This window comes from Cornus florida, unplaced genomic scaffold, assembly GCF_030987335.1.
Source record: "Cornus florida cultivar Cherokee Brave unplaced genomic scaffold, ASM3098733v1 CherokeeBrave_3.0.0_Hap2_Chr09, whole genome shotgun sequence".
Classification (NCBI taxonomy): Eukaryota; Viridiplantae; Streptophyta; class Magnoliopsida; order Cornales; family Cornaceae; genus Cornus; species Cornus florida.
The window spans coordinates 62,877,700-62,949,788 of NW_026775579.1; the positions used below are offsets into that span (position 1 = coordinate 62,877,700).

Below are 72,089 nucleotides of genomic sequence, written 5' to 3' on the forward strand. Positions count from 1 at the left end.
ATCTCTCTAGTTTTCTCGCCCTCATACCAACTTTCAACCTGATGGATACCAAGAGTGGACCTAGACCTAGAGGAAGAAACATGTTAACCAAAATTTTCACTTGGGGCCTCAAATAGTTCCCAAACGTCATACGGGCTCTTATGCATGAAACCACCGTTACTAGAAGCATCTACCATGTTCCTATGTGGATCATGTAATCCATCATAGAAGATTTGCACCAAATTCTATTTAGCAATATCATGGTGTGGACACTTTCTCAGAATATCATTGTATCTCTCCCAAGTATCATGAAGTTGTTCACCTAGGATTTGGGAGAACGCCATGATTTCTCTTCTCATTTGTGTGGTTTTACCCACAGTGTAGTATTTTTTTAAGAACTCTTGTTGTAACTTATCCCATGTGCTTATGAAATTATGAGGTAAGGAGTGCAACCAAGTTCTAGCTTTGTCCTTAAGAGAAAATTGGAAGAGTCTCATCCTAAAAGCATCATCAGAAAGAGTGGACAACTTGGTAGTTGAACACAATTCCAGAAATTCATCTATGTGCTTATAGGGATCTTTCGTAGCAAACCCATGGAAAGTTGGAAGCATCTGGATCATAACTGACTTGATCTCAAAGTGGGTTGCATCAGATTATGGAAATTGAAAGCAACAAGGTAATGTATATGAAGTGGGAATGAAGTGATCCCTCAATTGTGGTCCATTTGGATTATCACTATTATTAGCCATATCTGATTTAAAGAATTCTCCTAACAATTTAAGCTAATTTCAATGGTAACAAGTAGTAACAAAAAGAAAATTTTTAAGTGAAGAAAAGTAACAAAAACTCACAAAAGGTCCTGAAACCGAAGCTTCTATTCCTTAGGCATCTTCGTCCTCGCTGCCAGATTCCTACACTTGAAAAGAAAAAGAAATAAGGTGAGATAGTATAAATTCCTAAAACTATAAATTAAACTAGAACTAATCTCAAACTCAACAAAATCGTGACACAGTCTCCGGCAATGGCGCCAAAAATTGATGTGTCAATAATAAATTAACCACTCATAATATAACGAATCCTTGTAGGATAGGGCTATGTTGAGGGTTTCAAACCTCAAAGACTGTGGTAGTTTATTGAGTCTTCAATTAATACTATTTTAATTTAGAAAGAGATTTTGATTTTGTGTGTTGCAATAATATAAACAGAAAATAAATAAAGTAAAATAAAAGATCAAAGGTAGAGATACTTAGAGATTGACTTCACCACGATCCTCCTATTATGGTCAATTGTTCAACCTTGGGATTTCAACAGTTTATATATCATATGAATTAAACTTAATAACATTTATTTAATTCGGTTTTAAAGAAAAATGTTTCATTAAACTTAGCTAACTATAACCTATCAAAAGTTGGCACGAATTATCCACCTACCTACTTCTAACTAATGTTGCAGTATAACTTGTCTTCCCTAAGTATAGATTATGAAAGAGTTCATTCAAGAAAAACGTTTGAACACCATTACATGATATCTATTCTTATGTCCGGTAGGGCTCCGCCAGATACCGTTCAATAAGAATGGGTTGAGAATAATTTATGAGCAGTTATATCTAAGACAAGGTAATAACTATTCAAAAACTATTAATTCATTAAAACATCAATTGAGTAATTGCTCAAAATCATGTAATCAAAATATATAAACTATTAAATTCCCAAAGTATAAACAATCAACCCATAATAATCAGATCGGATTGCATCAATGCCCGCCACTCATGACGATGCTAGATATCATCTGTGTTGGTGTAGTCTTCATCGTCAAGGTCTGCATTTCTCGCTTGGGGATTTCCCCTCAAAACCTTAAAAGCCACCGTGAGAGAGAGATATGAGAGATCGGATGAGAGATGATTTTATGTGGCCTTCTCCTCTTCTTTTATAGTAGAGAACAAGTCCCGATCCCCTTTGGATTGGTTTTACGGCTTTTGGTAACAATTAGGCCCAAAAAGAAATAAAGAAATATGATTTTTGGTAATTCTCGCATGTATTTACGACTTCCAAGACGTTTAGGCTCGAGCTTTAGAGTCCCAGGCTCAAGCTTTGAGGTTCAGGCTCGAGCATTTGGGTTCAGGCTCGAGCATCACCTGCCAGCAAATTGTTCCGACTTTGTAATGCAATTTTGACCTATTTAGAGTGCGAATTTGGAGATGGCTATTAAACATCAGGCTTCAAGTCTTCTTTCCAGAGCCGTTGAGCTTGCTCAATTTGGAGTTCCGAGTCAAAAGTTATGGCCAAAATATTAAAGCGGGTTCAGAGTTTTCAGCCATGCTAGAGCCTGAAGTGTTGGTGCTCGATCCTTTTGATTCGTGCTTGAGCCTTAAAGCTCAGGCTCGAGCTTTGGGAGCAAAAATTATCCGAAACGTCTTTTTATTGATGGTGCTCGATCCTCTCTTCATGATGCTTGATCCCAAGGTGTTGGCCTCGAGCTTTGAGGCTGTAGGCTAGAGTTTTAGGTGTTAGTGCTCGATCCCTGAGGTATGGCACGAGGTCTGGGAGCTTGGAAATCAATTCCTTCAAATTCCGACGCCTTGTGCTCGAGCTTAAGGGTCAAGGCTCGAGCACCCTATGGTCAAGCTCGAGAACCCTTTATTCAGGCTCGAGCCTGAAGGTGCAAGGCTCGAGTCTCAAGACTTGGGCTCGAGCATTGGATTATAACTTCTTCCAAACTTCACCATTTAAGCTCTCTGCTTGCTTTGAATGACCAACAATGACACGGTAAACTTCATTATCATTCTTTTCATCATAAAAGCCCGGTTGTAACTGTTTCTTTGGGAAAACACCTAAAAACATGAAATAAACATAAATCAGTATAAAACATGATATATATATCACTTTAGGTCTTAACATATGCGTATTTAGGGGCTCGAATATACAATATTCAACGCTCATCATAAATGTCAAGGGAAAGGGTCCAAAATGATGGTGGTAGGTCTAGGGTTTCAAGGTTCATCAATGGTGGGATAAAGGGAAAGTGAGGAAGAAAGGAAAAGTGTTAGAGATAAAAGAGAAATAGTGTATTTCTTCACTCACTATGTGCACTAACACTACCTCTCATAAACATATAACTCATCCACACCCTCCACTTGTCAACCAACCAAGCCTTCTCACAAGATCACATCATGTGCTTACACTTGTCATCATCTAAAGTCTCCTTCCAAGGCTTAATCTAAGCCTTACACTTGTCAACAATCTAAGCCAACCAGTTTACCAATCCTAAACCAACAAGTGGGTGAATCTTCATCCTCCACATGTCATCATCTAAGACTTTCAAAAGTTACCAATGGAATGATGACAAGTAGACCAATAGGAATGTGACACTTGTCACACGTTTAAAAAATTATAAAAAAGGTCCTTCCTCCAAATATCTTGCAAATTAAATTGTAAAATGGTCCCTAATATGAAAAATAATTACAAAATTTAATTACACAAAAACCCCAAAAAGAAAGAATATTTTTAAAGAAATTATGCATCCATGCCCTTTACGAAAAAGTAAATAAGTAGCATGTTTTTTTCAAAAAAGTAAAAGTACGCATTTCATAGAAATCAAATTTTATGGATGCATGCAAAGCTGGGATCAAATCCTAGCATAAAAAGTGAGGTTACGTGACGAGCCCTTTCCTATGTGTTTAGAAAACGGACTTTTTAATGCGAGAGGTCGCTTCGCAATGTCAAAATATGAATGTGGTTTCGGAAACCTTTCTAGTCAAATTTACAATTATAAAAACCACTGCTACAACTAATGAAGTATAGCGAGTAAGGATCGTCCACAGAGATTATACGTGTTGGAATTTAACTTCAACTCTAGCGTATCAAAAGATTGCAAAGGAGGGTTTGGTTGATTAATTACTCTAGAAAACAATTAAATTGAAATGTAATTAAAGTAAATTAGTAAGAGATAGGGATTTAAGAGATATGAAGAGAGGTCTTAGGGTGTTGGAATCACCACTAAGCTCCTGTAATTAACCACTTGCTTTCCATTAATAGGGAATACATTGTTGCAATCAAGATGTGGCCACAAACATAAACATAATTTACATGTAAAAGTGTGAACTATCTAACGCAAGAGTGAATTGTCTACCAAACCAACAAGTAAACTAAGTGTAGAACAACCCACCAAGACAAAGACGTAATTCATCAATTAGTCAACAAATGTATCTAATGAGAGCACACATCAATTTAGAGAATCATAGAATTTGCAATAATAAGTGTGGAGTATCAAACCAAGTATAGATTGTCTATCTACCTACAAGCATGAATTAAATTGTAGAACAACCCATCAAGTGTAAGCATAATCCATCAAATTAATTTACAAACCTATTCAATGAAAACCATACTTAGCCATCACTAAATCCTTAATTAATCACATAGACATGCAACAAACATAGAGAATCTAGTGTAGAGATCAATTCCCAAATAATCACACATAAGACAACATGTAATTAAAATAGAGAATCACTAGGTAGAATTGAATCAACATTCACAAGGCTAACCACTAATCACAACAATATATATAAATCCCCAAAAATAAAAATAAAAGGGTTTAAATTACACAAGACATAGGGCTCATCCAACCCCTAAGTGTAGATTTAGCCAATCATGGAGGAGATGGATGTGGTCATGAAACCCTCAAGGGTAAGCTCCAAACATGGCTCCATCTTCTTCTTCCTCTTCTTCTTCTTCTTTTTTGAAGCTTTAGAGATAGAGAGTACGTGGATCTAGAGATGTGTTCTTGAGATGTGCCTCCACTTCCCTCTTTTCTTCTAACCCTAATCTCTAACTTTCTAGAGAGAGAAACTACAACAATATAGAATTTACAATGTAAAAATATGAATCTCCTTACAAAAATTGTTCAATCCCTCTTATATACAAGGCTTTTAGAGCCCAAAAATATGAGAACTCGGCCCTAGGATCTCCCCTTTCAAACATACCCCAAGTTGCTTTCAAATGAGCTTTAGATCTGTTTTTTTATAACTTCTGTGAACAGCTCAATTGATCTAACCAATAATGTGATTGATCAGAGGTATGGTGTGATCGATTAGGGTTCGATCGATCCAACTTTGCTTCAATCGATCCAACTTAGCAGTTTTCAGCATTAGCCTCCTTTTACTCCAAATTCTCACCAAGACTTAGTTTGACTCCAAAAAGGCCTTAATGGACCAAAATTAGCCCATTTGAACCTTATTCACCTAAAAATAGACAAAAACATAAATTAGTACTAAAATAGGAAAATAAGATAGATAAAGGTCCTAGAATATTCAAGATTAAGAGGTTTAAATGCGCACTTTTTAGCGCTTATCATTAAGCGAAGGAAATCGATAAACGAGAAAAGGATGAAAAAGGAAGATGTCGAAAAAGGAAAATGTGAAAATGACTCAGTCCTCACAAGGATGGTATCAATCCAAAACAAAGAGTCTTGGGAACTATTCCCGAGTACTCGAGACAACCCAAAGGAATAGAAACTTGAACTTGGAAAAGAAAGAAAAAAAAATTCACTAGAACAAGAAAATCCATAAAAATGAAAAAAGGAAGGGAATGAAAATGACCGGGTCATTATAACCCACTCTCCTTAAATAGATTTCATCCCCAAAATCAGGAACACCCTGAGGAGAACTGAACAAGGGCCGAAAATAAGGTCACATCATGGGACTGATCATGAAGTGCTAAAGGATAACTCTAAAAGCCTCAAGATTAGATGAAGGAATGCAAAACCACGAACTGTGGGACACCTCTCCGAATGAATCGAAATGCCAACCCCAAGGTCACTTACCAAAAGGAATCCCCGAGACAACGACACGTGGAACAGAGACACCTAACTTAAAACGACATGACTGACAGAAAGAGTAGTAACATTGGGCAAAATGCCTTTCTCCATCATTTCGGAGAAAAGGACCAAAGCATCATCTACCATTTTGTCCTTGCAAAGACTATCGATTATGATGCTATACATTACTAAATTAGCCCTAAAAATCTTTGTTTTCTCCATAGCCCTAAGTAGCCCAATGGCCATGCTAGTATTTCCTATTTTGCAAAGACCATTTATCATTGTTCCATACATAATTTCATCAGGCTCAATCTCATTCCCCCTCAACAGCTTGTTAAACAACTCCATTGCCTCGGCAAATTTATCTTTTAAGAAAAGCCCTTTTATCAGAGTGGTGAATGTAGTCACATTTGGTACATGACCACGTTTGAATAGGTCCCCTAAAGTAGCAAACCCAAAGTCCACTCGATTTAGGTGGCAATAACAGTTGATTACGATGGTCATGGTGTAATCATCAATAGATATACACAACACACGCATTTCTTTATAGAGAGAAACAACAATTGAGTAATGTTTCATTATGGTAATAAAACCTAGCAACTGATTAAATTCAATAATAAAAGGCAGAGGTCGCGTTCGGACCATCCGATTGAATGAATTTAGAGCATCTTTGAGCTTATTATGATTAACATTATAAGTCTTTGAAAACCCAATTCTTGGTTTCTCAGAAAGTGATTTGCGAATTGAAGTGGCAAAATGAGAGTGAAATGAAAGTATATTATGAACATCTGATAATGGGGTAGGGTTTAGAGAGAGAATAATAGTAGCAGTAGGAAGACGAGTACCTTTTGGGAAGTATATTCTCTTCATCGTCGACTGGTTTGTCTCTTTCTCTCTCTCGCTCACTCTCAGAGAAAGTCGAAACCCAATTTTAGTAATGAGAGAACAAAGCTACGTGTCGTGTTTATATATTTCTCGCTCCGATTATACTGTATATCGAATATGGATCATGGGTTCAAGATCCAACTCTTATCGGGTCTCTTTTTATTTTATTTATTTATTTAATTTTCTTTCAAAAACACACTTCGCATTACTACGCGCATTCCATTCATAGGCTTCTTCTAGACTTTTAGTATGATTTTGGCCCTTGTATGCATATTTAATGTTAAAAACTCGAGCTCCTCAGTGACATGTAATTTCTCCATGAAATTTTATTTAAATTTTAGCAATCCTACGGGGCACTTCAATATGATAAACTTCACAATTGACTGATGACATGCAATATGAATTATGGTTGCAATCTATTGCTCCTTTTTTTTGGCACAAGGCCATTGTCTCTCAACCCTCAATCCATATACATAAATATATATATAGATATAGATACATTTAAAGCATTAAGGAAATATGTATAAGAGAAATGATACATAGGTGATTGAAAAAAAAAAACTTCAGGCCACAAAAATTAGAAGTTGATGAAATAGCATTTGGTTCAGGCTTGACAAGGGAAATGGGCGTGACGCGAAGTGTTCTGGATTCGAGGAATTGCATGGCAGTTCCAACATCTTTTCCATGATCTTAGCAACTGTTGGAAACAGCATTAAAAAACGCAAACTTTGGAAGGATTTTTAAAAAGATTCCGCTAAGAATTTTTGCGAATCTATTGACGAGCGCGTTCCTCTCTGCGAGGAGATGAACGTGGTATATTTATTTTCTCAAATCCGTTTCCGGGTGAATGAGAAATTGGCTCCAAAGTAAATGATTTATAAAGCCTAAATGGGTGTGAATAAAGTGGGAAATGCTTGTCCCACATCGAAAAAGTAGCAAAGCAACCTTGAGTATATATATGTCTAGTATGGGATTTGGGTTTGGGACCAAGGGCACCCAAGTTTTTAAGAGGGGGAGGACCTAGGCTAGCCTGAATCCGAACCAACTACCGCCCGCCCGGTCCGGTCCGGGCTAGGGCGGGGCTTGATTGTGAAATGGGTTTAACTTTTTACCCAAAGTTGGGATGGGCCTGTGTGGTTGTAATTTTATTTTGTTACTGGACTTATCAAAATGGGCCTGTTTACTGGGCTGAATTAATGGCCGAGTTGGATTATTTGCTTGCTGGACTGGACGAAATTAAAGGGTTGGGCTGGATCAGAATTAAAAGGATTCAGTTTTAATTTTGAACCAAGAGTTGCACCCTTTACAAATTAAAAACCACCAACAGATTTTTAATTTTGATTAGTCAACAATGGTTGCACCCATTCGGACTATGGGTGCACCCATTCAGAATAGGCACCAACAAGCCTATAAATACCCATCATTGGGTTCATTTCAATTCACACCAATTCAGAAATCTTCTTCTCTTCTTCTGAATTTCTTCTTCTAATTCTTCTTTGTTCGGTTCAGCCACTGGTTTGGGTTTAACCTAAACTGGTTTGGATTGGGTTTGAACCTTGGTTTCCAAGTTTCGGTTCAATCTTGGTCTCCGAGTTAGGGTTCAATCCTGGTCTCCGAGTCTGAGTTCAACAGAGAGTACTACACCGAGCCGGTTCGCCTATTCCATTGGTTTGAAGTGCTGCTAACAAAGGAAGAAAAGTCGTTGTATCCTGGGAGATAGACGCCGAAGAGTCCGTTAGCACCGTAGCGGGGCGTATCTCTCTTAAGGCTATAGAATTAAATTCTAGCCTCGACTTTATCAGGTTCTTTTATAGTTTTATTTTCTTGATATTAAACTATTTAAATATATATATAGATTATTATAATAAATATTATATTTACAAATAATATATAAATAAATTATACTATAGTATATGATACATTATTTTATCAACAATCTTAAGACAGATACGTTTATACTATAGTAATAATTATTTAATTATTATTCTTGTTATAATTATTATAATTTGACTCGTGGTCAGTATATCAATATATAATAGACAAATGGCAAGTACGAGTATTACCGTGCCTAATGTTCCCGTCAGTCATGGGGAGAAGCCCGAAAAATTCAACGGGACAGAGTTTAAAAGGTGGCAACAGAAAATGATGTTCTACCTTACAACTCTAAATCTAAGCAAGTATCTGACTGAGACTGCTCCAGTGTTAGATGAGGGTGATACAGACATTACCAAGCTTGGAGCTGTTGATACATGGAAGCATGGAGACTTCCTATGCAAGAACTACATCCTCAATGGATTGGACAACACCTTATGTAATGTGTACAGTCCAATAAATACTGCTAAAGAGCTTTGGGAGTCGTTAGACAAAAAGTATAAAACAGAGGATGCTGGATTGAAGAAATTCGTGGTTGGACGATTTCTGGACTTCAAAATGATAGACTCCAAGACAGTCGTGAGCCAAGTGCAGGAGCTCCAGCTGATCCTACATGAGATACATGCTGAGAAGATGACATTGAGTGAATCCTTTCAAGTAGCTTCAATCATTGAAAAGCTGCCACCTACTTGGAAAGATTTCAAAAATTACTTGAAGCATAAGCGCAAGGAAATGGGGCTCGAAGACTTAATTGTCAGGCTGAGAATTGAAGAAGATAACCGTACATCTGAAAAGAGAGCCGGAAATTCTTCAATGGTGTCAAAGGCAAATGTAGTGGAAGCAGGACAGAAAAATAAGAAGAGGAAGCACTCTGGAGAAGGTCCTAGCCAAGGAAACTACAAGAAGTTCACTGGGAAGTGTTTCATATGCGGCAAGCTAGGACACCGAGCTAAAGATTGTCGTAGCCGCAAAACACATCATAACCCCAAGAAGAAGACCACTGAGGTGCACATAGCTGAAGAAGATAAGTTGACAGCTGATGTATCAGAGTTAAATCTTTCAGCTGTGGTTTCTGAAATCAACCTGGTAAGCAACAACAGAGAATGGTGGGTGGACACAGGAGCTACTCGTCATGTTTGCTCTGAAAAGAGGATGTTCACTACCTATGAAACTATAAATAATGAAGAACAACTCTACATGGGGAATTCTTCTACTGCAAAGGTTGAAGGAAAAGGAAAGATCAAGCTACTAATGACCTCAGGGAAAGAGCTCACTCTTAATAATGTGCTGCATGTACCAGACATCAGGAAGAACTTGGTCTCTGGGTCACTACTAAGCAAGAATGGGTTCAAGCTGGTCTTTGTATCTGATAAGTTTGTGCTGAATAAGAATGGGGTGTATGTGGGCGAAGGGTATCTAAGTAATTGACTATTTAAGTTCAATGTAATGACTGTTGTACCCAAAGCTATTAATGATAATAATAAAGCTAGTGCTTCTTCTGCTTATATTATTGACTCATCTGATGTATGGCATGGTAGGTTAGGACATGTTAATTATGATACTATTCGTAGATTAATTAACATGGAATCTATACCTAAATTTAATATTGATTTAAATCAAAAATGCCAAACATGTGTAGAAGCAAAATTGACTAGAACCTCATTTCACTCCATAGAGCGAAGTACTGAACCTCTAGCATTAATTCACAGTGATATCTGTGACTTTAAATCTGTGCCAACAGAGGTGGGAAAAAGTATTTCGATACTTTTATTGATGACTGCACAAGATATTGTTATGTATACTTGTTAAGAAGTAAAGATGAAGCCTTGGAAATGTTTAAACATTACAAGAATGAGGTTGAGAATCAACTTGGAAAAAAGATAAAGATGTTTAGAAGTGATAGAGGTGGTGAATACGAAATACCATTCGCTGACATTTGTTCAGAACATGGTACTATTCACCAAACTACCGCTCCTTATTCACCTCAACAGAACGGTGTTGCTGAACGCAAAAACCGTACCTTAAAAGAAATGATGAATGCTATGTTGATAAGTTCTGGTTTAACCCAGAATTTGTGGAGGGAAGCTTTGCTCTCTGCTAATTATGTTTTCAACAAGGTACCTCAAAAGAAATCAAATGTGACACCTTATGAATTATAGAAAGGTCAAAAACCTTCCTATAAATTCTTAAAAGTGTGGGGGTGTTTAGCTAAGGTTGCGGTTCCTACTCCTAAGAAAGTTAAGATAGAACCAAAAACATTTGATGGTATTTTCATAGGCTATGCACAGAATAGTAGTGCATATCGTTTTCTTGTGCATAAATCAGACATTCCTGATATCCATGTCAATACAATTATTGAGTCAAGGAATGCTTATTTCTTTGAGGATATATTTCCATGCAAAAATCCTCTTAAAAGAAATTATGATACTGCTAATAGCAATACACAAGAGAATATAGACCAAGAGTCTATAGATGATGAAAATGAGGAAGAACCTAGACATAGCAAAAGAGCTAGAACGTCTAAGTCATTCGGTCCTGACTTTCTGACATATATATTGGAGAATGAGCCACAAAGCTACAAGGAAGCTATGTCTTCTCCTGAAGCTAATTTATGGAAAGAAGCCATAAATAGTGAAATTGAATCCATCATGCAAAATCATACTTGGGAGCTGGTGGATCTTCCTCCTGGTACAAAACCTTTAGGGTATAAGTGGATTTTCAAGAGGAAGATGAAGCCTGATGGTTCAATTGAAAAATATAAAGCCCGACTTGTTACTAAGGGATATAGGCAAAAAGAAGGCTTGGATTATTTTGATACATATTCACCAGTCACAAGAATAACATCCATTAGACTGTTACTAGCTATTGCAGCACTGCAAAACTTAGAAATACATCAAATGGATGTTAAGATTGCCTTCTTAAATGGTGAATTATAGGAGGAAATCTATATGGAACAACCTGAAGGGTTTATAGTTCCAGGAAAAGAAAAGAAGGTGTGCAAACTTGTAAAATCCTTATATGGATTAAAACAAGCACCTAAACAATGGCATGAAAAATTTGACAAAGTGATGTTGTCAAATGGTTTTAAAATTAATGAGGGTGATAAATGTGTGATGTGAAAAACACTAAAAATGGATATGTCATTGTGTGCCTATATGTGGATGATATGCTAATAATGGGTAGTAATGATGTTATAATGAAAACTACTAAAAAGATGTTGACCAAAAATTTTGATATGAAAGATTTAGGCATAGCTGATGTCATACTAGGAATTAAGATTTCTAGAACATCAGATGGTCTAGTATTATCTCAATCTCACTATATTGAGATAATATTAGAAAAGTTTAATAAAGGGGATAGTAGTCTTGTAAAGACTCCTGTTAATGTAAATCTTTATTTATCGAAAAATACTGGTCCTAGCATATCACAACTTGAGTTTTCTCGCATTATAGGAAGCTTAATGTATTGGACGAATTGCACACGACCAGACATAGCATACTCAGTTAATAAATTGAGTAGATATACTAGTAATCCAGGAAAGAACCATTGGACAGAAATAATTAGGGTTCTAAGGTATTTAAAATATACTATAAGTTATGGATTACATTATTCTAGATATCCAGCAGTACTTGAAGGATACAGTGATGCTAATTGGATATCAGATACAAAGGATTCTAAATCCACAAGTGGCTACATCTTTACTATTGGAGGAGGTGCCATATCTTGGAAATCTTCAAAACAAACTTGTATTGCCAGATCCACTATGGAATCTGAATTTATTGCTTTGGATAAAGCAGGTGAAGAAGCTGAGTGGCTTCGTAATTTCTTAGAAAATATTCCAAATTGGCCTAAACCGGTGCCCGCTATATGTATACATTGTGATAGTCAATCAGTAATTGGAAGGGCACAAAGTAATATGTACAACGGTAAGTCTCGACATATACGTCGACGACATAATACCGTTAAACAATTGCTCTCAAGTGGGATAATCTCAATAGATTATATCAGGTCAAAAGATAATTTAGCGGATCCGTTTACAAAAGGTTTGACAAGAGAGCAAGTATATAGTTCATCGAGGGGAATGGGATTAAAGCCGAAAGCTAACGAGTCATCTTAATGGAAACCCAACCTAGTTGACTAGAGATCCCAAGATCTAGGTTCAAAGCGACAACAGAAATTCTGAATGGCTCACCAGAAGCACTAGGAAGATTCAATCTTCTACCCATTTCTATGATGAGACAGTGTTACCTACAGCGATGAGTAGGATAAGCTATGCTTTTAATGACTCTTATACCTTGAAAATTCAAGTGGGGTATGGTAGGATACTCTTAATAAGAAGTCACCTATATGAGTGTGAAGTGGGGCCGCTTCTATGAGAACTTCTAAGGCTAAGTTTTCTGGAGCGCTCATGAAATACCAGGCGTTGTTCAGGGCCATATGAACACAACCGTGAGAACCGAATTTGTGTGGGAAGGAATTGTGTGTTTGCTATTGTCTTGGTTTACATCAACGGCAGAACAGTTCAAGACATAATGTTCACTGGTTAGCCAGTAAATCCGATTGTAATACACTAGGGAAGGTTCAAGGCCAAAAGCTACCTATCCCGATGCAGTAACTTTCCAATAGTACTCTCTATAGTGTCTGTATCTTCTCCTTTTGTAATCTGCGTAAATTTTCATTCATGTGGGCGATTGTTGGAAACGGCATTAGAAAACACAAACTTTGGAAGGATTTTTAAAAAGATTCCGCTAAGAATTTTTGCGAATCTATTGACGAGCGCATTCCTCTCTGCGAGGAGATGAACGTGGTATATTTATTTTCTCAAATCCGTTTCCGGGTGAATGAGAAATTGGCTCCAAAGTAAGTGATTTATAAAGCCTAAATGGGTGTGAATAAAGTGGGAAATGCTTGTCCCACATCGAAAAAGTAGCAAAGCAACCTTGAGTATATATATGTCTAGTATGGGATTTGGGTTTGGGCCCACGGGCACCTAAGTTTTTAAGAGGGGAGGACCTAAGCTAGCCTGGATCCGAACCAACTACCACACGCGCGCGCCGCCCGCCCGACCCGACCCGGTCCGGTCTGGGCTAGGGCCGGGCGGGGCTTGATTGTGAAATGGGTTTAACTTTTTACCCAAAGTTGGGATGGGCCTGTGTGGTTGTAATTTTATTTTGTTGCTGGACTTATCAAAATGGGCCTGTTTACTGGGCTGAATTAATGGCCGAGTTGGATTATTTGTTTGCTAGACTGGACGAAATTAAAGGGCTGGGCTGGATCAGAATTAAAAGGATTCAGTTTTAATTTTGAACCAAGAGTTGCACCCTTTACAAATTAAAAACCACCAACAGATTTTTAATTTTGATTGGTCAACAATGGTTGCACCCATTCGGACTATGGGTGCACCGATTCAGAATAGGCACCAACAAGCCTATAAATACCCATCATTGGGTTCATTTCAATTCACACCAATTCAGAAATCTTCTTCTCTTCTTCTGAATTTCTTCTTCTAATTTTTCTTTGTTCGGTTCAGCCACTGGTTTGGGTTCAACCTAAACTGGTTTGGATTGGGTTCGAACCTTGGTTTCCAAGTTTCGGTTCAATCTTGGTCTCCGAGTTAGGGTTCAATCCTGGTCTCCGGGTCTGAGTTCAACAGAGAGTACTACACCGAGCCGGTTCGCCTATTCCATTGGTTTGAAGTGCTGCTACCAAAGGAAGAAAAGTCGTTGTATCCTGGGAGATAGACGCCGAAGAGTCCGTTAGCACCGTAGCGGGGCGTATCTGTCTTAAGGCTATAGAATTGAATTCTAGCCTCGACTTTATCAGGTTCTTTTATAGTTTTATTTTCTTGATATTAAACTATATAAATATATATATAGATTATTATAACAAATATTATATTTACAAATAATATTTAAATAAATTATACTATAGTATATGATACATTATTTTATTAACAATCTTAAGACAGATACGTTTATACTATAGTAATAATTATTTAATTATTATTCTTGTTATAATTATTATAATTTGACTCATGGTCTGTATATCAATATATAACAGACAAATGGCAAGTACGAGTATTACCGTGCCTAATGTTCCCGTCAGTCATGGGGAGAAGCCCGAAAAATTCAACGGGACAGAGTTTGAAAGGTGGCAACAGAAAATGATGTTCTACCTTACAACTCTGAATCTAAGTAAGTATCTGACTGAGACTGCTCCAGTGTTAGATAAGGGTGATACAGACATTACCAAGCTTGGAGCTGTTGATACATGGAAGCATGGAGACTTCCTATGCAAGAACTACATCATCAATGGATTTGACAACACCTTATATAATGTGTACAGTCCAATAAATACTGCTAAAGAGCTTTGGGAGTCGTTAGACAAAAAGTATAAAACAGAGGATGCTGGATTGAAGAAATTCGTGGTTGGACGATTTCTGGACTTCAAAATGATAGACTCCAAGACAGTCGTGAGCCAAGTGCAGGAGCTCCAGCTAATCCTACATGAGATACATGCTGAGAAGATGACATTGAGTGAATCCTTTCAAGTAGCTTCAATCATTGAAAAGATGCCACCTACTTGGAAAGATTTCAAAAATTACTTGAAGCATAAGCGCAAGGAAATGGGGCTCGAAGACTTAATTGTCAGGCTGAGAATTGAAGAAGATAACCGTACATCTGAAAAGAGAGCCGGAAATTCTTCAATGGTGTCAAAGGCAAATGTAGTGGAAGCAGGACAAAAAAATAAGAAGATGAAGCACTCTGGAGAAGGTCCTAGCCAAGGAAACTACAAGAAGTTCACTGGGAAGTGTTTCATATGCTGTAAGCTAGGACACCGAGCTAAAGATTGTCGTAGCCGCAAAACACATCATAACCCCAAGAAGAAGACCACTGAGGTGCACATAGCTGAAGAAGATAAGTTGACAGCTGATGTATCAGAGTTAAATCTTTCAGCTATGGTTTCTGAAATCAACCTGGTAAGCAACAACAGAGAATGGTGGGTGGACACAGGAGTTACTCGTCATGTTTGCTCTGAAAAGAGGATGTTCACTACCTATGAAACTATAAATAATGAAGAACAACTCTACATGGGGAATTCTTCTACTGCAAAGGTTGAAGGAAAAGGAAAGATCAAGCTACTAATGACCTCAGGGAAAGAGCTCACTCTTAATAATGTGCTGCATGTACCAGACATCAGGAAGAAATTGGTCTCTGGGTCACTACTAAGCAAGAATGGGTTCAAGCTGGTCTTTGTATCTGATAAGTTTGTGCTGACTAAGAATGGGGTGTATGTGGGCAAATGGTATCTAAGTAATGGACTATTTAAGTTCAATGTAATGACTGTTGTACCCAAAGCTATTAATGATAATAATAAAGCTAGTGCTTCTTCTGCTTATATTATTGACTCATCTGATGTATGGCGTGGTAGGTTAGGACATGTTAATTATGATACTATTCGTAGATTAATTAACATGGAATCTATACCTAAATTTAATATTGATTTAAATCAAAAATGCCAAACATGTATAGAAGCAAAATTGACTAGAACCTCATTTCACTCCATAGAGCGAAGTACTGAACCTCTAGCATTAATTCACAGTGATATCTGTGACTTTAAATCTGTGCCAACTAGAGGTGGGAAAAAGTATTTCGTTACTTTTATTGATGACTGCACAAGATATTGTTATGTATACTTGTTAAGAAGTAAAGCTGAAGCCTTAGAAATGTTTGAACATTACAAGAATGAGGTTGAGAATCAACTTGGAAAAAAGATAAAGATGTTTAGAAGTGATAGAGGTGGTGAATACGAAATACCATTCGCTGACATTTGTTCAGAACATGGTATTATTCACCAAACTACCGCTCCTTATTCACCTCAACAGAACGGTGTTGCTGAACGCAAAAACCGTACCTTAAAAGAAATGATGAATGCTATGTTGATAAGTTCTGGTTTAACCCAGAATTTGTGGAGGGAAGTTTTGCTCTCTGCTAATTACGTTCTCAACAAGGTACCTCAAAAGAAATCAAATGTAACACCTTATGAATTATGGAAAGGTCTAAAACCTTCCTATAAATTCTTGAAAGTGTGGGGGTGTTTAGCTAAGGTTGCGGTTCCTACTCCTAAGAAAGTTAAGATAGGACCAAAAACCTTTGATGGTATTTTCATAGGCTATGCACATAATAGTAGTGCATATCGTTTTCATGTGCATAAATCAGACAATCCTGATACCCATGTCAATACAATTATTGAGTCAAGGAATGCTTATTTCTTTGAGGATATATTTCCATGCAAAAATCCTCTTAAAAGAAATTATGATACTGCTAATAGTAATATACAAGAGAATATAGACCAAGAGTCTATAGATGATGAAAATGAGGAAGAACCTAGACATAGCAAAAGAGCTAGAACGTCTAAGTCATTCGGTCCTGACTTTCTGACCTATATATTGGAGAATGAGCCACAAAGCTACAAGGAAGCTATGTCTTCTCCTGAAGCTAATTTATGGAAAGAAGCCATAAATAGTGAAATTGAATCCATCATGCAAAATCATACTTGGGAGCTGGTGGATTTTCCTCCTGGTACTAAACCTTTAGGGTATAAGTGGATTTTCAAGAGGAAGATGAAGCCTGATGGTTCAATTGAAAAATATAAAGCCCGGCTTATTGCTAAGGGATATAGGCAAAAAGAAGGCTTGGATTATTTTGATACATATTCACCAGTCATAAGAATAACATCCATTATACTGTTACTAGCTATTGCAGCACTGCAAAACTTAGAAATACATCAAATGGATGTTAAGACTGCCTTCTTAAATGGTGAATTAGAGGAGGAAATCTATATGGAACCTCCTGAAGGGTTTATAGTTCCAGGAAAAGAAAAGAAGGTGTGCAAACTTGTAAAATCCTTATTTGGATTAAAACAAGCACCTAAACAATGGCATGAAAAATTTGACAAAGTGATGTTGTCAAATGGTTTTAAAATTAATGAGTGTGATAAATGTGTGTATGTGAAAAACACTCAAAATGGATATGTCATTGTGTGCCTATATGTGGATGATATGCTAATAATGGGTAGTAATGATGTTATAATCAAAACTACTAAAAAGATGTTGACCAAAAATTTTGATATGAAAGATTTAGGCATAGCTGATGTCATACTAGGAATTAAGATTTCTAGAACATCAGATGGTCTAGTATTATCTCAATCTCACTATATTGAGAAAATATTAGAAAAGTTTAATAAAGGGGATAGTAGTCTTGTAAAGACTTCTGTTGATGTAAATCTTCAAAAGCACTTGACGGGAACATTAGGGGATAGTAGTCTTGTAAAGACTTCTCGCATTATAGGAAGCTTAATGTATTTGACGAATTGCACACGACCAGACATAGCATACTCAGTTAATAAATTGAGTAGATATACTAGTAATCCAGGAAAGAACCATTGGACAGTAATAATTAGGGTTCTAAGGTATTTAAAATATACTATAAGTTATGGATTACATTATTCTAGATATCCAGCAGTACTTGAAGGATACAGTGATGCTAATTGGATATCAGATACAAAGGATTCTAAATCCACAAGTGGCTATGTCTTTACTATTGGAGGAGGTGCCATATCTTGGAAATCTTCAAAACAAACTTGTATTGCCAGATCCACTATGGAATCTGAATTTATTGCTTTGGATAAAGCAGGTGAAGAAGCTGAGTGGCTTCGTAATTTCTCAGAAGATATTCCAAATTGGCCTAAACCGGTGCCCGCTATATGTATACATTGTGATAGTCAATCAGCAATTGGAAGAGCACAAAGTAATATGTACAACGGTAAGTCTCGACATATACGTCGACGACATAATACCGTTAGACAATTGCTCTCAAGTGGGATAAGCTCAATAGATTATATCAGGTCAAAAGTTAATTTAGCGGATCCGTTTACAAAAGGTTTGACAAGAGAGCAAGTATATAGTTCATCGAGGGGAATGGGATTAAAGCCAAAAGCTAACGAGTCATCTTAATGAAAACCCAACCTAGTTGACTGGAGATCCCAAGATCTAGGTTCAATGGGACAACAGAAATTCTGAATGGCTCACCAAAAGCACTGGGAATATTCAATTTTCTACCTATTTCTATGATGAGACAGTGTTACCTACAGCGATGAGTAGGATAAGCTATGCCTTTAATGACTCTTATACCTTGAAAATTCAAGTGGGGCATGGTAGGATACTCTTAATAAGAAGTCACCTATATGAGTGTGAAGTGGGGCCACTTCTATAAGAACTTCTAAGGCTATGTTTTCTGGAGCGCTCATGAAATACCAGGCGTTGTTCAGGGCCATATGAACACAACCGTGAGAACCAAATTTGTGTGGGAAGGAATTATGTGTTTGCTATTGTCTTGGTTTACATCAACGGCTGAACCGTTCAAGACATAATGTTCACTGGTTAGCCAGTAAATCCGATAGTAATACACTAGGGAAGGTTCAAGGCCAAAAGCTACCTATCCCGATGCAGTAACTTTCCAATAGTACTCTCTATAGTGTCTGTATCTTCAACTTTTGTAATCTGCGCAAATTTTCATTCATGTGGGGGATTGTTGGAAACGGCATTAGAAAACGCAAACTTTGGAAGGATTTTTAAAAGGATTCCGCTAAGAATTTTTGCGAATCTATTGACGAGCGCGTTCCTCTCTGCGAGGAGATGAACGTGGTATATTTATTTTCTCAAATCTGTTTTTGGGTGAATGAGAAATTGGCTCCAAAGTAAGTGATTTATAAAGCCTAAATGGGTGTGAGTAAAGTGGGAAATACTTGTCCCACATCGAAAAAGTAGCAAAGCAACCTTGAGTATATATATGTCTAGTATGGGATTTGGGTTTGGGCCCAAGGGCACCCAAGTTTTTGAGAGGGGGAGGACCTAGGCTAGCCTAGATCCGAACCAACTACCACACGCTCGCGCCGCCCGCCCGACCCGACCCGGTTCGGTCTGAGCTAGGGCCGGGCGGGGCTTGATTGGGCAATGGATTTAACTTTTTACCCAAAGTTGGGATGGGCCTGTGTGGTTGTAATTTTATTTTGTTGCTGGACTTATCAAAATGGGCCTGTTTACTGGGCTGAATTAATGGCCGAGTTGGATTATTTGCTTGCTGGACTGGACGAAATTAAAGGGCTGGGCTGGATCAGAATTAAAAGGATTCAGTTTTAATTTTGAACCAAGAGTTGCACCCTTTACAAATTAAAAACCACCAACAGATTTTTAATTTTGATTGGTCAACAATGGTTGCACCCATTCGGACTATGGGTGTACCGATTCAGAATAGGCACCAACAAGCCTATAAATACCCATCATTGGGTTCATTTCAATTCACACCAATTCAGAAATCTTCTTCTCTTCTTCTGAATTTCTTCTTCTAATTCTTCTTTGTTCGGTTCAGCCACTGGTTTGGGTTCAACCTAAACTGGTTTGGATTGGGTTCGAACCTTGGTTTCCAAGTTTCGGTTCAATTTTGGTCTCCGAGTTAGGGTTCAATCCTGGTCTCCGAGTCTGAGTTCAACAGAGAGTACTACACCGAGCCGGTTCGCCTATTCCATTGGTTTGAAGTGTTGCTACCAAAGGAAGAAAAGTCGTTGTATCTTGGGAGATAGACGCCGAAGAGTCCGTTAGCACCGTAGCGGGGCGTATCTGTCTTAAGGCTATAGAATTAAATTGTAGCCTCGACTTTATCAGGTTCTTTTATAGTTTTATTTTCTTGATATTAAACTATATAAATATATATATAGATTATTATAATAAATATTATATTTACAAATAATATTTAAATAAATTATACTATAGTATATGATACATTATTTTATCAACAATCTTAAGACAGATACGTTTATACTATAGTAATAATTATTTAATTATTATTCTTGTTCTAATTATTATCATTTGACTCGTGGTCTGTATATCAATATATAACAGACAAATGGCAAGTACGAGTATTACCGTGCCTAATGTTCCCGTCAGTCATGGGGAGAAGCCCGAAAAATTCAACAAGTGGCTATGTCTTTACTATTGGAGGAGGTGCCATATCTTGGAAATCTTCAAAACAAACTTGTATTGCCAGATCCACTATGGAATCTGAATTTATTGCTTTGGATAAAGCAGGTGAAGAAGCTGAGTGGCTTCGAAATTTCTTAGAAGATATTCCAAATTGGCCTAAACCGGTGCCCGTTATATGTATACATTGTGATAGTCAATCAGCAATTGGAAGGGCACAAAGTAATATGTACAACGGTAAGTCTCGACATATACGTCGACGACATAATACTGTTAGACAATTGCTCTCAAGTGGGATAATCTCAATAGATTATATCAGGTCAAAAGATAATTTACCGGATCCGTTTACAAAAGGTTTGACAAGAGAGCAAGTATATAGTTCATCGAGGGGAATGGGATTAAAGCCAAAAGCTAACGAGTCATCTTAATGGAAACCCAACCTAGTTGACTGGAGATCCCAAGATCTAGGTTTAAAGGGACGACAGAAATTCTGAATGGCTCACCAGAAGCACTGGGAAGATTCAATTTTCTACCCATTTCTATGATGAGACAGTGTTACCTATAGCGATGAGTAGGATAAGCTATGCCTTTAATGACTCTTATACCTTGAAAATTCAAATGGGGTATGGTAGGATACTCTTAATAAGAAGTCACCTATATGAGTGTGAAGTGGGGCCACTTCTATGAGAACTTCTAAGGCTAAGTTTTCTGGAGCGCTCATGAAATACCAGGCGTTGTTCAGGGCCATATGAACACAACCGTGAGAACCAAATTTGTGTGGGAAGGAATTGTGTGTTTGCTATTGTCTTGGTTTACATTAACGGCTGAACAGTTCAAGACATAATGTTCACTGGTTAGCCAGTAAATCCGATAGTAATACACTAGGGAAGGTTCAAGGCCAAAAGCTACCTATCCCGATGCAGTAACTTTCCAATAGTACTCTCTATAGTGCCTGTATCTTCTCCTTTTGTAATCTGCGCAAATTTTCATTCATGTGGGCGATTGTTGGAAACGGCATTAGAAAACGCAAACTTTGGAAAGATTTTTAAAAAGATTCCGCTAAGAATTTTTGCGAATCTATTGACGAGCGCGTTCCTCTCTGCGAGGAGATGAACGTGGTATATTTATTTTCTTAAATCCGTTTCCGGGTGAATGAGAAATTGGCTCCAAAGTAAGTGACTTATAAAGCCTAAATGGGTGTGAATAAAGTGGGAAATACTTGTCCCACATCGAAAAAGTAGCAAAGCAACCTTGAGTATATATATGTCTAGTATGGGATTTGGGTTTGGGCCCAAGGGCACCCAAGTTTTTAAGAGGGGGAGGACCAAGGCTAGCCTAGATCCGAACCCACTACCGTACGCTCGCGCTGCCCGCCCGACCAGACCCGGTCCGGTCTGGGCTAGGGCCGGGCGGGGCTTGATTGTGAAATGGGTTTAACTTTTTACCCAAAGTTGGGATGGGCCTGTGTGGTTGTAATTTTATTTTGTTGCTGGACTTATCAAAATGGGCCTGTTTACTGGGCTGAATTAATGGCCGAGTTGGATTATTTGCTTGCTGGACTGGACGAAATTAAAGGGCTGGGCTGGATCAAAATTAAAAGGATTAAGTTTTAATTTTGAACCAAGAGTTGCACCCTTACAAATTAAAAACCATCAACAGATTTTTAATTTTGATTGATCAACAATGATTGCACCCATTCGGACTATGGGTGCACCCATTCAGAATAGGCACCAACAAGCCTATAAATACCCATCATTGGGTTCATTTCAATTCACACCAATTCAGAAATCTTCTTCTCTTCTTCTGAATTTCTTCTTCTAATTCTTCTTTGTTCGGTTCAACCACGGGTTTGGGTTCAACCTAAACTGGTTTGGATTGGGTTCGAACCTTGGTTTCCAAGTTTCGGTTCAATCTTGGTCTCCGAGTTAGGGTTCAATCCTGGTCTCCGAGTCTGAGTTCAACAGAGAGTACTACACCGAGCCGGTTCGCCTATTCCATTGGTTTGAAGTGCTGCTACCAAAGGAAGAAAAGTCGTTCTATCTTGGGAGATAGACGCCGAAGAGTCCGTTAGCACCGTAGCGGGGCGTATCTGTCTTAAGGCTATAGAATTAAATTCTAGCCTCGACTTTATCAGGTTCTTTTATAGTTTTATTTTCTTGATATTAAACTATATAAATATATATATAGATTATTATAATAAAGATTATATTTACAAATAATATTTAAATAAATTATACTATAGTATATGATACATTATTTTATCAACAATCGTAAGACAGATACGTTTATATTATAGTAATAATTATTTAATTATTATTCTTGTTATAATTATTATAATTTGACTCGTGGTCTGTATATCAATATATAACAGACAAATGGCAAGTACGAGTATTCCGTGCCTAATGTTCCCGTCAGTCATGGGGAGAAGCCCGAAAAATTCAACGGGACAGAGTTTAAAAGGTGGCAACAGAAAATGATGTTCTACCTTACAACTCTGAATCTAAGTAAGTATCTGACTGAGACTGCTCCAGTGTTAGATGAGGGTGATACAGACATTACCAAGCTTGGAGCTGTTGATACATGGAAGCATGGAAACTTCCTATGCAAGAACTACATCATCAATGGATTGGACAACACCTTATATAATGTGTACAGTCCAATAAATACTGCTAAAGAGCTTTGGGAGTCGTTAGACAAAAAGTATAAAACAGAGGATGCTGGATTGAAGAAATTCGTGGTTGGACGATTTCTGGACTTCAAAATGATAGACTCTAAGACAGTCGTGAGCCAAGTGCAGGAGCTCCAGCTGATCCTACATGAGATACATGCTGAGAAGATGACATTGAGTGAATCCTTTCAAGTAGCTTCAATCATTGAAAAGCTGCCACCTACTTGGAAAGATTTCAAAAATTACTTGAAGCATAAGCGCAAGGAAATGGGGCTTGAAGACTTAATTGTCAGGCTGAGAATTCAAGAAGATAACCGTACATCTGAAAAGAGAGCCGGAAATTCTTCAATGGTGTCAAAGGCAAATGTAGTGGAAGCAGGACAGAAAAATAAGAAGATGAAGCACTCTGGAGAAGGTCCTAGCCAAGGAAACTATAAGAAGTGCACTGGGAAGTGTTTCATATGCGGCAAGCTAGGACACCGAGCTAAAGATTGTCGTAACCACAAAACACATCATAACCCCAAGAAGAAGACCACTGAGGTGCACATAGCTGAAGAAGATAAGTTGACAGCTGATGTATCAGAGTTAAATCTTTCAGCTGTGGTTTCTGAAATCAACCTGGTAAGCAACAACAGAGAATGGTGGGTGGACACAGGAGCTACTCGTCATGTTTGCTCTGAAAAGAGGATGTTCACTACCTATGAAACTATAAATAATGAAGAACAACTCTACATGGGGAATTCTTCTACTGCAAAGGTTGAAGGACAAGGAAAGATCAAGCTACTAATGACCTCAGGGAAAGAGCTCACTCTTAATAATGTGCTGCATGTACCAGACATCAGGAAGAACTTGGTCTCTGGGTCACTACTAAGCAAGAATGGGTTCAAGCTGGTCTTTGTATCTGATAAGTTTGTGCTGACTAAGAATGGGGTGTATGTGGGCAAAGGGTATCTAAGTAATGGACTTTTTAAGTTCAATGTAATGACTGTTGTACCCAAAGCTATTAATGATAATAATAAAGCTAATGCTTCTTCTGCTTATATTATTGACTCATCTGATGTATGGCATGGTAGGTTAGGACATGTTAATTATGATACTATTCGTAGATTAATTAAGATGGAATCTATACCTAAATTTAATATTGATTTAAATCAAAAATGCCAAACATGTGTAGAAGCAAAATTGACTAGAACCTCATTTCACTCCATAGAGCGAAGTACTGAACCTCTAGCATTAATTCACAGTGATATCTGTGACTTTAAATCTGTGCCAACTAGAGGTGGGAAAAAGTATTTCGTTACTTTTATTGATGACTGCACAAGATATTGTTATGTATACTTGTTAAGAAGTAAAGATGAAGCCTTGGAAATGTTTAAACATTACAAGAATGAGGTTGAGAATCAACTTGGAAAAAAGATAAAGATGTTTAGAAGTGATAGAGGTGGTGAATACGAAATACCATTCGCTGACATTTGTTCAGAACATGGTATTATTCACCAAACTACCGCTCCTTATTCACCTCAACAGAACGGTGTTGCTGAACGCAAAAACCGTACCTTAAAAGAAATGATGAATGCTATGTTGATAAGTTCTAGTTTAACCCAGAATTTGTGGGGGGAAGCTTTGCTCTCTGCTAATTACGTTCTTAACAAGGTACCTCAAAAGAAATCAAATGTAACACCTTATGAATTATGGAAAGGTCAAAAACCTTCCTATAAATTCTTAAAAGTGTGGGGGTGTTTAGCTAAGGTTGCGGTTCCTACTCCTAAGAAAGTTAAGATAGGACCAAAAACCTTTGATGGTATTTTCATAGGCTATGCACATAATAGTAGTGTATATCGTTTTCTTGTGCATAAATCAGACATTCCTGATACCCATGTCAATACAATTATTGAGTCAAGGAATGCTTATTTCTTTGAGGATATATTTCCATGCAAAAATCCTCTTAAAAGAAATTATGATACTGCTAATAGCAATATACAAGAGAATATAGACCAAGAGATTTATAGATGATGAAAATGAGGAAGAACCTAGACATAGCAAAAGAGCTAGAACGTCTAAGTCATTCGGTCCTGGCTTTCTGACATATATATTGGAGAATGAGCCACGAAGCTACAAGGAAGCTATGTCTTCTCCTGAAGCTAATTTATGGAAAGAAGCCATAAATAGTGAAATTAAATCCATCATGCAAAATCATACTTGGGAGCTGGTGGATTTTCCTCCTGGTACTAAACCTTTAGGGTATAAGTGGATTTTCAAGAGGAAGATGAAGCCTGATGGTTCAATTGAAAAATATAAAGCCCGACTTGTTGCTAAGAGATATAGGCAAAAAGAAGGCTTGGATTATTTTGATACATATTCACCAGTCACAAGAATAACATCCATTAGACTGTTACTAGCTATTGCAGCACTGCAAAACTTAGAAATACATCAAATGGATGTTAAGACTGCCTTCTTAAATGGTGAATTAGAGGAGGAAATCTATATGGAACAATCTGAAGGGTTTATAGTTCCAGGAAAAGAAAAGAAGGTGTACAAACTTGTAAAATCCTTATATGGATTAAAACAAGCACCTAAACAATGGCATGAAAAATTTGACAAAGTGATGTTGTCAAATGGTTTTAAAATTAATGAGTGTGATAAATGTGTGTATGTGAAAAACACTCAAAATGGATATGTCATTGTGTGCCTATATGTGGATGATATGCTAATAATGGGTAGTAATGATGTTATAATCAAAACTACTAAAAAGATGTTGACCAAAAATTTTGATATGAAAGATTTAGGCATAGCTGATGTCATACTAGGAATTAAGATTTCTAGAACATCAGATGGTCTAGTATTATCTCAATCTCACTATATTGAGAAAATATTAGAAAAGTTTAATAAAGGGGATAGTAGTCTTGTAAAGAATCCTGTTGATGTAAATCTTCATTTATCGAAAAATACTGGTCCTAACATATCACAACTTGAGTTTTCTCGCATTATAGGAAGCTTGATGTATTTGACGAATTGCACACGACCAGACATAGCATACTCAGTTAATAAATTGAGTAGATATACTAGTAATCTAGGAAAGAACCATTGGACTGTAATAATTAGGGTTCTAAGGTATTTAAAATATACTATAAGTTATGGATTACATTATTCTAGATATCCAGCAGTACTTGAAGGATACAGTGATGCTAATTGGATATCAGATACAAAGGATTCTAAATCCACAAGTGGCTATGTCTTTACTATTGGAGGAGGTGCCATATCTTGGAAATCTTCAAAACAAACTTGTATTGCCAGATCCACTATGGAATTTGAATTTATTGCTTTGGATAAAGCAAGTGAAAAAGCTGAGTGACTTCGTAATTTCTTAGAAGATATTCCAAATTGGCCTAAACCGGTGCCCGCTATATGTATGCATTGTGATAGTCAATCAGCAATTGGAAGGGCACAAAGTAATATGTACAACGGTAAGTCTCGACATATACGTCGACGACATAATACCGTTAGACAATTGCTCTCAAGTGGGATAATCTCAATAGATTATATCAGGTCAAAAGATAATTTAGCGGATCCGTTTACAAAAGGTTTGACAAGAGAGCAAGTATATAGTTCATCGAGGGGAATGGGATTAAAGCCGAAAGCTAACGAGTCATCTTAATGGAAACCCAACCTAGTTGACTGGAGATCCCAAGATCTAGGTTCAAAGGGACAACAGAAATTCTGAATGGCTCACCAGAAGCACTGGGAAGATTCAATCTTCTACCCATTTCTATGATGAGACAGTGTTACCTACTGCGATGAGTAGGATAAGCTATGCCTTTAATGACTCTTATACCTTGAAAATTCAAGTGGGTATGGTAGGATACTCTTAATAAGAAGTCACCTATATGAGTGTGAAGTGGGGCCGCTTCTATGAGAACTTCTAAGGCTAAGTTTTCTGGAGCGCTCACGAAATACCAGGCGTTGTTCAGGGCCATATGAACACAACCGTGAGAACCGAATTTGTGTGGGAAGGAATTGTGTGTTTGCTATTGTCTTGGTTTACATCAACGGCTGAACAGTTCAAGACATAATGTTCACTGGTTAGCTAGTAAATCCGATAGTAATACACTAGGGAAGGTTCAAGGCCAAAAGCTACCTATCCCGATGCAGTAACTTTCCAATAGTACTCTCTATAGTGTCTGTATCTTCTCCTTTTGTAATCTGCGCAAATTTTCATTCATGTGGGGGATTGTTGGAAACGGCATTAGAAAACGCAAACTTTGGAAGGATTTTTAAAAAGATTCCGCTAAAAATTTTTGCGAATCTATTGACGAGCGCGTTCCTCTCTGCGAGGAGATGAACGTGGTATATTTATTTTCTCAAGTCCGTTTCCGGGTAAATGAGAAATTGGCTCCAAAGTAAGTGATTTATAAAGCCTAAATGGGTGTAAATAAAGTGGGAAATGCTTGTCCCACATCAAAAAAGTAGCAAAGCAACCTTGAGTATATATATGTCTAGTATGGGATTTGGGTTTGGGCCCAAGGGCACCCAAGTTTTTAAGAGGGGGAGGACCTAGGCTAGCCTGGATCCGAACCAACTACCACAAGCGCGCGCCGCCCGCCCGACCCGACCCAGTCCGGGCTAGGGCGGGGCGGGGCTTGATTGTGAAATGGGTTTAACTTTTTACCCAAAGTTGGGATGGGCCTGTGTGGTTGTAATTTTATTTTGTTGCTGGACTTATCAAAATGGGTCTGTTTACTGGGCTGAATTAATGGCCGAGTTGGATTATTTGCTTGCTGGACTGGACGAAATTAAAGGGCTGGGCTGGATCAGAATTAAAAGGATTCAGTTTTAATTTTGAACCAAGAGTTGCACCCTTTACAAATTAAAAACCACCAACAGATTTTTAATTTTGATTGGTCAACAATGGTTGCACCCATTCGGACTATGGGTGCACCCATTCAGAATAGGCACCAACAAGCCTATAAATACCCGTCATTGGGTTCATTTCAATTAACACCAATTCAAAAATCTTCTTCTCTTCTTCTGAATTTCTTCTTCTAATTCTTCTTTATTCGGTTCAGCCACTAGTTTGGGTTCAACCTAAACTGGTTTGGATTGGGTTCGAACCTTGGTTTCCATGTTTCGGTTCAATCTTGGTCTCCGAGTTAGGGTTCAATCCTGGTCTCCGAGTCTGAGTTCAACAGAGAGTACTACACCGAGCCGGTTCGCCTATTCCATTGGTTTGAAGTGCTACTACCAAAGGAAGAAAAGTCGTTGTATCCTGGGAGATAGACGCCGAAGAGTCCGTTAGCACCGTAGCGGGGCGTATCTGTCTTAAGGCTATAGAATTAAATTGTAACCTCGACTTTATCAGGTTCTTTTATATTTTTATTTTCTTGATATTAAACTATATAAATATATATATAGATTATTATAATAAATATTTTATTTACAAATAATATTTAAATAAATTATACTATAATATATGATACATTATTTTATCAACAGCAACTTCACATTCTGTCTCATCATTTACCACTCATTCCAGTTTTTACACTGATTGCATCCGCCTTCACTGGTCTCTAATAATCCCTATAAACATTGGAAAAGTAAATACATACGGGACAACTTCACATTCTCTCCCCTCATTGTTCACCAAAATAAACACATCTAGTTATAAGATCACGTTAACTGACTTGTTAATATATTTTCAAATCTCTTTAACACGCTTGACCTTTCTTGTCTTTAACTCTTTCAACTACATCACATGTTATATAAACAGTGTTTCCTTTCCATAAACAAAATTTCTTACCAAAAACTGTCTACTACATTGCCATTACATACATAATTTGTATTACCGATTCAGCTATACTATGGGATCTGTGGATTGTATTTTCTAGAACAGTCGATTTGGTTGCACCTTGCTGATGAATTCCTCACAATAGCTCATTGACATGAGTATTTTCTAGTAAATCCATTCTCAGCACATATGCATAAAAATTACATGTAAAAAACTCGACACCATGTCCATTATGTACCTCAACCACACAACTAGACTTGTCAATGGATCGGATTTTGATCCGAATCCGATAAATCGGATATAGATTGAATCTGTAATCCGATAACCGAATCCGATAAATCGGATATGGATTGAATCTGTAATCCGATAACCCAATCAGACAATCCGATTAGTTAACAAATCGAACATGGATTAGGGTTGACCCGATCTGATTTAAATATATATTATTATAATAGGTAATATATAACATGCAGTATAAATGTATTTGTTTGTATATATATATATATATGAATTACTTACTGGTAGATTAGTTGATCTGATGATGTACCATAACATGATAGTGTAGCATGCATATTAGTAACTCCCAAAATATCAATACACAAGCATCGCTCCCACTACCAAAACTGAATGAATCACATTTTGAGAGAGAGAGAAGGTAAGCAAGCATAATAATGGTCGAAGAAATTGACAGCGAAGACCTTTCTGGAACACTGATACTTCATCTTCAAGTAATTCCTCTCTCAACTTGGTCTTTCTCCTTTTCTTCTTACAAGCCCTAAATCCCTTTCTTCTTCTCTGGCCCAAAATTCCTTTCTTCTTTTTTCTTTAACTTAACATCAATTATCTCAATTTTTTTTATTTTTATTTTTTATCTTTTTCCCTCAATCTTGTATTCTTCGAATCTTTAAGGTACTTTTATTTTATTTTTCGTTTCTTTAACAAAGTGTATGTAACCCAAATTTATAGTTTCTTTGCCCTAATTTCATTTTCTTTGCTTGTATGTAATCGGATCAGATTATCAGGTAAAGTAGAAATCGGATATGGATTTAATAAGAGGTGATCCGTTGGATTATCGGATTGGGTTGTAAAATTTCCTTATCGGCTTGGATCAAGCCTCATCCGGCCCGAATCCGATCCGTTTACAAGTCTACGGACAACTAGTCAGCAATCCTAATAAGCTTGAGACGAGCTAAGCTGAAATGAAAGATAAATCACCATTTGTAAAATAAAGATTCTTCTCTTTTTTCATCCATTTCCTTTCCTTTATCTTCTCATTTTTAGAACTAAATATATAACATTTCCCTTTCCTTTTTTTTTCTTTTTTCTTTAACTCTCTTAATCCCAACAGGCCCCAATTAAAGGCCGCCCTTTCCACTAAGAATTGCCGAGACTATTGGAGCATCAACTTTAATTAGACATGCCAAAGTGAAAAAAAAAAGTTTAACAGTGAATACCACAAAACCATTAGAGTTGACTTTCCTAGTATAACAGATATCGCATATGCTATAAAGAATGGCCATTTTGCTTATCTCTAAGGAGAACAGAGAAAATATAATAAAATGAAATACTATGAGAAGTTTTTTCCACAACTTTAATTAAAATCAAGAAAACCAAAGCTTAAAACAACCTAGATGTATTAGCTTCATCATCAATCTCATAGTTTACCACATTATGCCAGCACTCAATGAAAGAATGAAGTCTCCATCAATTCCAATTATTATATTGATTCATAAACTAAATGCCTTAAAAGTCATAGTTGAAATTATTGTCACCAGTAAAATATAAAATTGCTTTGGAAACAAAAAGGATCCAAACAAGCAATTGAACATGGGATTAGTGTCGATGATCATACCTTTCTCAATCGAGATATTCAACAAGTTGTTAAACTAATTTTGGTTCAAGAAAACCATTAATTAGTAGTAGCACGGTTTAACTCTTGCAAATGAGTCCCTCCGAAGTTTGAACCGACCTGCCAAGCCCCAGCTTAAGAAAAGGTAAGAGTTAATGGAAACATTAGTGAATGCACCAAAATTTTAAGCAAAAACACTAACTTTGAATTCCCAAAATCTTAAACTAACAAAATGCCAAATAGAACTATAATGTCGGACTAAAATAAATACTGAACATTATTGATATCCTTTTTATTTTTTTGTTGATACCCCAAAAAAAAAAAAAAAAAAAAAAAAAAAAAAAAATTGAAAAGTGGATTTATTCAATTATGTTTTGTCATAATTGTAATGAGCCTGTAACAATGATCTGAACTATATCATGGTTCGTGATGTAAAGACTCAAGAAGTCGAATATAATTTTGGCCAAGTGGGTTAAAATTTTACAGGCATGACATGAGAGATTGAAAGCACCAAGTTTAAAGATGTCAAAACTTCCCAAAAAATAAAATTGTACTTAACTATCATTGAGGGAAAGGAGAAGCAGTTTTCTTTTATAAAGAAAAAAAAGTAAATAATAAAAGTAGGCATTTAAATGGTATCATCATTAGAGAAAATAAAAAAAATACTGTTTCATTTCTGCAATGTTTTTAATTTAAAAAATGCTCCACTTGGTTGCTGCAACTCTTTTTATGTTCTTAGAAACTGACCAGGTATAAAAGTGTTCCACCTTAATAATAGACAAACTGAAATTAAATATTAAGAACTGTTCAAGCACAATTATTTTTGGGGGATTCAATCACTTAAGTGATTGCAGTCAAATGATCACATTCTACTCAAAGATGATGTCTACAAACTATCTAGCAAGATACTTGTGATGACCTTGTGGATGGGTGTGTCGTAGGCGGGTGCAAGAGACATTGTCAGGCTACCACACTGGCAAGCTACGGCTGCACAAGTCCCATATCGCCTGGGTAGAGGAAAGGTGAAGTGCTTATATGTAAATGTATCATCTCCAATTGGTATGAGGCCTTTTGGGGTAAAAGTTCAAGAGCAAAACCGTGCGGGTTCAGGCCCAAAGCGGACAATATCATACCATGTGGTGGAGTGGGTCGTTACAATTGGTATCAGAGCCTGACCCAGCCGGAAGTGTGCCGACGGGGACGTCGGGCCTCCAAGGGGGGTGGATTGTGATGACCCTGTGGGCGGGTGTGCCGTGGGCGGGTGCGAGAGACACTGTCAGGCTACCACACTGGCGAGCTACGGGTGCACAAGTCCCACATCGCCTGGGTAGAGGAAATGTGAAGTGCTTATATGTAAGTGCATCATCTCCAATTGGTATGAGGCCTTTTGGGGTGAAACCCAAGAACAAAACCGTGCGAGCTCAGGCCCAAAGCGGACAATATCATACCATATGGTGGAGTGGGTCGTTATAGATGGTATCAGAGCCTAGGTTAAGAATTACCTGGCTAAGAAAAGTAGTAGTAAGAATAGGAGCATATACTTATACGAATTATTGCTCTCTTACCATGCTCCAGTTTAAGTATAAATTACTTGTGAGACTTATCATTGACATTTCTTTACTGAAAATAGGATGTCAGGAGCTGGAAGAGGCAGATGACGACCTGCTAGAGGCAGAGGTCAGGGAGGTGTTGGTCGTGGTGGTGTTAACCATGACGATGTTCAGTTGGAGGATGCACCTCATGTGTCGAATCCTATGATTGGTTTTATCAGAGATATTCACAAATTGGGGACTGTTGAATTTGCTAGAGCTACCGATCCACTTGATGCTGAGAAGTGGATTGAAGATATGGAAAAGTATTTTGAGATGATGAACTGCACTGAGGTGCAGAAAAGGAAGATTGGTGCATTTCTTTTATCTGGTGAGGCGCACCAGTGGTGGCAGTCAGAGACCAGGATGGTTGTGGACATTACAACTATGACCTGGGATGATTTTAAAACTCGGTTCAATGACAAATACTTTCCACAATCAGTGAAGGAGAAGAAGGCAGCAGAGTTAACGCAGCTGGAACAGAATAATGAGATGTCAGTTAGTGAGTACGAGAGGAAGTTTACAGAGCTATCCCGATTCGCTCCTCACATTGTTGCGAATGAGTTACACAAGGTTAGAAAGTTTGACCGAGGATTGGTCTCTTATGTGAAGAAGTTTGTGGTGGGTCATCGTTTTGACACATATACTAGAGTGGTGGAATGTGCTATGGCAGTAGAGGAGAATAATAACATTGCCTTTCAGAAACAGAAGGAGCGTAGGGCAGAACAGAAAGGTAAGGGGGCTAGCAGCACTCAACAGAATCAGAGTAGCTCTCAACAGAATCAGAGGGGTCAGCAGCAGCAAACTCAGAGAAACTGGCAGGGTCAGTCTTGGCAGAGAGGTAGACAAGATTGGCGAGCAGGGAAACGGCAGAGAGTTGGTGAAGGTGAGCAATCCACAGCTTTAGTACCAGCCACACCTCATGATGCACAGCCATATCAGTTCAGCGGGCATTGCTACAATTGTCGTAAGCAAGGACATTTGGCTCATAATTGTCCCAAGCCTCACAAGAATAACCAGCAGAAAGGTCAGGCACCACAGCAACAAGGAGGTGCAAGGGTTTATGCAGTTGTTCCAGATGGGAGACAGGATCGTGCACCACCAGCAGTGGAAGGTACACTTACTATTTATGGCAGTATAGCTAGAGTACTATTTGATTCAGGTTCTTCATATTCTTTTATTGCACTATCATTTGTGAATACACTGGGATTAGAACCTGGACATATAAGTAATGCCTTATCTATTACAACTCCACTCGGGAGCGCGACGACACTTGATAGAATATGTCGTGCTTGCCCTGTTACAATTGGGGAGTTGGAGTATCCTATTGATTTAATAGTATTACGTATGAGAGAATTTGATGCTATACTGGGTATGGATTGGTTGGCTAGATATCATGCTCAGTTGGACTGCCATGAGAGGATTATTGTATTCTCAGTTCCGGGACAGTTTCTTTCTCGATATAAGTGTGGGGAGTTTGAGGGCACCATGACTATGGGATTTCTGGCCCACATCGAGGTGGTTGAGCAATGCGTGACTATAGAGCAGTTGCCTACAGTGTCAGAGTATGCAGATGTGTTTCGGGATATTCCGGGTTTGCCTCTTAGGAGGGCAGTGGATTTCTGCATCGACCTCACTCCTGGTATTTCACCTATCTCTAGGGCACCCTATAGAATGGCGCCAGTTGAATTGAGTGAGTTGAAGAAGCAGACTCAAGAGTTGCAAGATCGGGGGTTTATTCGACCTAGCACATCACCGTGGGGAGCAACTGTTCTTTTTGTTAAGAAGAAGGATGGGTCACTCCGCTTATGTGTTGACTACCATGCGCTGAATAAGGTCACTATTAAGAACAAGTACCCATTGCCACGCATCGATGATTTGTTTGATCAACTCAGAGGGGCGCAGTTGTTCTCTAAGGTTGACTTGAGGACTGGGTACCATCAGCTGAGGATTAGGGATGAGGATATTCCTAAGACTGCCTTTAGGACTCGTTATGGCCTCTATGAGTTTTTAGTCATGCCTTTTGGGTTGACTAACGCTCCGGCAGCTTTTATGGATTTGATGAACCGAATGTTTCGACCTTACTTGGATCAGTTTGTTGTGGTATTTGTTGATGACATTCTGATATATTCCAAGACTAAGGAGGAACATGAGAGACACTTGAGCATTACACTTCAGACTTTGCGTGAGCATCAACTCTATGCTAAGTTTGAGAAGTGTGACTTTTGGCAAGAGCAGATTCAGTTTTTGGGGCACGTGATCTCTAAGGATGGAGTTTCAGTAGATTCTGCCAAGGTAGAGGCTGTGATGAGTTGGAAACGGCCTACTACTGTCACTGAGATTCGTAGCTTCTTAGGACTAGCAAGATACTACAGGCGTTTCATTGAAGGTTTCTCCAAGATTGCTGCACCATTGACTCGTTTGACTCGGAAGGATGTGAAGTTTGTTTGGGATCACCGCTGTGAGCAGGCATTTGAGGAGCTGAAGACGAGATTGACTTCGGCACCAGTTCTTACCATTCCTATTAGTGGTGAGAGATTTGTGATTTACACAGATGCATCACATCAGGGTCTTGGCTGTGTTTTGATGCAAGATGACAAGGTGGTAGCGTATGCCTCTAGGCAGCTTAAGCCACATGAGCAGAATTACCCTACACATGATCTGGAATTGGCAGCAGTGGTTCTTGCATTGAAGGTGTGGAGGCATTACTTGTATGGCGAGGAATTTGAGTTATTCTCTGATCACAAGAGCCTCAAATACCTCTACACTCAGAAGGAGTTGAATATGAGGCATTTTGGGGTGAAGCCCAAGAGCAAAACCGTGCGGGCTCAGACCCAAAGCGGACAATATCATACCATGTGGTGGAGTGGGCCGTTACAAATGATATTAGAGCCTGACCCAGCCGGAAGTGTGCCGACGGGGACGTCGGGCCTCCAAGGGGGGTGGATTGTGATGACCCTATGGGCGGGTGTGCCGTGGGCGGGTGCGAGAGACACTGTCAGGCTACCACACTAGCGAGCTACGGGTGCACAAGTCCCACATCGCCTGGGTAGAGGAAAGGTGAAGTGCTTATATGTAAGTGCATCATCTCCAATTGGTATGAGGCCTTTTGGGGTGAAGCCCAAGAGCAAAACCGTGCGAGCTCAGGTTCAAAGCGGACAATATCATACCATGTGGTGGAGTGGGTCGTTACACATGATATCAGAGCCTGACCCAGCCGGAAGTGTGCCGACGAGGACGTCGAGCCTCCAAGGGGGGTGGATTGTGATGACCTTGTGGACGGGTGTGTCGTGGGCGGGTGCAAAAGACACTGTCAGGCTACCACACTGGCGAGTTACGGCTGCACAAGTCCCACATCGCCTAGGTAGAGGAAAGGTGAAGTGCTTATATGTAAATGTATCATCTCCAATTGGTATGAGGCCTTTTGGGGTAAAAGTCGAAGAGCAAAACCGTGCGGGTTCAGGCCCAAAGCAGACAATATCATACCATGTGGTGGAGTGGGTCGTTACAATACTTTTGCAATGGTAATTCTTCTACAAATGCATTATGATATGTATCCAATGATCCAAACAAGTAAGTGATAACTATAATCCATGTAGCACTTAGGCTTCGACATTCATGTTTTCCTTTGGCTCAAACTTCTGAATCATTTTGAGGAGTTCAGGATCTTGACCAGTAGTGTAGAGTGGATGTAGTAACATGGAAAAAGTAGACGCATTAGGTGAAAACCCCTTCTTGGTCATTTCCTCTAAAAGTGCCACTGCCTTGTCACACTTTTTTCTCCTAATACATCCTTGGACTATAGTGTTGTAAATGACACTATCTGGCAAGCAACCAGTCTCTGTCATTTTTCTGAGCAGCTCTTCAGCTTTCTTCAGTAGTCCTTCTACACAAAGTCCCTGTATAAGTATATTATACGTAATAACATCAGGCTGCATCTCTTTGAAGGAAAGTTTATCAAAAAGATCCCATGAGACATCAAATTGTCCATTCTTGCAAAGTCCATCAATGAGAATGTTGTAAATAGAAATATGAGAATTTAATCCATTGCTTTCCATCGTGTGAAATATTGACAACGCTTCAGAAATGTGCCCGTTTTTGCACAGGCCATCCAACAGGACACAGTAAGTGTGAATACTTGGAATTTGGCCTCTATCTTGCATCTCATTCAGAAGCTTTCTCGCTGCAGCACATCTACCATTTCGGAACAACCCTTGCAGCATAGTTGTATTAGTGTCAATTGTGGGTTCCAATCCTTTACTGGGCATTTCTAGCAAGAGATGCATGGCCTCATCAATCTTCATCTGCTTGCAATATCCATTGATTAAAGTGTTATAGGTGATAGTGTCAGGCTCAATTACCCTGTCCTCCATGGAATTGAATGCTTTCATTGCTTCATCCATCTGGCCTTGCAAACAATATCCATCGATCAAAGCAGTGTAAGTGACTACATCAGGATTCTCACCTCTCTGAATCATGATTTTAAGTATACTCTCTGCATCTCTTACCAACCCTTCTTTGCAAAGTGCATCTACCAAAATATTGAAGAAATATACATCTGGAAAAATTTTCAGATCCACCATCTCATTCAATAGTCTTTTAGCCTCTTTCCATCGACCAAAATTGCAAAGTCCGTGAATCAATGAATTGTATGTGATAACATCAGGCAACATACCTTTCTCAATCATTTCGGAGAAAAAGGCCAAAGCATCATCTACCATTCTGTCCTTGCAAAGACTATCAATTATGGTGTTGTTATACATTACTAAGTTAGCACTAGAAACCCTTGTTTTCTCCATATCCCTAAGTAGCCCAATGGCCATGCTAGCATTCCCTGTTTTGCAAAGACCATTTATCATGGTTCCATACATAACTCCATCAGGTTCAATCTGCTTCTGCCTCAGCAGCTTCTTGAATAACCCCATTGCCTCCGCAAAATTATGTTCTAAGAAAAGCCCTTTATCAGGGTGGTGAATGTAGTCACATTTGGTGCACAACCACCACGTTTAAGTAGGTGGCCTAAGGTAGCAAATCCAAAATCGACTCGATTGAGGTGGCAATAACAGTTGATTACAGTGTTCATGGTGTACTCATCAACAGATATACCCAACACAAGCATTTGTTTGTAGAGAGAAACAACAGTAGAGTAATTTTCATTCTGGTAATAAACCCTAGAAGCTGATTAAATTCGATAACAGGAGACAAAGGTCGCGTTTGGAGCATTCGATTGAATAAATTGAGAGCGTCTTGGAGATTATTAATATTGTAAAACCCAATTCTAGGTTTCTGGGTCAGTGATTTACGATCCGTAGTAGAAGAATGAGAGTGAAATGAAACTGTATAATGAACATGCGATAATGGGTTTGGGTTTAGAGAGAGAAAAGTAGTAGTAGTAGTAGGAAGACAAGTAACTTTTGAGAGGCAATTGTGAGGAAATAATCTTCTCCAGACCCAAGAAGCAGTAGCAGATCCATTTCTCTTCATCATCGCTGAGAGTTCAAACGTGAATACAATGGAATAAAATTAAAGAAAGTTTATTCAATTTAGACCTTTTTTTTTTTTTAAAGAACCAAAATACCCTTAATAACCTCCCTCTCGGAGCTGGATTCAGTGCATTTCACTGCTGGTGCATTCCATGCAGTCCAATTTTGCACGGTCCTGCTTAGAGCTTTTGTCACGTCAACGCTTCACTTAACCCTGATTTAGGAGTTGATTTGGTTTTGTTCAAGAAGGAAGGCGGCAAATTAAGAAACAGTGGGCGCCAATCTAGCGGGAGGAAATCCCTCCAAAACCAAAAGAAAGCATGATTTCTACAACTCAAAAGAAAGCACTCCATTCAATTCTTGCAAACAAGCTCAACAAGCTCACAATCCCACCCACCTCCGACGAAGAATTCCACTTCTCCGATTTATTCGGCCCTCCAACATCTTCATCTTCGCCGTTCCTTGGCGATCCCCCAATCATCCACAACCGTTCTCACTCCTTCGTGGGCCCTTCGCCCCGATTCGCCGTCTCCAATTCCCTCCCCGAAATGATCGAAATCGACTCCGAAAGTTCCGACGAAGATGGGGATGACGAAGATAGTGGAATTGACGCCGTTAGGGTTGTGGAGAAGGGGGAGGATGGGGTGGAAGTGTGCAGAATTGGGCCTGGGGATTTTAAGATTTTGATGGTTGTTGGGAAAGGCGCTTTTGGGAAGGTGTTTAAGGTGAGGAAGAAGGATAGGGATGGAATTAGTGGTATTGGTGGGGACAGGTGATGGGATTTTTGCAATGAAAGTGATGAGGAAAGATACTATTATAAAGAACATGTTGATTACATGAGGGCTGAGAGGGATATTCTCACCAAACTTGTGCATCCCTTTATTGTTCGGCTTCAATACTCTTTTCAGGTATTTGTAATTTGTGATCAAGTTTCCTGTTTTTTTTTTTTTTTTTTTTACTACTGTGGGCGTTTGCTTTATTTTCAGTGAATCTGTTGTTTCATTCAAATTATGAATATCATTTAGAATAAAAGATCAATTTATATGTGTTGTGTATTTATAGCTGAAACATGAATTTAGAAACCAAATTCAAATTGAACAGAAGAAAAAATGATTTTTCGGAATTATGCTTTGATAGTATGGATTTATCAGTAATAGTTGTTGATGTAGAGATACTGGGTTTTTCATTTTATTTGGAAAATGCATGTCCACCTCAACTTTAATACCCATTCCATTTCCGTTCAGCTGGATGTGCTTTACTATGCAATCTTGTGCATTAGAATAGGTTTGAATAGCAAGCGGTCTAGTACCAAAAACCAGGGGAGGGGAAATATGAATACAATAACATATTTATCACATATTGGGTACTTACTGTGTCATTGGATATACGTGTAGTCATGAACTTTTTTACAATTGTACCACTTTCTTAATATTAAAATAAATAAATAATTCAAAATCATTCAACATTAATAGAGTTATAAAGATTTACTGGTGGAATTTGATTGCTTCACTCATGTTACATGTTTCCCTTTTTTTATTTGCAATTTGGGTTTTGAATTTGATTGATGTAGTCCATTTTCAGGCTAAAATGTTTGGCACTTGCCAATATTTCTCATAAGAAATATTAACTTAGTCTATAAATGGAATTGAGTGGTCGACTTCTATATCTATATGTAGTCTCAGAAAATTGTCTCAAAAAAAGGATCTTTGAGACAGATATGATCGTTGGTTAGGCCACAGATTGCAATAAAGTCCGTATAAAAATTTTCATTTAAATTGTCTGATTCTATTGTTAGGCATTCCACTTGAAGAATGCTTTTTTTTTTGGTAGCCGGTATAACATTGGACAACATGCACATATATGGCATTTCCAATTATTACTTATCGTCTTTGGGGAATTGATATGCTCTGCTAATACCTTGTCACTGTGACAAGTGCATTTCTTGTTTTTCTGAAAATGAATTTAACCATTCATTCTTCTTTCAGATTCTTACGAGTCTCTCAAGCAGTAGGCATGATGTATGATAGCAGTAGGAATCTTATTATAGGTAGCTTACAATTGGTTTTATTGTTGATTTGGTTAAGGAAAACTGGTAGGTTGAGTTTTTAGAGGTAGAAGAAAGAATATAGTGATTGTGACTCCAAAGAGATTAGGATTTGGCCCAATTTTAGAATTTTATGGTTGCACGAATTTTATGAGTTTGGTTGTTTGGAATATTGGACAGCAGGTACTTTGAGGGTTTTTGGTGTTCAAAAAACAAAAAAGGTCAAAGGCAAGGAAAGGTTTGTGTTGATTAGGGTTTGGTATGGTTGGATTTCAGGATGAAATTGGGCAGTTATGGATCAGGGGAGATAACCAGTGTACAGTAATTTGAGAGACAAAAAAAAGGAAAGAAATATTGGAATGTTGGTTCACCCCTTCATTTCTCAAAAACTCAACTTTACCAAGTCAGATGATTATATATAGTGGTATAAGGTGCTATGCTTCTCCTAAATGTACTCCAATTATTATTTTTACACGGAAAACTATTGAACTTCATCTATTAAGCTGTATTCTAGACCTACTAAATACCACTTACAAAGACCCAATAAACTAAAAATAAGACCCTGAAATGACTATTGTATCTCATTTTTGAAACTTAATGAATATACGAGCACATTTGTCTAGCAGCGTACTAACTCGAAATAAATTTAAATAAAGACTATTCACCATCATGTACATCTTCCTTTGAATGAAAAAGGTTGCTTGATTATAATGAACCTCACATTTTATTTTAGTCTTCCAAACTTTGTCATGTTTGTTCTGCCCCAGTTGGTATTCTTATTAATACATGCACGAGACACCAAATATCATACTTGGTTAGGTTAACCCTCTTTTGGCTGCAACCAGGGCTATCCCTCTAAATCAAGAGAATTGGGTTGATGGGTATTTTGCAGATGTGGCAGAAATTATCACGGGAAAATGGTTGAAATATTGGGTTGAGATTGGTGCAGTTCTATCCGGGATTGGACTTTTTGAAGCTCAATTGAGCAGTTGTGCTTATCAGATTCTTGGTATGGCGGATTTAGGAGTTGTGCCTAGGTCTTTTGGGGCAAGGTCCACATGGTTCAACACACCTTGGGTTGGGATTTTGATGTCAACATTGGTTGCATTGGCAGTTTCATACATGAACTTCGTGGCCATTATATCTTCAGTGAATTTCTTGTATGGTTTGGGGATGTTGCTGGAATTCGCGTCCTTCCTTTGGTTGAGGAGGAAGATGGCAAGGGCAAAGAGGCCTTACAAAGTCCCCCTGCCGATGCCGGACTTGGTGATCATGTGCTTGGTTCCATCTGGGTTTTTGGTGTATGTTATTAGTGTTGCTACTAAGAATGTGTATTTGGTGAGTGCTTTGTTGACCGTGGTTGGGATTGGTTGGTACTTCTTGATTAGGTTTTGCAAATCAAAGATGTGGCTTGGGTTTCACAATGGTAGTGAGAAAAATGAGGATGAGGATATAAATTGGGTTTGATTAATTTTTAATTTTTATTTTATTTTTTAATTTTTATTTTATTTTATTTGTATCTTCTTTTGAGTCCTTATGTATAGAATTTATGAATAGAAAAAGTATTTGAATTTCCATTCATGTAGTCATTATTGAGCTGAATTTAAAGAACAGTTTTAGGCAAAATATGATCTTCTGTCCCAATCATTGGGACCTTTGTGTTTGTGATTTTGAAATGGTTATATATAGCATTTACATTACCATGTTATTGACCAAGTCTAGTTAATTGACCTGGAATATTGCATGATATGATTGAGAATTAAAGAAACAAAAAAAGGTGAAAATTAACAGATTATAGGTAGTTAATTGACCTGCAGACATTGGCCTGCTGAAATTGGTGTATACCTTCAACATCACGCCAATTCCACTTCTGAAGACACAATTAAGTGGAAACATGGTATCCCTTCTTTTAAAAATTTCTGGAATGTTTGCAGAGCCCGTGGTGTGCCTAGTCCATGGTTTTCTCTAGTTTGGAACTCAAACAAACCTAGAATTGCAGTTCAAGCAGTTCTCATCATGCAGAATTCATTCCCCTTACTTTAACCTCGGAAAGAGAGTTTTCATTGGCGCTTCCATATGTCACAACTGTTTTGGAGCTTCTGATACCGGATACCATCTGTTTTGGTACTGCCCATTTGCAAAACAGGTGTGGTCCTCCTGGTTCTCTGACTTATGTTCCTGGAATGAATTGATGGAGCTTCCTCACTTCTCTGATGCCCTGGCTTGGTTTATTGATCACACTCGTGGGCAGACTATGAAAATCAAGCTTCTTTGGTGTTGATTCACTGCCATTCTCGGAGGATCTGGGCTGAAATAAACAATAGATGTCAGGATGGGGACGCATTGTCTCCACATCAGATTGCTATGGACTCTTGCTTTGAAGGATTATCTGCCCTAGGACTGACCATCTCTGATATTGAGGCCTTATTTTGATTCTAGTTCTTGATGTCAAGTTGCTTTTCTTTTTCTGTTCTTGCTGTAGTTTGGGGTATGCCCTGACCTACTCTCTTTAAGTTTTCCTTTTGGTGATCCTTTTGTGTTTTATCACTTCCCTATGTACCATATTGTTCATATTTTATAAAAAAATTCCACATCCAGGAAAAAAGAAAATTTTGACCTGCAAACATATTCTCTCTCTCTCACTCTCTCTCTCTCTATATATATATATTAATTTGTTCTCGGTTAACCTCTTTGTGCTTGTATGATTGTCTTCCATTTGATATTATAGTTGTTTTGCTGATTCTTGGCACATAGGGGTATGTCCCCTTTCTCTTGTATATTTGTTTATATTCATACTCTCATTTTTTTTTTTCTTTTTTTTAACCAAACCAAGAAAGGATAATCTTATAAAATAGATAATTCATGAATTTTAATTTATGGATGCTTCATGACCAACTAATACAGTTTTGCTATGTTTGGGAGTATCGAATTGGTGACTTGAATTTAGGATTAGAGAAAATTTAGATCAAAATTTGTACTAATTTTTTTTTTTTGTAATCAATAATAAAAAATAAAAATAAAAAAAATAAATTAACACAAGAAAACACACTCCTTCACTGCATAGCCAGGCGACTCAATTGATGTCCTCTTTGATTGCTGCCACTAAGTTTGCAATTTTTTGAGAAGTAATAAGCACCTTACACTCATCTTCAATAGTCGGTTGCCTGTATATCCCCATTGAAGAGCCCATTTAATTGCTTGATGTTGTTGTGAAAGGGAAGAAATATGGTGCAGCTTTGATAATCTTGTCCTCTGCGGCCCCTATAGTTGTTGGATGGTAGTGTGTGTGAGTGTGTGAGAGAGAGTTGTTAACTGGGCTTAAGACCCCAACACTGGCATCAAAATTCAATTCAAACTACTAGCAGTGTTGTTTCCCTGCACTAGTGTAGGTCTTCAAAAAAACAACATATTCCTCCCTTTCCAAAGCTCAAAAAAATAAATAAATAAATAAATAATAAAAAATAAATCTTTTTTATCTGCTAAATTTGGAATATTAACACCACACATGAATAAAATGTAACACTTAATAAACAATTACGCTAAAAAAAAAAAAAATTTTTTTGTCTGCTGAATTTGGCATAAAAAATATTTCAACTGTCTTCCAAATTGTCAACCAATGTTGAAGCTAACATCAACCGAAATTAGCAATTAATTTTTGTCCCTTTTAGTAACCTTATTCCCACACTAACTTTTTAGTAACATCAGACCACTACAAATATAATTCTCTCTTTCCTAAAAGACCGCATTTTCACCAAATATTACAATCGTGTTCGTTACTAAATCAGAATCCTTCAAATATAATTCTCACTCTTTCTATGACTATTTGTTACTAATTCCAGTTCAAATGAACACGGTTGCTAAAAGGGACACAAATTACTTACTAAATTCCGGTTCTCTCTTTGTTAGAGGACCGCATTTTCACCAAATATTACAACCATGTTCGTTACATATTTTCAACCAACGTTGAAGCTAACATTAACCGCGATTAGTAACTAATTTGTGTCCCTTTTATCAACCTTATTCCCACGCTAACATTTTGGTAAATCAGAATCCTTCAAATATAAATCAATTTTTTGTGACTTTCTAAAATCTCTGAAAAAATATTTCAACCGTGTTTGTTATGTCATTTCAACCAATGTTAAAATCAACATCAATCCTATTTGTAACTAATTTCTCTCCCTCTTAGCAATGTTATTTTCACCCTAATTTTTGAGTAAAACAAGATCCTTCAACAACAACAAAAATTTGTTGTCGCTCTTAGTTATTTCATTTTAACAAAATTTATAATTAATATTAACTGAAATTAGCATATAACTAACTACTTCACATTTGCTCATTATATTTTAATTATAATTTATAACATCAAGATTTTTCAAATTCACACGAGCCCTTTTATAGTCCATTTGGGATTGCTTTTGAATCGCTTAAAAGTGCTTTTATTTTAAAAAAAAATTGTGTTTGAATGTGTTTGGTAACCAGTAAGTATTTTTAATAGTTATCAATTTTAGCTTTTAGAGTTCTTGAATAAAGCTAAAATTTGTAACTTTTCAAATTGCGTTTTAGTAGAGGTTCCATATTTTAGATAATGATTTTTTATAGATAATTTAATCCATTTTAATTTTTTACAAAATAAGTTCACCCCCTCTTTTGTTAAGTTTATATTATCTAAATAATAACATTTTGTTAAAGGATATTATTGTAAAGTTAATAATAATTGTTAAAAGAGCATAACTACACATAGTGTGATCAGCGCTGAAAAGTGCGCATTTAAACCCCTTAAGCTTAGGTATTTTAGAACCTTTATCTATCTTACTTTCTCATTTTAGACTAATTTCGTGTTATTGTCCTTTTTAGGTGCTTATTTCCAAAATAAGCTAATTCAGCCAAATAAGAGCTTAAAAGAAGCTAACTCAAGCTGGATGGAAGAAAGGAGCAAAGTGGAAGCAGAATGAAGCAAAGTGTGGAAATCAGCATGTTCGATTGATCTCAAGAATACTCCGATCGATCGAAAGTTCATCGATCTAGACTCTTCAAAATGGATCCAAGCTCTTTTGTCCATATCCAAAGATCCCACAAAGTTCGATCGATCCATCAATTCTCAGATCGATCGAAAAGATTCCATCTTATCATGTTGTACCACCCTACCTACCACTTTTATCTCTTTCCCCAAAATATCTCAGATCTATCTTTATCCAAAAAGGCGCTGCCATGGGAGGATCGATCCAACCAAAGTTTGATAGATCTCAGCCAAGTTCAATCGATCTCAGCATAGGTTTGATCGATCGATCCTCTCATGTGCGAATTAAATTAATTTCTAGCTCATTAAAAGTTGTCTCATTGTGCAATCATTGGAGGAGCCCTTGTGTACGAACCTAGACCATTGGGTGTGACATTTGAGCCACCTATATAAGGATTATGAGCCACTTTTACATATATGCTTTTAGGAGTTGATAGATATAATTTTTTATTATTCTTAGAGAGGAAGAAAAGAGAAGAGGAGGCTAGAGACACAATCTTAGGAGGTCTTCCATCTACTTCAAGAAGAAGAGCATTTCTACCATGGAGATAGCCCTTGAGGGTTGGAGGACACCATTCATGAGTACCTAGACATCCTCTTGGGGCTAGAGTTAGCCCTAAGCATGCCTTCTTTACCTTGATTTATATATTTTTGAGGGGATTTGTGTTATAATACATGTTTTGACATATTTATATACATAGATCTTGTTTATTCAATGATTTGTGTGGTTTAATTCTTCCAATTGATCATTTCATTCTATCCATATGTCTATGTATGCTAGAATTGATGTTTAAGTGTTTATCTCTATCTCTTGTGTTGTTGATGCATGTCTATGTGTGTTGATGCTATAGATCTAGAGATTGTCAAGACATAGTGCTTAATAGAATGCTCTTGTGGTTTATTTTATGGTTCATACTCATTTCTTGATGGATTGTGCCTCTCCCTTAGTTTAATTAGTTTAATTTTCAAGTCATTAGCTTAGATGTAGTGTAGTTACCTTAGTTGTTAAATGGGAGAACAATCCATGCTTGTTGTTTGATGTTCCATACTTATGAATGCAAATAGTATATTTCTCTAATTATGTGATGTGTTTGGGATTGTGAGCTTAAAGAAAGGATTAATGGCTTAGTTTGATATATTATGCTATTCATTGTGTTGTTTAGACAAAATTCATTTAATTGGTCATCCATGCTTATTGAAACAACCACACACACTCACTATTGTTACAACATATGTTTTCCCCCTCATTAATTATGAATTGAGTGTATAGAAAAGTGATGCTTAGTGGTGATCTCTAAGTCCCAAGAGCTCTCTCTCTCTTGTTTTCTCTATCCTTTAATTACTTGTTTTATATTGAGCTTGCTTAATCTTAATTGTAGTTTAATCAACCAAACAATCTACCTTTGATCACTCAACCTACTAACCCTAAGCATTGTTTCCATTACTAGTAGCCCTCCAATCCCTTGGGACGATCCCTACTCACTCTTGCTACGTTAGTAGTAGTGGTAGTAGTGGTTTTTATAAATTTAAATTTAACTCAAAAGGCTTTTCTTGAACCGTGCAGTCACTACATTATTTTGGCGTATAGGAACGGCCTAGACTCTCGTCAGAGTGAACTAGTTCAAATATTGCTGATGTTACTGACAAACAGCGGTGATAACAAAATCACTATTAGAAGAAGTTACATACCAAAATAAGTTAAAAACTTGGTTGAAAGAACATAACTACGAGTAAGTTACTTCTTAATGTGAAAAGTTTAATAGAATATCTTATTGTCATCACATATTCATACTTTTTTATGCTTTTGGATGATAATTTGGTTGGTATTATTATTATTACTATTTTTTTTGTTCTTATTGTATTTTGTATGAAAAAAAATAAAAAAATAAAAAAAATCCATTTGAACTAATGCTATTTTTTGACACAATGGATAACCTTTTAACATGTTAATCATGTTTATTACACAATGTCCATCATTCAAAGGTTTTAACGTCCACCAAGTTTATTTATAAACTAGTTTAGATGTGTTCTGCTCATTGTTTAACCCTTGAACTCCAAAACAAAATGCTATTGTAGCTTCTGTCCAAATACACGCTCCTATTGACATATAATACCGATGAAAGTTTGCAAAAGTATTTCATATTCTTCATTTAGAACAACCGGTGTCGAGATCGATGATGCATCGTGGGGATCCTTATAGGTGAGGATAAAATTTATTTAGTACAAATGTAAATAATTTTGTTGGAAACTTGTTACATGAAAACTAATTCAATAAAACCATTCAAAAGTCCTTGCGTATGCATAAGAACACTAATATTAAAATTTGTGAAGTAACATATTGAAACATGTGCAAAACTACTAAAATGAGGGTGAAATTTTGTAAAAGTTTTTCTTATTGTTAGTTTTTTAATAACATTAAGACTCTTGGAAGTAGGCCACTTTCTTGTTATGTTCTTTCACCAAATTTATTACTCACATCAACTGAAAATGATATATCTTACATATTAGTAAATTGTTTTCTCCATCACAAAATTTTGTATGTTCTTTCACACTTTGTTGATATGTTCTTTCACCCAAATTTGTAACTCAAATCAATTGAAGAGGATCTTACATCTTAGCAAATTGTTTCATCCATCGCAAAATTTTGTATATTTTTTCACCCATTGTTGTTATGTTCCTTCACCCACCGGAGAGGATCTTACATCTTAGCAAATTGTTTCCTCCATCACAAAATTTTGTATGTGTTTTTCATGACCCCTTATTGTTATGTTCTTTCACCCAAATTTTTAAGTCACATAAACTGAAGAGGATCTTACTGTTGGAAACGAGGGCATTAAAAACATAAACTATGGATGATGTTTGGAATAGATTCCGCTAATAATTTTTTGCGGATCTCTAAACGAGCGCGTTTTTCTCCGCAAAGAGATGAAGATGGTATATTTACTTTCTCAAATCCATTTCCAGGTGAATGAGAAATTAGCTCCAAAGTGTGGTGTTTTGATAAGCCTAAATGGGTATGCAAAATGTGGGAAGTGTTTGTCCCACATGGAAAAAATGTTGAAACTAATTGAAATTTAATTAAGCCAAATTTGGGCTTGGGCTTAATTGTAAAGTCCAATTATTCTTTTTACTAAATGGAATCTTGAATTAGGCCTTTAATTTTGGGCTGATCTTATTTAAATGGGTGGTTAGTTTTTTGAATTTAAATTAAAAGTTAGTTTTTTTTTTTCAAAGAATTGCATCCATTTCTAAAGGGTTGCATCTGTTTTTCAAAGAGTTGTATATGTTTCTAAAAGGTTGCAACTCAAAACCAACAAATATAACTATTCATGTGAACCATCACAACCTATTGGAGTGGATGCGTCTATTGGTGAACAGACACCATGTGAACCATTGTAACCTATTGGAGTGGATGTGTCTATTGGTGAACAGACACCATGTGAACCATTACAACCAATTGGAGTGGATGTGTCCAGTGTGAAGAGACACATATAAATGGTTGTGTCCACTGATGAAGAGACACACCCAATCCGAAAAGACACATTAATTAAAAACTACTTTTTAGTTTTTTCCAAAGGGTTGCACTTAATCCGAAAAGGCACCTTGTTGCCTATAAATACTCCCCTTTGGATCATTTGCAAATCATTCATTTTTCAATTTCTTCTATCTCCTTCTCTATACTTGAACCCAACCCAAGTGGGTTCAAACCATAGGTTAAGTGGTCTGAACCACTTAGACCTTAATTCAATTTCATCGAGCCATATTAAGATTGGTCTGAACCATTTGGTTCAGATTGCACCCAATTTAGCATTTATATAATATAGATACATTTTTGAGTCAGAGAGAGTATTACACGGAGGAGGTTCGCCGTATCCACGAGTTTGTAGTGCTACTACTAGTGGATGTAGACCGTTGCATCTTAGGAAATAGACGCCACTGAGTCCGTTAGCACCATAGCGGAGCGAATCTATCTTAAGGACATAGTATACAATACTAGCCTCGGTCCAGGTTCATTCCTTGTATACTATTATTATTTTATTGCTTTATTTTGTATATTTAATTAAATATAGAGTTGCATTTTTAATTAATGATTTCTTAACATATTGTTAATTATCTCATGACATATTAGTATAAGGTTTGTCATATCTTAAATGTCACATGAAGCATATATTTTACTAACATTCTTAAGATAGATTCTTCCTTGCATAGAATTTATTATATACTTCTATTTCAGATATAAAAAGTAGAGATTATACTAATAATTGATATATAATAAAATAATGTTATATACATTATTATATGATAATATGCTAAATATTGATGTGTTCAATATTATATGAAATTGAAGCATGTTATATAAGTAGAATATTGAATTATTTATTTAATTCACTATTGGTTGAATTATTTTACTTTTGTAATATGATGTAGTATATTATATTATCTTAAATTTGTATCAGCAAGAGGTCAAAAAGGGTACTTCGTTAGTTTTATCAATGATTGCATAAGATACTGTCATGTATATTTGCTACGAAGTAAATATAAAACCTTAGAAATGTTTTAAACATTACAAAAATGAGGTTGAGAATCAACTTAGCAAAAAGATCAAAACATTTGTGCTAATATTTGTTCAGAACATGATATCATTCATGAAGACATGATGAATGCTATATTGATAAATTCTGGTTTAACTCAGAATTTGTGGGGGGAAGTTTTGCTTTCTGCAAATTACGTTCTCAAAAAAATACCTTAAACTAATGTGACACCATATGAATTATGGAAAGGTTGAAAAACTTCCTATAAATTCTTAAAAGTGTGGGGGTGTCTAACTAAGGTTGCAGTTCCTGCTCCTAAGAAAGTTAAAGTAGGACCTAAAACGTGGCAACCTTATGGGTGGGTGTGCCGTGGGCTAGTGCAAGAGGCACCGACAGACTACCACATTGGGCGAACTATAGGCGTACAGTCCCACATCACTTGGGGAAGGAAAATGTGAAGTGCTTTTATGTGGTAGTGTTATCTCCAATTGGTATGAGGCATTCTGAGATAAAATCAAAGAATATAATCATGCAGGCTCGGGCCCAAAGCGAATAATATCATACTATGTGGTGGAGTGAATCGTTACATAAAACATTTGATAGGTTATGCTCATAACAGTATTGCAAATCATTTTCTTGTGCATACAATGAAAATAAGGATGAACTTAGACGTAGCAAGAGGGTTAGAACGTCTAAATCTTTTGGTCTTAGTTTCTAGCATGTTTATTGGAGAATGAGCCACAAATCTTTTTTCTTAAATTAATTGTGTGATATAATTAATCATGTGATATAATATGAAACTATATTGTTATGGAAGTTCAATATTATTTTTATAAATGTTTACTTTTATTTGATATTATAATATTAAACTATGCAGTTGAATTACTTAATGTGCAATGGAATTCAAATCTACAACATAATTTATTTAATATGGGATATTATTGAATTTGTATGAATTCATAACTGGTTTGTGTATGTAATACAATAAACAAAAATTGACTAGTCTAACTATGTCAATTCTCCCAATAGTCAAAGGAAAAAGATCTATACTAGTATTTAAGACACGTATAGCTGTAAATGGGCTGAATAAGAGAAAATTTTCCAATAACTCGAAAGAGTTTAATGGAAAATGTTATGGATACATTAAGCAAGTACACCGAGACAAGCTAAATCAAGCTAGTTAGCTCTAATGCACAATTTAGCTAAAAGCTAAAATGTTATTAAGTTGCAAACTAGTTAGCTTAGCTATAAGCTAAAATGATTAATGAGGTACACAGAACCTAAGAGGAAGATGAAAAATGTTAGTTGGTTCTATCTCTCAACTTGATAGTAAAAAACACGAGGGTGATGAGTAGCCATTTTAGCCATAAGCTATTTGAGCTATATATCATATCTGCTCATGTAGGAGGGAATAATACTATTTGTAAATTATTAGTTTTTGAAGAATATTCTTCAAAACAAATTACTCTATTACCAAGATAGATTACTTAGATAAGTGTGTACTAAAGCTATGAGCTACTAGAATTGATAGCTAAACAAATTAACTTCAAGCTAGCGGTAATAGCTGAGAAGTGGGTGGTCATCATAACCTATTAGTGAGATATGAGAAGAGTGTACTTAATCTAAGCTAGTAATGATAGTTATGAACTCACTTTTAACTAGGAACTATACCTGAGAAGTGAGTGCTCACTCTGTGGTGATTGTATCCAAAGCTTAAATAATAAGATAATTATTTGCTTAAATGATTGAGTTATATGATGTGTGACACATGAAAGGTTATGACATTTTAATATAACTGACTTAACATGAACATAAACATGAATAACTCAATTTATAAATACAAGAGATGTAGAAGAAAATATTAATTAAAGCCCATTGTAATTAATATCTCTAACATTAATTCACGTAACGTCAGTAACATATTATAAGAATAAGCTAAAGATAAAGTGAATAAATATACACTAGAGACTGTTAGACATGCTTCTTGAGAAACGAATATAGAACCTGGGAAAGGTAAATGAGGTGAAATATTTAATATATGGTATTTCAAGAGTTGGAAAACCATAAGAAATATATCATATATAAACTTTCAGGAATATCCCAAAGTTGTTGGGGGATATTGTTCATAGATGAAATTTGTTATGAGTTACCTCACCAGATAAGAAATACTTATAAATGTAGGGTTCTTAATCCTAAGAGATTTTGGATAGAACTAAAAATTATTTATAGTATTATAACAACAGTGCATGTTGTTTCCTATGAGAAAAATATTATGGAACAACTAGAAGAGTTCTTTTTCCAGCGGAAGAGCTCAGTTACTTGTTCTAGTTGAAGAATAAGGTGTGCAAGCTTATAAGTCCTTGAGTGGATTAAAGCTGGTACCAAGACAATGACATAAATGTGATGTATAAGTCATTGTATGCCTTAAAAAAATTAATGATATACTAATTAGTATATTTGATATGAAAGATTTAACATCTAATAACATAGTATATTCTCAATAGAGTGAGATTGAGATAATACTTTTATGATAACAAAAGCCTAGCTAACTTTTGTAGATGTAAATCCCAAATATAAATACTAGCCAAAGTATATCATTGGTTGAGATTGTAAGGCATCTTAATAACTGTGTTTAATTGCACATTTTCAATCCAGGATCGGATCACTGAAAAATAATAAATTGGGTAGTTGAGATACACCCTAAATCCAATATTGCATAGATCGATGTATCTAACTAAATTGGAGGTGTAAGAGTGATGCAATCTGGATATGGGATATTAAAGACTTCAAATCCAAGAGTGAATATGTCTTTTATATTAAAGGTGTAGTTATATGTTCTTAATATAACTCAAACTTAGAAACTTTGAATAAATCAAATAGGAAAGTCAATAGACTTCACCTATAGGACATTTCAATGTAAGTCTACACCTGTGCCACTAAAGAAAATGATATTGCTAACAATAAGCAATTTTAGGGCCCAAAGTATACAGTTGCTCTCACCTGGAGAAATCTCTGCAGAGTGTAATATTTCTAAACACAACCTTGTGGCCACATATAAAATTGAAGGTTGTACTAGAAAGCAATTGTACAGATCATCGAGGGGAATGGGATTAAAAGCCGAAAGCTAACGAGTCACCTTAATGAAAACCCAACCTAGTTGACTAGAGATCCCAAGATCTAGGTTCAAAGGGATAACAGAAATTCTGAGTAACTCACCAGAAGCACTGGGAAGATATAAATCTTCTGCCCATTTCTATGATGAGACAGTGCTACCTACAGCAAGGATTAGGATAAGCTAAGCTTTTAATGACTCTTATACCTTGAAAATTCAAGTGGGGTATGGTAGGATACTCTTAATAAGAAGTCACCTATATGAGTGTGAAGTGGGGCTGCTTCTATGAGAACTATAAAGGCTAAGTTTTCTGGAGCACTCATTGAATACCAGGAGTTGTTTAGGGCCAAAATGAACACAACAATGAGAACCAACTTTGTAAGGAAAGGTACTGTGTGTTTGTTATTGTCTTGGTTTACACAAACGGCTGAACAGTTCAAGACATCGCGTTCACTGGTTAGCCAGTAAATCCGATAGCAATACATGAGGGAAGGTTCAAATCCAAAAGCTACCTATCCTGATGTAGTAACTTTCCGACTATACTCTCTCTAGTGTCTGCACGATCATCTTTTGCATTTTACGCAAATTTCCATTCATGTGAGGGATTGTTGGAAACGAGGGCATTAAAAACATAAACTATGGATGAGGTTTGGAATATATTCTGCTAATAATTTTTTGCGGATCTCTAAACGAGCGCGTTTTTCTCCGCAAGGAGATGAACGTGGTATATTTACTTTCTCAAATCCATTTCCGGGTGAATGAGAAATTAGCTCCAAAGTGTGGTGTTTTGATAAGGCTAAATGGGTATGCAAAATGTGAGAAGTGTTTGTCCCATATGGAAAAAATATTGAAACTAATTGAAATTTAATTAAGCCAAATTTGGGCTTGGGCCTAATTGTAAAGTCCAATTATTCTTTTTACTAAATGGAATCTTGGAATGGGCCTTTAATTTTGGGCTGGGCTTATTTAAATGGGTGGTTAGTTTTTGAATTTAAATTAAAAGTTAGTTTTTTTTTTCTTTAAAGGATTGCATCTATTTCTAAAGGGTTGCATCTGTTTTTCAAAGAGTTGCATATGTTTCTAAAGGGTTGCAACTCAAAACCAACAAACATAACTATTCATGTGAATCATCGCAACCTATTGGAGTGGATGTGTCTATTGGTGAACAGACACCATGTGAACCATTGCAACCTATTGGAGTGGATGTGTCTATTGATGAATAGACACCATGTGAACCATTGCAACCAATTGGAGTGGATATGTCTAGTGTGAAGAGACATATATAAATGGTTGTGTCCAATGATGAAGAGACACACCCAATCCGAAAAGGTACATTAATTAAAAACTACTTTTTAATTTTTTCCAAAGGGTTGCACCCAATCCAAAAAGGCACCTTGTTGCCTATAAATACCCTTTTTGGATCATTTGCAAATCATTCATTTTTCAATTTCTTCTATCTCCCTCTCTATACTTGAACCCAACCCAAGTTGGTTCAAACCATAGGTTAAGTGGTCTGAACCACTTAGACCTTAATTCAATTTCATCGAGTCATATTAAGATTGGTCCGAACCATTTGGTTCAGATTGCACCCAATTTAACATTTATATAGTATAGATGCATTTTTGAGTCAAAGAGACTATTACACGGAGGAGGTTCGCCATATCCACGAGTTTGTAGTGCTGCTACTGGTGGATGTAGACCGTTGTATCCTAGGAGATAGACGCCACTGAGTCCGTTAGCATCATAGCAGGGCGAATCTGTCTTAAGGACATAGTATCCAATACTAGCCTCAGTCCAGGTTCATTCCTTGTATATTATTATTATTTTATTGCTTTATTTTGTATATTTAATTAAATATAGAGTTGCATTTTTAATTAATGATTTCTTAACATATTGTTAATTATCTCATGACATATTAGTATAAGGTTTGTTATATCTTAAGTGTCACGTGAAGCATATATTTTATTAACACTTACATCTCAGCAAATTGTGTTAGGGATTTTAAATAAATTCAATCATACACAACAATATAAATGAAATAAATTCAAAAATTCTCATTCAAAAAATAAACATGTTCAAAATACATCTCTTGCAATATGAACTCAAAGATAAGAATACAGTACTTTCAATAAATAAATAATTAATCCAACAATACAAACAAGTGTAATGAACATCACTTTTATGATATGAAATGAAAGCATAAACATTCATAATGATACAAATTACTTCAAATTGAACACAATATTATGATAATAGCAATATGTATACAAGTAAAATAGATTTAATAAAATTAGAAAAATTTGGCCTTTGAGATTGAGAGGTGTGCTATGCACTATCCTAAAGTCGATACTTTCTCCCCATGTGCCAGTGTTGACGGTAATACCGGCTCCAAGATACAACCCTAAAACACAAAGCACACACTCCTACACTACCTCTCTCTCACACACATCCACTCTAAAAATGTCACAAATCTAGCCCTCCACTTGTCACCAACTTTCACAAATTGTACAAAAGTCCCTGCATAAAAATATCTTTAAAGATAACAGCACAAATGCCCCAAAAATAAAAATATCTCCAAAAATAATCGCACAAATGCCTGAAAAGAAAAAAATGACGTCCAATGCATCCCAAATGAAATATACAAGTCCCGTATATCTCAAAAACAATAAATGCAAAGTGTTGCAAAAATATCCCGAACAATTGACCCGATCCGATCCCACTTGACCTCACAACAATACAGCTAAGTCACTTCGGTAGCACCGGTGTGATGCCGGCCAAAGACCCTCTAACGATCAAGTCAGCAAGGTTTAGAGGAGAAAAGTAAGTTTGTCAACCAAATCAAAGGGGTTTTTCTCATACCTCATTCATGGCTCACTCCTCCATTTTTGGTGCTTTAAGATCCAGTCAATTGAGTATATATTGGTTGTTGGGATTTGGTTTATCATCTTCAACCGATTTCATTTACCTTTGTCAACTGAATAGTGACACCTCCGTAGAAGATCATCCTCCTCAAGAAGTTGAAGAGAACTGGCAGCTGGTCCACATAGGGTTATTTCCCATCTGTTGGTCAATGTAGGTTTATTCTTTCATTAAATATAATAAACTATACTAATAGTATAAGTAATAAAATATAATGAAATCTACTAATAAAATGGGTAATAAAGTTTAATAAACCACCATAAATACATTTTTATTAAAATATTCTCAATAAATTATTTCTTCCATCACAAAATTTTGGATGTTCTTTCACCCAAATTTATAACTCATGTCAATTGAAGATGATCTTACATGTGAACAAGTTGTTTCCTCTATCACAAAAATTTATATATTCTTTCACCACTTGTTCTTATGTTCTTTCATCCAACTCACATCAGCTAAAGAGGATCTTATATCTTTACAAATTGTTTCCTCCATCACAAAATTTTGTATGTTCTTTCACCTCATGTTGTTATGTTCTTTCACCCAAATTTATAGCTCACATCAACTAAAGAGAAACTTATATCTTAGCAAATTGTTTCCTCTATCACAAATTTTTGTATGTTCTTCACCCCTTGTTATTATGTTCTTTCACCCAAATTTATAACTCATGCCATCTGATTTTGATATGTCACTTCTCCCTCATAATGATCTTATGATAATTTTGGTTTTGAAGTAGAGAATAAAGACTATGAAAATCTTGGTTTTGAGGTAAAAAAAAAATAATAATACATTGTTATGAAAATCATTGTTTTGAGTAAAAAATAGTGACTTTTATGAAAATCATGGTTGCACTCAAAGTTGAAAATCACTATTTTGAGTTAACCAATATTAACTCCACTTTATAAGAATGGTTGCTGGTAAACAAGTATGGTTGTAAATAGCTTACTTGTATGTTATAATTAATTACTTGATGCATTTGATGTTGCTTACACTAGTTCCAAAATAATATTACACAAACTATTCAAACCAATCAAAATATTAACCCCTAATACAACACAAATTATTCAAACCAAGCATCTAGCAATTAATTAAAATCCATCACTTTTTGAAAAGCCACAAAGTCTCAAAATTCAAGGAAAAAAAAGGAAAAAGAGAAAAAGAAAAAGGTCATGCCATTCCATTCTCCATTTGTCCAAGCTTGCCACCAAACAAAGCATCCACTTCCCCTTAGAGGTGTACAAAAGAATCGTGGAACTGGAACCAGAACCGGAATCGTGAAAATCGGAAGTTTCGGTTCTCATGGTTCCAGTTCCTAAAATGAGGAACCGTTGAGTTTCGGTTCGATTCTGGTTCCGGCCTCACGATTCGGTTCTGAAACCGGAACTATAATATATACATATATATATATATTATATTTGATTATATATATATATTTTTTTAGGGAAAATCATTTCAGTCGCAGCCTCCCCTAATCGCTTCCATCTTTATTCACTCGACTCTGAACTTGTCTTCTCTCTCAGATCTCTCACTCTCTCAGTCTCAGTCCTCACTTCCTTTCAATCTCTGAGATTCTCTCTCTCTCTCTCCTTTGGCTCTTCACTTTGAAAGAGCAGACCCAATCAAGCTATCTAAGCAAGCAAAAGGTAGAAGACAACGCTGAGAGTTGTGGGTAGGAGGTTAACCTCTCTCTCATAGAGGTCCACCCAGACATCATCGGCCTTCGTCAATAGAAATCCAATCAATGGCTCTGATTTGCCATCATCCAATTCCAGCTAGTCCACCTCCCGACTCCCCTATACATTTTGTCTCTTACCAATTTCTGGATTAAATCAAAGGTCAGCCCTCTCACCTTTGTTGCTTTCTCTCTCTCGTTTTTCAGATCTAGGGCTCATATATTTTTGCCTACTATGCATTTGTTCATGGCTTTAGGTTTTCTTTTCTGATCCATTTGATTGTTTGCAAGATATACAGGAACACATATAAAAATTAGATTCCTTACTTGTTGGTTTATTTTTTTTCATTGTATGGTGCCTGAAACCTTCATGATTGATACTAGTATTTGGTTTTGTTGCGTTGAATTTCTCACTTTTTTGGATTTTAAAAAAAAAAAAAAAAAAAAAAACTATACGAAGACCGACTATCAAACAAGGAAAAAAAAACCAAACAAACGGTTCTCATGGAACTGAACCGGAACCGAACCGATTCTACGGTTCGGTTCCATACTATACGGTTCCAGTTCCAATTCCGTTTTCAAGGAACTGTTGTGAACGGTTCCGGTTCCAACCGAAACCGTAAGGACCCGAACCATGTGCATCCCTACTTCCCCTGATCTATTTTTCAGCTCTCACAACTTTTATACTATATAAAAAGATAAATGGATGATTTACACAAACCTCCCCTATGGTTTGTAATAATCACAGAGACCTCCCCTCTTGTTTCGCAAATTACTCGGACCTCCCCTAATCTTGAAAATATCCTACACGGACCTCCCATCTGTTAGAGTCAACGGCAGTCAACGATGGAAATTGATGACGTCATCTACTATTTTTATTAAAATCCTAAAAATACCCTTGTCTATATAATTACATATTATATTTAAAAGATATATATATATATATATATATATATATATCAAGCCTTCATCTACTGAAGTTTCTTCTGGTTTAGTCAGTGGTACTGGCGGCGAGGATCTGTGACAGCGACAGGTTGTGGTGATGGGTTTGAGACGGCGAGGCTGTGAGATGGCGACGGCGAGAATCTGTAATGGCAAGGCTGTGAGACGGCAACGGCGAGGATCTACGATAGCGATGTTGTGAGACATAAGAGGAAGAACAACCTATTTTAACTTCTCAAAAATGAGGAAGAAAGATTTCAGGTCGCCACAGACGATGTTTTTGTTCTCTCTCTCTTGGCTGTGCAAGAGTTAGAATCTCTTTCTTCTCATTCGCTGGTGAAGTTGAAGCTTGATACTGTGAGATGGCGATGATTTGTAATGAGCACTAAAAAATGCACATTTAAACCCCTTAAGCTCGAGTATTCTAGAATCTTTATCTATCTTACTTTCCCGTTTTAGACTAATTTCATGTTATTGTCCTTTTCAGGTGCTTATTCCCAAAATAAGTCAATTCAGCAAAATTAGAGCATAAAAGAAGCAATCTCAAGCTGAATGGAAGAATGGAGCAAAGTGGAAGCAAAGTGGTGGAAATCAGCAAACTTCGATCGATCAGGTATACTTTGATGCATGTCTATGTGTATTGATGCTATGAATCTAGAGATTGTCAAGGTATATTGCTTAAATAGAATACTCTTATGGTTTATTTGATGGTTCATACTCATTTCTTGATGGATTGTGCCTCTACCTTAGTTTAATTAGTTTAATTTAATGTCCTTAGCTTAGAAGTAGTGTAGTTGGTTTACTTACTTACATGTGAGGACAATCCATGCTTGTTGTTTGATGTTCCATACTTATAAATGTAAGTAGTATTATTCTCTAACTTGTTAGTGTGTTGATTGTGAACTTAAAGGAAGTAATAATGGCTTAGTTTGATATATTGTGCTATTCACTAGGTTGTCTAGACATTATATACTTAATTAGTCAATCCATTCTTATTGATTCAATCAATCACACCTCTTTGTATTGCAACACATATTTCCCCTCATTCATTGCACATTGAGTGTCTAGAATGGTGATGTTTAGTGGTGACCTCTAGATCCCAAGACCTCTCTCTCTTGTTCTCTACCCTTTTATTTACTTTAGTTGTTTAGTATTGAATTTATTTACATTGTAGTTTAAATAACCAATCAAAACCCATTTTGATCACTCGACCTACTAATCCGACCTTGTTTCCATATTAACATAGCCCCCAATCCCTTGGGACGATCTTTACTCACCCTAGCTATATTAGTAGTTAGAGGCAGTAGTGACACTTTATAAATTTAAACTTGGCCACACTTTCATTACAACTTTGTTAGTCGACATGACAAGACCACACCAAGTTTTGGCGCCATTGCCGGGGATTGATTTGGCAACGCCGTGTTTTGGAAACAATTAGGAATTAGTACTCTTTTAATCGTGTTTTTACTTTATTTTCTTTTTAGTTACTTATTATATTTATTCTTGATTGGCTAGGTGTGTTGAGCAAGGAAATCAAGCAAAGGAGAATTGAAAAGCAAGGAGCTAAGCTAAACATGACAAGGCTTAAATCTAAAAATTGCAAGCTAAGCAAAAATTGAAAAATAAATTGAAGTTGCTTAAGGACCCTTTGTGAGATCTTTCTAACTCCATCTCTAGTTAAATTGTCGGCCAGCGTGATGGCAAATTCTTAAATTCTTAGATAAATTGTGAGCTTGCGTGGAGGCAATTTACTTTTCTTTGCATATCGTTTAAGCATGGGAGTATGGGATCATTGTACGTGGAGATTTGTTGATTGATTTGTTGAGGGGGTGAAGTGATTGCTATTTGTTTTGTTAGTGCATGCATGGTCGTAGGTTATTAAATCCTACCCTTGTCCCACTTGATTTCCATTTTGAATCGGTTGTTCGTAATCCTAGGGGAAGAGGTAGTTCTCATCACTCCATTTCATCAATGGAGGAGCAACATGACGACCATATGGAGGACTTTGGTCACATAGACCAACAAGGCATCCTCCACCCTAATGTGCATCATGATAACATTCAAGTACCATTAGGCATGTCTAGACCATTCATCCCACCACAACAACAATCCAAAATTCCATTGGGAATGCCTCAGCCAATTTTTGCTCCACAACCTCCCATGGTTCAAGTTAATCACGGTGTTCATTTAGTATCACCGGTTGGGAATCCTCCCATTGCTTTGCGTGATCATTATGTTCTAAATGAATACAATGCACCAACATGCATTCAATTGCCCCCATGTAGAGCACATCACTATGAGATTAAACCACAAACCATTCAAATGCTTCCTAACTCTCATGGACTTCCAATTGAAGAACCTTACAAGCATTTGGATGAGTTTCTTGAAGTGTGTTCCATAGTGAAATACATGGACATGCCAGAAGAAGTGTTAAGACTCAAACTTTTTCCTTTTACCCTTAAGGACAAAGCAAAATATTAGTTTAACAATTTTAGGCCTTTTTCGATAACTTCTTGGGCAGAAATGCAACAAGAGTTCTTAAAGAAGTACTACCCGGTATCAAAGACCAATTCTATGAGAACTTCCATTCGTGAATTTTCTCAAGGGGAAGGGGAATTATTTCATAAGGTATGGGAAAGATTTAATGACTTGCTTAGGAAATGTCCATATCATAACATTCCTAAATGGCAATTAGTCTAATACTTCTTCGAAAGTTTTCTGGATAATCAAAAAGGAATGGTAGATGCATCTATCGGTGGTTCTTACCTTGACAAACATGAGAATGATGTTTGGCAATTGTATAAAAGTATGAGTGAAAATTCCATGCATAGATCGTTGTCCTCTAAAAATGGTAGAATTCTAGGTGGAAGGAAGAATGTCGGCTTACATCAAGTTGACAATTCAAATGACATAGCCACCGAGGTGAAATCCTTAACTTAAAGGTTTGATCAATTTTTGGTCAACCACAATTCGGTAAATCAAATGTCTTCTTCCCCTAATCATGTTCATCATCATGCATCTAATGAATCTTATATGACTTGTTCTAGTATCTTACATACTACTTCCAATTGTCCCCATAGACATACGCAAAATGAGCATTATGAACAAGTTAATGCTGCATTTGTCAACCAAGGGAATAATCCCTATGGCTCACATTATAATCCCGGATGGAGGAACCATCCAAACTTCTCTTGGAAAAGCCAAGGGGAAGGCTCAAACCCTCCCCAAGGTGGTTTTCAAGGAAAGTATGTTCTACCTCCAATGCAAAGCCAAGGTTCCCAAGGTTATAGATCTTCGTTTCAATCATCACATGGAAACCAATTTTCTAACTCTCATTTTCCTAATCAATCATCTTATTCCCAAGGAAATTCTAGGAGTCCTGCTTTTGAGGAGAAAGTGTTGACCGCTTTGGGTACTGTAGAGGCAAACACTTAATTGCTTCATTCCCATTCTCAATCCATTGCTAAGCTAGAAACCCAAGTCGGCAAATAACTAGTACCTTAAATGCTATAGAGAAAGGGAAGATGCCTCTAAATGCCCCACCAAAGCAATAGTTTGTTATAGAAACCAAGGAAAGTCACACAATTGAACATGTTAATGCGGTGAGAACCTTGAGAAGTGGAAAAATTGTGGACAATCAAATTGGTGTTTCTAATGAAGAGAGTGAACCGGTGCAACCAAAAGTTGACACTCGTCCCGTTTCACATTCTATTCCTCCTTCATTGCATGTGCATGACCATTTTGTTGAGAAAGTGTTGAAAAATGATTTGAAAAGTGATTCGAACAATGAATTGAAGAATACTTGTGTTGAAGATGTTTTAAAGAGAGATTTTGAAAAAGACTTTGAGCCAAGAGCTCCATTTCCAGACGCCTTGAAATGGTCCATTTATCTTGAAAAGCAAAAGACCAAAGTGAATGAAATAATTGAAGTGTTTAGGCTAGTGAAGATCAATCTTCCACTTTTGGATGCAATTAAGCAAATTCCGGCTTATGCCAAGTTCTTAAAAGACCTTTGCACCCAAAAGAGGAAGAACAAAAGACAAGCACCAAAGAAAGTGGTCTTGACCGAGCAAGTAAGCTCCATCTTGCAACACAACACTCTCCCAAAGTTTAAGGACCCCGGTTCACCTACTACTTCTTGCATCATTGGTGACCATGTAATTAATTGGGCTCTTTTAGACTTAAGAGCAAGTGTTAACCTTCTTCCATACTCGGTGTATGTTAAATTGGGCTTAGGAGACTTAAAACCGAAGTCGGTGGTTTTGCAACTTGCCGACCGATCCATCAAAAAGCCCCGGGGTATCATTGAGGATGTTTTGATTAAGATTGATAAGTTCTTCTTCCCCGTTGATTTTGTTGTCATTGACCTGGAACCGGTCCCAAATCCCAAGAATCAAATTCCCGTTATCCTTAGCCGTCCTTTCTTGGCAACCGCAAATGCCAACGTAAATTATAGGACGGGGATAATGAAAATATCGTTTGGGTATATGAAAGTGAAGTTGAACATTTTTAATCCAATCCCGAATTCAATGGATAAGCATGAAGAAGTGTGTGTTGTGGAAAAATGTGTTGAAAAAGAATTTGAAAAAGTTGAGTCGTTATTTGAAGATCAAATTTCTAAAAGTGCATCTTTAAAAAGGATTTCTAAAAGTGTTGTTTCAAAAGCTAGTGTTGAAAGGGCATGGAAGCCCAAGAATAACATGGACAAAGGACCGTCAATCTCCTTTGATTCAAATCCTACAAGTTCCTTAGGGAACAATTTATTGGGTGGGATTCAAAGTGCCATTTACCCCATCAAGGAGGGGATGCACAACAAGATTTTCGATCTGGGCTAAAAGAGCCCAATATCTTGCTAGAAACGTTAAACACTAGTGCTTCGTAGAGTTTACAACCCTATTCCTCCCTTATTTCTATTTTACCTTTCATTTCTTGCGACTTCTAGATATATTCTGGGTTCATACACATTGCTAGGAACTTTGATTGAGTATGCATGCACTTTCATTTTCAAATTAAGCATTTTGTGCCTGTTCAATCGATCTCGAAAGAGGTTCGATCAATCGAATTGCCAACCATGCATCCAATCATCTCTCTATCCCATCATGTATAATTTTCCTGCATATTTCACCTCTCTGTGTATCGTGCAAACTTCATTTCCGATTGATCTGAGTGTTCTAAGATCGACCGAGATTTTCCTCAGATCGATCTTCAGTCCATACATAGAAAATTTTTTGGAACCCAAGAAAAAAGGCCTCTTTGTGCATCAATCGAACTTGTCTGCAGGTTTTCACCTGTTAGATTAATCGAACTTTGATCGATCTATATTCGATCAATCTTATTGCTTCCTGTTAACTTTGACTTCTTTTTGAATTTTGTTTTTAATTTAATTTAATTATTTTTATAAATATATATATATATTCAAAAATCCAAAAATATTTTATTTTTATTTTTATTTTTATTCCATTGTATTTTCAAAAATCCAAAAACATTTCGTTTTAATTTCCAAAAAACTCCAAAAATATTTTTAATTTTGAAATTTGTTTTATTTTCAAAAATTCAAAAATTTTCAAAAATACTTGTCGTTTTGCGAGGTTAGATCGATTTAAATCCCTTTCAGATCTATCTTTGTTTGATCGATCTTATTTCTTAGTGATCGATCGAACTCATCGGAAACAACTTTTAAAAATATAACCCAAGGGCCATTTGGATCGATTTCAAAGATCAATCCAAAACCCTCTTTCTTCTCCGGCGAGTTCCCATCTTCTCTTCCATCTCCGGCAAGCTTCCAACGAGTTCTAAGCTCCAAAAACTCTGTCGCCGACCCCATCTCTTCTCTCTCTTCGCTTCTCTCCTCAGATTTCAGTAAGTTCAAACTTCTTTTTTCATTTTTGTGTTGATTCATGCTTTATTTTGTTGCCATGTTTTGATTCGAAGCTTCCAAGGTTGATTTTGTTTCCATTTTTGAAATTTTGAGCATATGTGTATATATTTTTATATATTTTTGATTCCGATTTCAATCTCGGGGGTCACGTGCCTACGTAAGTGACCAATCTTGATGTGTTGAAGTATGGAGGGACCCACAAGCTTGCTTGGGTACTCCCCGTGTTGTCCATGTCACAGATCTGTGACTTTTCGTATTTTTGCAGATAGGGTTGCAAATGAACCGAGCTATTCATCAACAGCTCGGGCTCGTTCATTGAGCAAACGAGCTGAGCTCGAGCCTAATTTCTAGGCTCGTTTACTAAATGAACCGAGCCCGAGTAACATTGGGTTCGGCTCGCATAGGCTCGTGAACATAGGCTCGTTAAGGCTCGTGAACAAGGCCCGTATCAGGCTCGTTATATATATCAGGCCCATTATATATATATCAGGCCCATTGGTTTTATTGTACATTTAAAATGTTTAGTCCATATTATTTTTAAGGTTAGCCTAGCTCATATTTTTCATTAATATGGCCCAAGCATTATAACTCACTAGCCCAAAGAAAATCCACCATAGCCCAAATAAGATTTCATCTCACCCATTAAATTAGAATCCATCTCATCCGTTGATTTTGTAAGACATCAAAAACCCTAAAACTACACCCTACCATTCAAATCTGCCTCTTCTCCACAACAAATCCCATCATCAGTCTCTCTCTCTATCACTCACTCACGAGTCACGAATCAACTCCACCGACTTAGTCCACTGACGACAACCCTTCCATCTACACAACTAACTCTTTGCCTCTCTCTAATCAACTCAATCGCCATAACTCTCTCTCTCTCAGATTTGAACGCATCATCTATCAACATCATCGTCGGTCGTCGTCCTCTGTCCTCGCCATGGATGTCGTCTGTTTCCCGCCGTCGTCTGTGCCGCTGTCCCTCCATCCTCGTCATCATCGGTGGCCATCCTCTGTCCTCGCCATCAATTAGGTATTGCATCAATTAATTTTTTGGCAAAACTTTACTTTTACTTTAATTCCTTGGATTTGGACAACCTCAAAACATTCTTTAGGCAGTTGCAGACAATTTGGTTTAGCTAAACACATCATTTTCATTTTTGTAGCCTTTTCTTCTGCTTCTTCTAAATTTATGGATACTAATGCTCAATGGCCATAGGTAGCTAAATTAATTTATCTCCAACTTATTTTCCTCTGTGATTTCTTTTTCTACTTAATATATACAAGTTTCAGTGGTTCTATAGATATTATTATCATGGGAATTTATAACTTTTTGATGTGTTGTATTTTCATAGAAAATGCATAATGCACTCATGCTCATTTTGTCCTTTTTTCTTTTTTTAAAATTAACTCTTAATTTGTTCTTGAAATATAAAAGCTTGCACTACTGCACCTCCTTTTTTTTTTTTTTTTTGCCCTTTTTTTTTTGTATATGTGATAATTGATAAAGCAATGGAAAAAGGTATTGGCCTGTAGAATACTAATTAATTTTGAATTTTATTTTTATTTTTTTTGTTAAACGAGCCGAGCCCGAGCTGATCCCATAAACAAAGGAGCTGAGCCCGAATAGCCTAAAGCTCGGCTCCACTCCGCTCATTTGCAGCCATATTTGCAAAGTTCGATCGATCATGTTTTTCTCTGATCATTTGCAGCCATATTTGCAAAGTTCGATCGATCATGTTTTTCTCTGATCGATCAGAGAAAGATCGATTTCACTTAATTCCTGATCGATCCAACTTGGATCGATCTCATCTTTTCATGATCGATCGAACATCACAAATTTGCATATTTACTTCACATGCCATCTTTTGTGTTCCATGCTATCTTATTTTTGCCCAATGCCTGTGTTTTCCACATTGCGTGTATTTTATTCTGTCATATTTAGTATGTTTCATTTATTCATTGTCTATACCTCTAGCTGTATTTCAACTTGCATAGATTCATGTCAATTATTCTGAATTGTCTATCTTACTTAACATACTTGTTTCTACATTTTATACTTCAATTCTTTATTCATGTACTGACTCCATTTGCAAGTTTTCTGTTCTTTTGCAGACCATGGCCCGAGTCAAGACTTTGGCCAACCGATAGTATGTGCGCCGAGTACGACAGCGTATAGAGGAGCCCGCAGAGCCTTCCCAAGCTCAGGACATAGCTCTAGAGCCAGCTCCAGCTCAGTCCTCATTAGCCGATACTAGGCTATAGTCTTTTGCTTCCGCATTATCTTCTTCGGATGAGGCTGAGCATGTAACACCTCCTTCACCACCACTAGCACTGCCCGGCCAGGTCTGAGATAGACCGAGCAGGAGATATACACGTCTTCAGGTGGCACATGAGTCGATCTTCGGCATTGCCTTCTTTTCCCGGTCGATTCTGACCTGGGCGGCATTTGATGATATTGATCGGTGGGGCATTTCAGCCATTTTTGCTCTAGTTACTTACCCCGTCTACCCGAGGCTCGTCCGATTGTTCTACCAGAACCTCCGGCCTGCCCCGAGTAACCTATTGGAGCTGCGGACTACTATAGATAGCCATCTCATCCGCATCACTATTGAGTCATTGGCCACATCCTCTCGATGCCCGCATGTCTGCCCTCCCGGCCTTCATTATCTTATTCTCCGGAGGCCATCTGACGTAGATATGGCCATTGCACTGACTGGTCAATGCAGTGATGACAAAACATTCACCACTCAGACTTATCTGCCCGACGATTTATAGTTCTTCGATTCAGTTTTATACCGAAACGTATTTATGGCGGGCCATAAGATCCAGAGGTGTTCAGACTTTCTTGCAGCCCTTTATGCCTTTTATATAGGCCATTGGTTTTCTGTTTTGGCATTCCACTAGAGTGTCATAATGAGATTATATGCGAGCTACATCAGCAAGGCCAAGCCTGGCCGAGCCACTTTCCTCCCCTTTGGACATCTTATTACTTAGATCCTCCAAGATTAGTACTACCCTTTCCATCCAGCGGAACAGACTGAGTCAGGGGCTTGCCACTATGGCAAGAAGGATTGGAATAAGAGCTATAATGCTCTTATCAAGAGCCTAGAAGAAGAGGCTATTTTAGTAGCAGAGGAGGCTGCAGAGGCAGATGTAGTGATGGCAAAGCAGGCAGCAGCAGTAGCAGTAGATGATCCAGCAGACCCACCCACGGCTGCGGACGCACATATGGATATCGATCTAGAGCCAGAGCCTCCATAGGAGTCACTACATCACTCTCCGACAGGGTTGTTATTGCACTCTCAGGAGTAGGCTCAGGATGTACCTCGGTTTCACGATCCAGTTATCCCTGACGCTCCAATTCTGACACCTGGTCTAAGAGAGCATATACAAAATTTGGAGGATGCGGTTATCTCTCTTCGGTCAGATGTGGCCTCCCTCAGCACTGATGTAACTACTCTCTGCTCAGACGTTTTGGTTGTGCTGCAGGATTTATCCAGATATATCCAGGGATCACGCCCCGCTCGCCCTACTTCATCTGCCTGATCTCTATACCTCTCTTTCATTTTTTTATATATATTTGTGATACCTGCTATTTTTGATACTGTTATGATATTTTTGCGGCCAGTCTGTTGGCCCTGATACTGTGATGTACTGTACATTATTTTTTCTCTTTCTATGCATGCTATGTTTAGATATCAGATTCTTATATTGATACATCTATCTGTTCTTGACTCCATTATCAGGTGCATTCTAGTGACTTCAGTGAGAGAGTGCTGCCCAAAATTCTTCAGGACCATCCTTTTTTCTCTCCATAGTTCATTTATTTTCCCATTCACATTTGCATGTCCACAGCGCATTGTTATTATCCCCTTTGTTATCTGATCAGCTTTTCTCCTAGTGCTATATTTTCAGGACCACAAACTTTGGATACTTGTGTCCCCGACCATTCTTTGCCTTAGCCGTACTAGTATACTCTTTCCTTTGTTCTCTTTGCACATTGAGGACATTGTGCCATTTAAGTTTGGGGGTAATAGGTGTTATTTGCAGTGTTTGCTTTCAATTCAAAAAATTTGAGCATGACTTGTGTATTTGAGGTATTTTCTATGATTGGTCTATGACTAGCTATGATTTTGATCTTTTGAGGACTATATTGTTTAAAATTTAAAAATTGCTCGACTTGAGAGTCCAATATTACTTGTATACCTTGTGGATGCCATTTAGGAGTAAATTTTTCGAAAGATTGATATCTTGCTTACACTTGTGGTCCTCATCATCCTAATTTTGTGATTGTTTTGAGATTCATTCTAGGATTCTGCACTAGCACAGGGGCACACTAGTATTCATTTATGGGGTACATGCTTTGTTGATTATTGAATTGGTTATATCCCAATTGGGCTAGTAGTGCATTGAAAGCTTTCTTTCTTGATAAAGGTGGATAACAAACCCTTTTCTCCCAAAAGGTGAGAAGTAGGAAATGATTAGATGGAGGTTGTTTTGATTTGTAGCCTAGTTGATTTGAGCTTATAAGTCCTTAGAGGTGTTTAAACACCTAGTGCCCTAAAGCCATCTGGTTTAGGAGTCATTGACCTAACGCTCGACTTCATGGATTGCTAGAAAGCTTAATAGATCAACACATTGCACTATGCTTCCATCTTTGATCCTTAGGATTAGAAAAAAAAAAAAGAAAAAAAAGAAAAAAAAATCAAGTGAAAAGAATAAGCGCACCTAGATCAATAAAGCTTTAATAAAAAGTCCACTCTTTGTCTTGATGATCGATACTAGATTTATGTGCTAGTTTGAGGGTAAGGATGTGATCATTTCTTTAGTTGGCTTAGATAGCAACATGTTTGATGCCGGTTCACTCAAAACGAATTCTAGAGTTGTTTTGATTTGCATGATCATTTTCTTAATATGTGGAGGACCATACTTGTTTATTTGATGTTGAGATTTTGGGAGATTGCTTGGAAATGGTTGAAAAATTACATACTTGAGGTAGTTTTCTCCCAATACTTGTTTGCAATATTGGTGCCTCTTTTGTGAGAATGAGCTTAATGTTTGTGGGTATCATTTCTGGAAACCCTCACGAGACTTCACTCGTCCACTAGCGGTAACCTAAGGGTTTAAAAGGCTTGTTGCATATGTTAAGTACAATCGTGTTCCCTACGAAAGTGGCATTATCCATTTATTGCTTTCTAGTTCATACTTGTATAGATGTTCATTTCATTCATTTACTTTGTAGTTCATTGCTAGGGAATAGCAATATTTAAGTTTGAGGTGTGATGAGCGCTGAAAAGTGCGCATTTAAACCCCTTAAACTCGAGTATTCTAGAACCTTTATCTATCTTACTTTCCCATTTTAGACTAATTTCATGTTATTGTTCTTTTCAGGTGCCTATCCCCAAAATAAGTCAATTCAGCCAAATTAGAGCATAAAAGAAGCAATCTCAAGCTGAATGGAAGAATGGAGCAAAGTGGAAGCAAAGTGGTGGAAATCAGCAAACTTCAATTGATCAGGAATACTTTCAATCGATCTCACATTGATCGATCTCACCTCACCAAGATGGATCAGACCCCTTGTCCTTATCCCCAAAGAAATTCCATCTTCGATCGATCCAACTTTCTTCAGATCGAACGAACTTCCTTGATCTTATCCCCACCTCCCATTTTTGTCTTTTTCCCAAAATATCCCAAAAATATCTCAGATTTGTCTTATTCCAAAAAGGCGCCGCCAAGGATTGATCGATCTAGCCTAACTGCGATGGATCTGGCCATAGTTCAATCGATCTCATCTGAATTCGATCGATCGAACCTCCTCAAGTCCGAAATAAAATAGAGTCTAGCTCATTAAAAGATAGCTCGTGGTGCAATCATTGAAGGGACCCTAGTGCACGAGACCTGACTATTGGATGTGATACTTGAGCTTCCTATATAAGGATTTTGAGCAATTTTTACACCATATATACATCATAATCTCTCATATCTCATATAACTTAGAATCTCATATCACATATCTTGGAGAGAAGGCTAGAGTTTAAAGAGACATACACTATTTTGGGAGTTCTTTCATTCTTCTAGGGTTTCCATCAAGAAGAAGAGCATTTATACCATGGAGATGGCCCTTGAGGGTTGGATAACTACATCAATGAGTGGCTAAACATCTTCTTGGGGCTAGAGTTAGCCCTAAACATGCCTTCTATACATTAATGTTTTGTATTTTGAGGAGATTTATGTTGTAATCTTGTCTTGACATTTAATTTATATATGAATCCTATTTTTACAATGATTTGTGTTGATTAATACTTCTAATTGATCATTTCATTCTATTCATATGTCTATGTATGCTAGAGTAGCTGTTTATGTGTTTATCTCTTGGGTTTGTGATATTGATGCATGTTTATGTGTATTAATGCTATGAATCTAGAGATTGTCAAAGCATATTGCTTAAATAGAATACTCTTGTGGTTTGTTTGATGGTTCATACTCATTTCTTAATGGATTGTGCCTCTACCTTAGTTTAATTAGTTTAATTTTCATATCCTTAGCTTAGAAGTAGTGTAGTTGCTTTACTTACTTAGATATGAGGAAAATCCATGCTTGTTGTTTGATGTTCCATACTTATGAATATAAATAGTATTATTCTCTAACTTATTAGTGTGTTGATTGTGAACTTAAAGGAAGGAATAATGGCTTTGTTTGATGTATTGTGTTATTCACTAGGTTGTCTAGACATTATATGCTTAATTAGTCAATCCATGCTTATTGATTTAATTAATCACACCTCTTTGTATTGCAACACATGTTTCCCCTCATTTATTGCACATTGAGTGTCTAGAATGGTGATGTTTAGTGGTGACCTCTAGATCCCAAGACCTCTCTCTTTTGTTCTCTACCCTTTTATTTACTTTAGTTGTTTAGTATTGAATTTATTTACATTGTAGTTTAATTAACCAATCAAAACACCTTTTGATCACTCGACCTACCAATCCTACCTTGTTTCCATATTAACATAGCCCTCAATCCCTTGGGACGATCCCTACTCACCCTAGCTATATTAGTAGTTAGAGGTAGTAGTGGCACTTTATAAATTTAAACTTGGCCACACTCATTACAACTTTGTTGGTCGATACAACAAGACCACACTACAAGAGTCAGAATTTATTTCTTCTCAGTCACTGGTGAAACTGAAGCTTGATACTGTGAGACGGCGAGGATTTGTGATGGTGACGGCGACGGCAAGAAGCGTATATATAAATCCTCTCTCAGTATTGTTGTAAGAGATTGGTGAAGAATTCCCATAAACACTTCTAATTGGATGTATATAGAGATTAATCATCTTTTCTTTTCTCTCCAATACAATTCTTCTAAAAATTGCAGTAGAGCTTCAGTAATTTAGCATAAACTCATTGTTTCCATTCTTAGATGACACTGTTATACATGGGAGGGATTTGGGTTGTATTTGCCATATTATTTCTAGGCTGAATTTCAATGATTTTATAAAAGGAAATATGATTCTTTGTCACATTGGTCACATATAGAGCATCACAACAGGAATTTATGTAACTGTCTCCTTGGCCCTTTTCTGTCAAATTGTGAAATCTTTCCATTTTTCTTCCACGACAGCTAAGCTAATAGTCTTCCTTTTTGGGCCTCTATCCTCTTCACAAGAGCGAACCATGTCTCGTCCAGACTAATACTCAGTGAGCATTTTAATCGAAGTAGCTTATAAGAATTGCATCATGTTTTTATAACTCAAAACTTGAAGATGGAGATAGATATAGATGTATGTATAGATATAATAATATAAGGGTATATAAGTAAATTCATCATTTATATATATTTATATATATGTGTATATATTATTTATAGGGGAGGTTTGTGTAAATTACCCAAGATAAATTGACAAAAACTTAAAGTAAATAATAATAAAAAAAAACTAAAGAATTGAGTGTATATAAACAAGGTATTTAATTGTCTCACTTGGTGGTTATATGAATAATACATATTCCATT

The 72,089-nt window shown here is 36.9% G+C and overlaps 1 protein-coding gene and 2 pseudogenes across 1 annotated transcript; 1 reads left to right on the forward strand and 2 right to left on the reverse strand.

The window, feature by feature from the left end:
* Positions 1-5,838: 5,838 nt before the first annotated feature.
* LOC132272698 (pentatricopeptide repeat-containing protein At1g62914, mitochondrial-like) lies at positions 5,839-6,660 on the reverse strand. Its single transcript, XM_059773796.1, has one exon. It carries the CDS (start codon positions 6,658-6,660, stop codon positions 5,839-5,841), a length of 822 nt encoding a protein of 273 aa, XP_059629779.1.
* A 29,414-nt stretch (positions 6,661-36,074) lies between these two features.
* On the reverse strand, positions 36,075-38,937 carry LOC132272699 (pentatricopeptide repeat-containing protein At1g63330-like; annotated as a pseudogene).
* Positions 38,938-40,785: 1,848 nt separating this feature from the next.
* On the forward strand, positions 40,786-42,625 carry LOC132272700 (probable polyamine transporter At3g13620; annotated as a pseudogene).
* Positions 42,626-72,089: the final 29,464 nt, after the last annotated feature.

Coding starts and splice junctions, on each gene's coding strand:
- LOC132272698 (XM_059773796.1), bottom strand. CDS start 6,660: ATGAAGAGAATATACTTCCCAAAAGGTACTCGTCTTCCTACTGCTACT.